Source organism: Mustela putorius, unplaced genomic scaffold (assembly GCF_011764305.1).
Source record: "Mustela putorius furo isolate JIRA1106 unplaced genomic scaffold, ASM1176430v1.1 tig00000196_pilon_pilon_pilon, whole genome shotgun sequence".
Lineage (NCBI taxonomy): Eukaryota > Metazoa > Chordata > Mammalia > Carnivora > Mustelidae > Mustela > Mustela putorius.
In genome coordinates, this window is record NW_025421310.1 from 4,667,050 (window position 1) to 4,731,898 (window position 64,849).

General features: G+C 42.7%; 2 protein-coding genes across 2 annotated transcripts; one reads left to right on the top strand and one right to left on the bottom strand.

Annotated features, from left to right (window-relative positions):
• The first annotated feature begins 9,909 nt into the window (after positions 1-9,909).
• On the top strand, positions 9,910-48,229 carry LOC101689503 (NACHT, LRR and PYD domains-containing protein 13). Its single transcript, XM_004777081.3, has 8 exons — positions 9,910-10,210; positions 34,197-35,784; positions 38,076-38,234; positions 39,596-39,763; positions 42,165-42,335; positions 45,053-45,223; positions 45,845-46,015; positions 48,055-48,229. The coding sequence occupies exons 1-8, from the start codon at positions 9,910-9,912 to the stop codon at positions 48,227-48,229; spliced, it is 2,904 nt and encodes a 967-aa protein (XP_004777138.3).
• Positions 27,790-28,950, bottom strand: LOC106004138 (coiled-coil domain-containing protein 28A-like). The gene is given in 2 exon segments (XM_045076889.1): positions 27,790-28,739; positions 28,741-28,950. Coding segments are annotated over 2 exon segments (555 nt in total). The 5' UTR covers positions 28,813-28,950; the 3' UTR covers positions 27,790-28,256.
• Positions 48,230-64,849: the final 16,620 nt, after the last annotated feature.

Genomic DNA, 64,849 nt, shown 5'->3' on the forward strand with positions numbered 1-64,849 from the left:
TCACCAGTTCTAGTACAGTGCGTGCCCTGGCTTCTTGTAGTTGTTTGATGATAGTCTGATGCTCTTCCAAGCTCAGACTTTCCACTGATCTTTCTCCTCCCTCTTAATACCTCAGAGGGCTTTCCCCCAGGAGCTCCCAACAATTTTCAGTGCTGTCCTGTGAATTTGGGCTGCTGGAATTTTTTAAAAAAAATTTAAATATGATTAGCCAACTTCTAGTACATTATTTGTTTCATGTGTATTGTTCAGTTCATCAGTTGTTATACACATAACACCCAGTGTTCATCCCATCTCCTGGGATCTCGTTAAGATTTTATTTATTTGACAGATCACAAATAGAGAGGCAGGCAGAGAGAGATAGGGGGAAGCAGGCTCCCTGCTAAGCAGAGAGCCTGATTCAGGGCTTGATCCAGAAGTTTAACCAACCAAGCCACCCAGGTGCCCCTCTCATTCCCTTCTTAATGCCCATCACCCTGATATCCCATCCCCCCACTCATCTCCCTTCCAGCAACCCTCAGTTTGTCTCCCCGAGTCCAGAGTCTCTCATCCTGTCTCCCTCTGATTTCTTCCCATTCCATTTTCCCTCCCTTCCCTTATCCCTCCCTTCCCCTATGACCTTTGATTTCTTCTATTATTCATATGAATGAAACCTATAATTGCCTTTCTCTGCTTGACTAATTTCACTCTGTATAATCCTGTCCAGTCCCATCCATGTTGATGTAAATGGTGGGTATTCCTCCCTCTGACAGCTGAGTAATATTTCATTGTGTATATGGACCACATCTTCTTTATCCATTCTTCTGTTGAAGGACGTTTCATCTCCTTTCACAGTTTGGCTATTGTGAACATTGCTGCTATAAAACATTGGGGTGCAGGTGTCCCTTCGGATCACTACATTTGTATCTTTAGGATAAATACTCCACAGTGCAATTGCTGGGTCGTAGGGTAGCTCTATTTTCAACTTTTTGAGGAACCTCCATGCTGTTTTCCAGAATGGCTGCACCAGCTTGCATTCCCACCAACAGTGTAGGAGGGTTCCCCTTTCTTCACATCCTCGCCAACATCTGTCATTTCCTGACTTATTAATTTTAGTCATTCTGACTGGTGTGAGGTGGGATCTCACTGTGGTTGTGATTTGTATTTCCCCGATGCCGAGTAATGTTGAGCACTTTTTCATGTGTCTGTTGGCCATTTGTAGGTCTTTGGAGAAGTGTCTGTTCATGTCTTCTACACATTTTTTGGCTTGATTATTTGCTTTTTGGGTATTGAGTTTGATAAGTCTTTTTTTTTTTTTTTGAGTTTGATAGTTCTCTATGGATCTTGGATATCAGCCCTTTGTCTGTAGTGTCATTTGCAAATATCTTTTCCCATTCTGTGGGCTGCCTTTTAGTTTTGTTGACTGTTAACTTTGCTGTGCAAAAGTTTTTTACTTGATGAAGTCCCCAAAGTTCATTTTTGCTTTTTTTTGGAATGGGTTTTCATAGCCACCTGATCTGGAGGATGTCCTTGCCAGAGAGGCAAGTCTGCAGACCAGTTGCCTCAGGCCTGTTCTTTATTGCCTTCAGTGCTCCCTGGGACTTGAAATGACCAGTGTCTGGGCTAAACCAAGCTCCGAGGGGAATAGCAGTAGGTGTTTTGTAGGGAGGGGTATAAATATTGTGTATAGGCTTCGAGATATTTTGGGGTTTATTTTTTTTAAATTTTATTTATTTGACAGAGATCTCAAGTAGGCAGAGAGAAGGGGGAAGCAGGTTCTCTGCTGAGCAGAGAGCCCAATGTGGGGCTTGGTCCCAGGACCTGAGTTGAAGGCAGAGTCTTAACCCACTGAGCCACTCAGGTACCCCATTTGTAAGATTAACAAAATAGAACTAGAGATATTTTTCAGTAGATCATCCTTTCGCTTTGATGCCTCATGATTTTTCATTGCTTGGATTTGTGACCACCCTCGTATATTGGCATTTTTGACTTGTAAATAATACATGTTTAATGTGCACAATTCAGTGCATTTGGGGGTAGGTATATATGTTGAAATGAGCACCACTGTTGAGGCCATAAACGTCCTTCCCTGCCCAAAACATCCTCCCACCTTATTTTTGTGATGAGAACACTTAAGACCCACCCTCTTAGCATATTGTAAGCACAAATGCAGTATTGTCAGCCATAGGTCCTATGGTGTATATTAGCTCTCCAGAATTTTAATTTTTTACATTTTATTTTTTCAGTGCTCCAAGATTCATTGTTTATGCACCATACCCAGTGCTCCACGCAATCCGTGCCCTCCTCAATACCCATCACCAGGCTCACCCATTCCACCCCCCACTCCCCTCCAAAACCCTCAGTTTGTTTCTCAGAGTCCACAGTCTCTCATGGTTCATCTCCCCCTCTGATTTCCCCCCAATTCACTTCTCTCCTTCTCCTAATGTCCTCCATGTTATTCCTTATGCTCCACAGGTAAGTGAAACCATATGGTAATTTAATCTCTCTGCTTGACTTTTTTCACTCAGTATAATCTCTTCCAGTACCATCCTTGTTGATACAAAAGTTGGGTATTCATCCTTTCTGATGGCTCTGTAATATTCCATTGTGTATATGGACCACATCTGTATCCATCTGTCTGTTGAAGGATGTCTTGACTTTTTCCACAGCTGGGCAATTGTGGACACTCCTGCTATAATATTTGACTTTTTAAATTTTTATTTTTATTTTTTAAATTAATTTATTTATTTTCAGCATAACAGTATTCATTATTTTTTCACCACACCCAGTCCTCCATGTAATCCATGCCCTCTATAATACCCACCACCTGGTACCCCACCCTCCCACCCCCCCCCACCACTTCAAACCCCTCAGATTGTTTTTCAGAATCCATAGTCTCTCATGATTCACCACCCCTTCCAATTTACCCCAACTCCCTTCTATCTCCCCATGTTCTCCATGTTATTTGTTATGCTCCACAAAAAAGTGAAACCATATATGATAATTGACTCTCTCTGCTTTACTGATTTCACTCAGCATAATCTCTCCCAGTCCCGTCCATGTTGCTACAAAAGTTGGGTATTCATCCTTTCTGATGGAGGCATAATACTCCATAGTGTATATGGACCACATTTTCCTTATCCATTCATCTGTTGAAGGGCATCTTGGTTCTTTCCATAGTTTGGCAACCGTGGCCATTGCTGCTATAAACATGGGGGTACAGATGGCCCTTCTTCTCACAACATCTGTATCTTTGGGGTTAGAAGTCCTAGCAACAGCAATCAAACAACAAAGAGAAAAAAAAGGTAATTGGCAATGAAGAAGTCAAGCTCTCTCTATTCGCAGATGACATGATTCTTTATATGAAAAACCCAAAATACTCCACCCCCAAACTACTAGAACTCCTACAGCAATTTAGCAACGTGGCAGGATACAAAGTCAATGTACAGAAATCAGTGGCTTTCTTATACACTAACAATGAAAATACAGAAAGGGAAATTAGAGAATCCATTCCATTTGCTATAGCACCAAGAACCCTAAGATACCTGGGAATAAACCTAACCAAAGAGGTAAAGGATCTGTACTTGAGGAACTACAGAACACTCATGAAAGAAATTGAAGACACAAAAAGATGGAAGACCATTCCATGCTCTTGGATCAAAAGAATAAACATTGTTAAAATGTCTATACTGCCTAGAGCAATCTATACTTTTAATGCCATTCCGATCAAAATTCCACCGGTATTCTTCAAAGAGCTGGAGCAAATAATCCAAAAATTTGTATGGAATCAGAAGAGACCCCGAATCGCTAAGGAAATGTTGAAAAACAAAAATAAAACTGGGGGCATCACGCTACCTGATTTCAAGCTTTATTACAAAGCTGTGATCAGCAAGACAGCATGTTACTGGCATAAAAACAGGCACATAGACCAGTGGAACAGAGTAGAGAGCCCAGATATGGACCCTCAACTCTATGGGCAAATAATCTTCAACAAAGCAGGAAAAAGTATACAGTGAAAAAAAGACAGTCTCTTCAATAAAACTTAAGATTACAAAAAAAATTGACAAATTTAAGATTACACATGTAAGTGATACCATGTGGAATCTGCCTCTGTCTGGCTTTCACTTAGCAAAATGTCTTCCAGGCAAATTCTTCTGGCAGGAGATTGGCAGATGGGGGAGATAGGGAAAGGTTGATAGAAGGGTACAACTTTTAGCTCTAAGATGAATAGGATCTGAGGATCTAATGTACACGGTGCTTATACTTGCTGACATTGTACTGTATAATTGAAATTTGCTGAGTAGAACTTGAATGTTTCCACACATGTGTATAGTAAGTGAGGGGATGGATGTGTTAATTCACTCAGTGGGGGGGGGGCTTCATCATGTATACATTGATCAAACCACCACAAAATACACTTGAGATACCTTAAAGTTTTGTCAATTATACCTCAATGAGACAAATTTTAGAATGAGGAAAATCCTTTCTCCCTTTACCTGAGTGAGAATTAATAATTGTTAAAAAAAAAAAAACTTTTTTATTTTATGTATTTGAGAGAGAGAGAGAGAGAGAGAGAGAGAGCATGGGAAGGGAGAAGGTCAGACGGAGAAGCAGACTCCCCGTGGAGCTGGGATCCTGATGCAGGACTCGATCCCGGGTCTCTGGGATCAGTTGCTTAACCAACTGAGCCATCAAGGCACCCTAAAAAACTTTTAAAAATGTAAATTCAATTAGCCAACATATAGTGCATCATTATTTTTTGATGTTGCGTTCAATGTTTAATTAGTTGTGTATCACACCCAGTGCCTGTCACATCAGGTTGTCTTTATCCATTCCTCTGTTGAAGGACATCTCAGTTCCTTATCAACTTTAGATTCAGACTTGTCTTGATAGCAGCTTAATGCCTTTTGTATACATCGAAATGCATCCTCTCCCTGTTTGACCCTTAATATCTCCAGTGCTCAGGGTGCCTCCCAGTGCCTCTCCCAGGCTCCCCCAGCACTAACCTCTATTCTAGGTTCTATCATGTTCGGTTATTTCTGAACTTTATATAAGGATACTATGCAGTGGTGACTGTTGTGACCTGGTCTCTTCTGCTCGACCTAACAATTATGAAGTTGACCCATACTGTTGCACAGGTTGGTTGTTTTTATAGCTATTTCTGTCTAGAAGGCCAGTGTTTCCCCATTTCCCCATTGCTGGACATTTGGTTGCCTCCTCGTGTTTGACTATCATCAGCTAGAGCTGCCATAAACATTCTTGTTCATGTCTTTTTGGATGTGTGCCTGGGAGAGGAATTGCTGGATCTGTGCATGTGTAGCTCTAGGATTTATGGCCAGTGAGCTGTACACAGCGATTGTATGTTTTCACACTCCTCCAGGGAAGGTGTGGTTTTTCTAGTTCCATATTGGTGACAATGCTAGATGACCGCCCTTACCATTGTAGCTCTTCCCGCAGGGGTATAGAACTCTTCCCCTGTGGATCTATTGGAAATTTTCTGGTGAGTCCTCTTCATGCACCATCTGAAGAACTTCATGTGTGATATGCCTCTTGAAGTGTTCCAAGCATTGGTACAATTAGGATGTTTTCGTAACAGTTGTTGGGGGCCGTGTTCTGTATACCTCAGTTAGGTCAAGCTGCTAATGATGTGGATCAAATGTTCTATGTCTTATACTTTTTTTCCTACCTGTTCCCTTAAATCTTAAATCTCCAGTTAATCCCCATTTTATTTCTATTTTTGCTTTATGTAGTTTGAAGCTGTATTACCAGTTTCATAAAATTTCAGAGCTCCTCTGTCTTCCTGCTGGACTAGTCCTACTATAAAATGTCCTCTGTGTTTAGTGATAATTTTGTCTCTAAATGTAATTAGATAATGTTACAGCTATGCTTGTTCTGGGTAGGGTGTGAACTCTGAATTTTTTCCACATGAACTTACTCTAAATGTCTTATGCCCTGATACTTATCATGTGCCTTTCAGTTTTAATCCCATTTGACCACATTCTTGAGTTAGTATTTATCCCATTTATGTTTCTATGATTGCCAACACCTTGGGGTTTTGGTATGTCCTCTTGATCTTTGTTTTCCACGTTTTTACTCTTCCTTTGTTGTTTTTTGAAGAAATTGAGTATTTTCTCTTTTACATTCTCTTGTTACAGTGGTTACTGTAGAGAGTTCAGTATTTATCTCTGACTAGTGGTTTGCCTGAGATGTCATGACTGATCAATACAAGAATCAAGGAACAGCTGAGCTTTCTTGATTTCTCATCCTTTGTCACCTGTGTCACCATTTCTGTGTTTTACCACGTATGTTATAATGTGTTAATATATATTAATATACAAAACATTTTAACACAATATGTTGTCAAGGGTTAAAATTCTTGCACATTCATCCCCACATTGACAATTTCTGTGTCCCTGCTTGTGTTCTGCCATACTTTCTTTTTTTTTTTTTAATTTCTTTTCAGCATAACAGAATTCATTGTTTTTTGTACCACATCCAGTGCTCCATGCAATATGTGACCTCCTTAATACCCACTACCAGGCTCCCCCAACCTCCCACCACCCCCGGCCCTTCAAAACCCTCAGATTGTTTTTCAGAGTCCATAGTCTCTCATGGTTCACCTTCCCTTCCAATTTCCCTCAACTCCCTTCTCTCCATCTCCCCTTGTCCTCCATGTTATTTGTTATGCTCCACAAATAAGTGAAACCATATGATAATTGACTCTCTCTGCTTTACTGATTTCATTCAGCATAATCTCTTCCAGTCCTGTCCATGTTGCTACAAAAGTTGGGTATTCATCCTTTCTGATGGAGGCATCATACTCCATAGTGTATATGGACCACATCTTCCTTATCCATTCATCCGTTGAAGGGCATCTTGCTTCTTTCCACAGTTTGGCGACCATGGCCATTGCTGTTATGAACATTGGGGGTACAGATGGCCCTTCTTTTCACTACAGCTGTATCTTTGGGGTAAATACCCAGGAGTGCAATGGCAGGGTCATAGGGAAGCTCTATTTTTTATTTCTTGAGGAATCTCCACACTGTTCTCCAAAGAGGCTGCACCAACTTGCATTCCCACCAACAGTGGAAGAGGGTTCCCCTTTCTCCACATCCTCTCCAACACATGTTGTTTCCTGTCTTGCTAATTTTGGCCATTCTAACTTGTGTAAGGTGGTATCTCAATGTGGTTTTAATTTGAATCTCCTTAATGGCTAGTGATGATGAACATTTTTTCATGTGTCTGATAGCCATTTGTATGTCTCCATTGGAGAAGTGTCTGTTCATATCTTCTGCCCATTTTTTGGATATGATTATCTGTTTTGTGTGTGTTGAGTTTGAGGAGTTCTTTATAGATCCCGGATATCAACCTTTTGTCTGTAGTGTCATTTGCAAATATCTTCTCCCATTCCGTGAGTTGCCTCTTTGTTTTTTTGACTGTTTCCTTTGCTGTGCAGAAGCTTTTGATCTTGAGGAAATCCCAAACGTTCATTTTCGCTTTTGTTTCCTTTGCCTCTGGAGACCTATCTTGAAAGAAGTTACTGTGGCTGATATCGAAGAGGTTACTGCCTATGTTCTCCTCTAGGATTCTGATGGATTCCTGTCTCACATTGAGGTCTTTTATCCATTTCAAGTTTAACTTTGTGTATGGCATGAGAGAATGGGTGGATTTCATTCTTCTAAATATAGCTGTCCCATTTTCCCAGCACCATTTATTGAAGAGACTGTCTTTTTTTCCACTGTGTATTTTTTCATGCTTTGTTGAAGATTATTTGCCCATAGAGTTGGGGGTCCATATCTGGGCTCTCTCCTCTGTTCCACTGGTCTATGTGTCTGTTTTTATGCCAGTACCATGCTGTATTGGTGATCACAGCTTTGTAGTAGAGCTTGAAATCATGTAACTTGATGCTGCCAGTTTTATTTTTGTTTTTCAACATTTCCTTAGCAATTTGGGGTCTCTTCTGATTCCATACAAATTTTCATCTGAAAAAGTTTTTAGGTAATGTGTGTATATATATGCCTGCTGGTAATGAATTCTCTGCTTTAAAATTTTTTTGAAATTTCCAGCTCTACTGAGGTAAGACAGACATTTCAGTTGTAAGTGACCTTTTTAAAAAGGTGTACAATGTGGTGACTTTTTTCATCTGTTGATGGACGTCTAGGTTCTTTCCATAGTTTGGCTATTGTGGACATTTTTCCTTTTCTTTTTTTTTTACAAAATTTTTTGTTCTTCACCATACAATACATCATTAGTTTTTGATGTAGTGTTCCAAGATTGATTGTTTATGTACAATACTCAGTGCTCCATGCAACCCATGCCCTCCTCTAAAACCCTCAGTTTCACTTATATGTGAAACATAAGGAATAGCACTGAGAACATCAGGAGAAAAAAGGGAAAAATGAAGGGGGGGGATCAGAGGAGGAGATGAACCACAAGAGATTATGGACACTGGGAAACAATCTGAGGATTTCAGAGGGAAAGGGGTAGGGGGATAGGTTGGCCTCATGATGGGTATTAAGGAAGGCATGTAATGCAATGAGCACTCATTATTACATGCAAACAATGAGTTATGGAACACTACCCAAACTAATGATGTACTGTATTGTGACTAACATAACATAATAACACTTTTAAAAGTGCCCCCCCAAATAAAACCCTCAGTTTCTCAGAATCCATAGTCTCTAATCTTTCCTCTCCCCCCTCTAATTTTCCCTAATTTTCTTTTCCTTTCCTTCTCCTAATGTCCTCCATGTTATTCCTTATGCTCCACAAGTAAGTGAAACCATATGATGATTGACTTTCTCTGCTTGGCTTATTTCACTCAGCATAATCTCCTCCAGTCTCATCCATATTGATGCAAAAGTTGGGTATTCATCCTTTCTGATGGCTGAGTAATATTCCATTGTATATATGGACTACATCTTCTTTATCCATTCATCTGTTGAAGGGCATCTCAGCCCCTTCCACAGTTTGGCTCTTGTGGACATGGCTGCTATGAACATTGGGGTACATATGGTCCTTCTTTTCACTCCATCTGTATCTGTGGGGTCAATACCCAGTAGTGCAATTGCAGGGTCATAGGGAAGCTCTATTTTTAATTTGTTGAGGAATCTCCACACTGTTCTCCAAAGAGGCTGCACCAACCTGCATTCCCACCAACAGTGTAAAAGGGTTCCCTTTCTCCACATCCTCTCCAACATTGGTTGTTTCCTGTCTTGACTTTGGCCATTCTAACTGGAATAATGTATCTCAATGTGGTTTTGATTTGAACTTCCCTGAGGGCTAATGATGAATATTTTTCATGTGTCTGTTAGCCATTTGTATGTCTTCATTGGACAAGTGTCTGTTCATGTCTTCTGCCCATTTTTTGGCTTGGTTATCTGTTTTTTGGGTGTTGAGTTTGAGAAGTTCTTTACAGATCTTGGATATCAGTCCTTTTGTAGTGTCCTATGTGAATATCTTCTCCCATTCCATGGGTTGTCTCTGTTTCATTTTTTTTTGGGGGGGGTCAACTATATTTATTTTTTCATATATTCTGCCCATTTTTGATATGATTATCTGTTTTGTGTGTGTTGAGTTTGAGGAGTTCTTTATAGATCTCGGATATCAACCTTTTGTTCAGTCAGTGTAGAGTAAGTTGCTCTTTCCTTCTCCTGCACCAGCTGCTGCTCTAAGCACTGGTGGTGCAGCCCAGAACAGACACCATCTCTGTCCCAAGGAGTTTACATTCTTGCACAGCTGAGAGATAGAGAAGTGTACAAACACTGGTAGCAGTAGAAACAGGTGTTACTGGGAGAAAGCAGAACAAGTGTGTAGATGTGTTTTGGAGGTGGTGACATCCTGGCTTATGGTTTCAACTCTATTCTCTACAGGTTCTGTTCTGTGGATTTAACAGTCCCTGGGCAGAGCTAGAAGTCTTGGGTGTTGGGCAAGATGAGCTCCTCTGTGAATGTCTACATCAACAATGGTTCCTGTGATAAGCTGCTGTCTTACCTTATGGGCCTGGATCAGTTGCAGCTGGAGGAATTCAAGCTGTGCCTCCAGTCCCCAGAGCTGCTGTTTGGGAACTTCCAGAAGATCCCCTGGGCAAACTTGAAAGCCAGTGATCCTGCTAATATGTTAAGTCTGTTGGGTGAATACTTTTCAGAAAGGCAGATATGGGAAGTGACCCTCAGCATCTTTGAGAACATGAATCTGACTTCATTGTGTGTGGAAGTTAGAGCAATACTGAATGGTGAGTGGGTCCACAGGAGGGATGGAGGGAGGGGAGGTACAGAGGGACATCTGCTTTGTGCTCATATGAGCAAGGAGATTGTTGGTGGATTTTTATGGGGCCATGCCAAATTGCTACCCCTGAAAAATCCCCCTGCTGTGCTATGAAAGTTTCAGGTAAAGGTATGAAGGCTACAATGATTTGGAGCTCTAGTCTGGAAGGGAATGGTGATTCCAAGCAGAAAGAGGAAACTGAGAGGTACACTCCGTTGTGTTGCAAACCTTCTTTTGAAAATACAGATTACCTCCTGGAGGGGAGGTGGGTGAGGGGATGGGGTAACTCAGTGATGGGCATTAAGGAAGGCACATGTTGTGATGAGTGCTGTGTGTGTCACACAACTGGTAATTTATTGAACACCTATCTGAAACTAATGATGTACTATACATTGGCAGCTATAGTACTAGGGAATGATTGGGGTGTAACAGGAATTTCATGTTTGCTTACACAGGATTATTTTTCCTACAAGGGAAACACGAGGTAAATGCCAACACAACAAAATAAGGGGCACCTGGGTGGTTCACTGGGTTAAGCCTCTGCCTTTGACTCAGGTCGTGATCCCAGGATCCTGGGATCAAGCCCCACATCAGGCTCTCTGCTCCACTGGGGAGTCAGCTTCCACCCTTTTCCCTCTCTCTGCCTACTGGTGATCTCTGTCAAATAAATAAAATTTTTTTTAAAAAACTGCACCCAGCTGAGCCAAGCCATGAAGGAATATACAAAATGTACATGCACATACACACCTCAAACATCTACCAGCTACCCTAGCACAAGCCACATCCACCCAACACTTACTGTCTGATTTTAGATTGCTTGTTCACCTTCACAGATCCTTACAAGCTGTAACACTTGCCACACCTGCAAGCAAATGTCGGGCACTTTTAAATTATTGTTTGTTTGATTGATTGATTGTGTTACGTTAGTCACCATAAAATACATCATTAGTTTTTTAAAAATTTCAGTGTTCCAGAATTCATTGTTTATGTACCACACCCAGTGCTCCATGCAATCCGTGCCCTCCTTAATACCCACCACTGGGCTTACCCCTCCCCTCACCCCTTTTACCTCCAAAACCCTTAATTTGTTTCTCAGAATTTTTGATGCAGTGTCCCAAGATTCATTGGTTATGTACCACACCCAGTGCTCCATGCAATACATGCCCTCAATAAAATCCATTCTCCATAAAATATCATTCTCGGAGGTATAGCTCAGTGGGAGAGCATTTGACTGCATAAAATATCACTCTCCATGGGGGAAAAATGAGAGCCTTCCCACTGAGATCAGGAACATGACAAGGATGCTTGCTCTCACCACTCTTGTTCAGCATAGTACTAGAAGTCCTAGCAACAACAGTCAGACAACAAAGAAATAAACAAATATTTAAATTGGCAAATAAAAAATAAATTTGCAAATAAATAAAAGGTATTCAAATTGCCAAAGAAGTCAAACTCTCTCTTTGTGGATGACATGATACTTTATGTGGAAAACCCAAAAGACCACCCCCAAACCACTAGAACTCATACAGCAGCAATTCAGAAATCCACTTTTGGGGACACCTGGGTGGCTCAGTTGGTTGGACAACTGCCTTCGGCTCAGGTCATGATCCCGGAGTCCCGGGATCGAGTCCCGCATCAGGCTCCCAGCTCCATGGGGAGTCTGCTTCTCCCTCTGACCTTCTCCTTGCTCATGCTCTCTCTCACTGTCTCTCTCTCTCATAAATAAATAAAATCTTAAAAAAAGGAAGAAATCCACTTTTGCAGCCAGGATACAAAATCAATGCACAGAAATCAGTTGCTTTCTTATACACTAACAATGAAACTGTAGAAAAGGCAACTAGAGAATCGGTTCCATTTACAATAGCACCAAAACCCACAGGATATCTTGGAATAAACTTAATTTATTTTATTTTTATTTTTTTAAGGTAAAGTGCATGCTGTGTTTGTGGAGGCATTGCAGTAGCTAGCTAGCTGCCTGGTGTGCTATTGAATTGTGTAGTATTTACTGGGACAGTGATGTGTTTCATAACCGGTTAGCAAGTGTGAAACTGTGCTACTATTTTTGTTGGAATCCTTTTACTGAATGTATCACTGATCTCATTTTCCTGTAAAATAAAAACCCATGTGGTGTTTATCCCATTTTCTCTCTTCAGTGAGCTTTAGGAGTGCATATGCCACTTGATGGCAGAACCAGTTGTCTCTGAGACCGGTACAAAATCGTCCTAACTTTTGGTGGTATCTGTTATGAGCCAGGCATCGATCTTGATGCCTCCTGTGCATTTGTACGTAGTCTTTACTACGCTCATAAGATGTAGTGTTGTCCCACTTTTGCAGACGAGGAAACAGTCCAGAGGTCAAGTGAATTGTCCAAGGTCACAGAGCTGGTAACTTCAACCCAGGTAGTGGATCTCCAGAGGCTCTGTGCTTGACTGTACACTGCTTCCTTTGCCCCAGAATGAGGGCATGAGTTCTAAGCAGTAGGGATGGGAGCTGGCAATGTTATTTCCCAAATCAGAGATTCAGAGTCTTGGAAATTCAGGCTCTATGGATCTTCAGGTGGGTAGGAGGATAGGGTGGGGATGAGATTTCCCTGTCTACCCACCATCCTTTCTCCATTCCCTCCCCCACCCCGTCTTCCCCCTTCATTTGAAATTCCTCATTTACTCTTGTGTAGAATGGGCAGGTGTTGAACAGAGAGCTGGAGAGTGGAACCTAGAATCCTTAAATCCTGTTGTTGACTGGTGATCCCAGAGGGAGGCTTGTGCACAGAGGAAAATGTCATTTAAGGAACGACCTCCTTCCTGGCCACTGGTCCTTTATAAGTGCTGTAGAGCCAGTGTTGTAGAGCCTGGCACATTGGAAGATCCCATTTTTTCCTCGTCCTTATTTGGTTCCTGGGTGACTTGTGAAGGGGGTGTGGCATATGGAGGACACCTCGCCAGCAGGAAAGAGCCCTAGACCACATCATGTCCTGGCAATGTGAGCGATGATACAAAGGTCCAGCAGGTCAAGATAGCTTCCATTTCCCCTTGGCTCCATTTTCTAGGAAATATGGCATAATGAGAGTGTCTGTGCTTGAACGATGCTGTGTTATGAGTATGTGAATGCATGTGTGTCTACAAGTCTATGTGTGTTATTTTTCGGGGGCCCTGGGTTTAGGTTTGGTATCAGAATGCCAGGATTCAAAGCCTCGCCCATCTAACCAACTATAACTCAGGGCAAATGACTTACCACTGAGCTCTCTGTTCTCTCTTCTTGAAAACCTGGCCTACTGTACCTACCTCTGCATTTCTAGGATGAAATGCTTAGAAGATGAGAAAGTTTTCACACATTTGTTTATCTTTGGGGTAGTTTTCTCTGGATTCCAGGTGCTAGTTTGAGACAATGCCAGATGGCCTGTATCAGAACTGGAAATGTCCTTGTCATTGCATGGCACATATCTTCTACCCTACCCAAGTTTGTTCTGACAGATTTTGGGTAGGTGAATCTGTGATTTCCCTGCAAAAGGGAAGTCAGGACTGGGATTTTTTTTTTAATTTTTATTTTTTATAAACCTATATTTTTATCCCCAGGGGTACAGGTCTGTGAATCACCAGGTTTACACACTTCACAGCACACACCAAATCACATACCCTCCCCAATGTCAATTGTACTTAAATTCTAGGCTATGGCGTTGGCTCTTTTTTTTTTTTTTTAGTTTTTTTAATTTATTTTTTTAAATATTTATTTATTTATTTATTCATTTTATTTTTTTTAGAGACATTATATAATTTTTTATTTTTTATAAACATATATTTTTATCCCCAGGGGTACAGGTCTGTGAATCACCAGGTTTACACACTTCACAGCACTCACCAAAGCACATACCCTCCCCAATGTCCATAATCCCACCCCCTTCTCCCAAACCCCCTCCCCCCAGCAACCCTCAGTTTGTTTTGTGAGATTAAAAGTCACTTATGGTTTGTCTCCCTCCCAATCCCATTTTCTTTCATTTATTCTTCTCGTACCCACTTAAGCCCCCATGTTGCATCACCACTTCCTCATATCAGGGAGCGCGTTGGCTCTTTTTAAAAAAATTAATTTATTTTCAGCATAACAGTATTCATTATTTTTTCACTACCCCCATTGCATTGCTCCATGCAATCCGTGCCCTCTATAAATAAGTGGCCCCAGCTAGATCTAGAGCCTTTAGTTTAATGTATCTAGATATAGAGTGTGGCAGCAAGGCTATAATCTGGAGGGATCCCCTCACTGGGTTTATGTGCAACAGAGGAAATGCAATGTGTCATGTAGTTGATGTACAGGTAAATGAGCTAGTGATGAGGGGATGATCTTAACTTACTGTGCTATGCTCCTAAGATTCCCCATTCAGTTTCCCTATTGCTAGGAGAGCTGACCCAACCCTGGAAAGACCCTACAGGTAGGCTCTGTGAGGCTCCTCAAAATTTGTTTTTGTTTTTGTTTTTTGGCCAAGTTCACCATGGTAGAGCGTGATGGGTGGTAGTGGTTCAAAGGAACATGCAGCATGAAGAAGCAGCCCAGGACCCAGCTAGATACCCAGATCACATCCTGCAAGCCTTGACAACCAGTAGAATTATAAATGTTAGAGCCATGTCTCCGTTAGAGCTGTTATCCCTATGGGACATTGGCTTATAGCAGCTAAGCACTGAACAGTAGAATAAGTTATTGCTGTGTGAGTTAGACATGGAAGGGGCCCTTCAGCTCATGAGGAATGGGGCATTCAGAGTGGTTTTGTGGAATATATGGAGAGGGGCTTGGTTTAGAACCCAATTCTTCGTGCTTTTATTTTTATGGTGCTCTAGTGTGCATAAATAGAATGTTTTCTATGTGCTGGGCATTTTACATACTTGGGATAAGAAAGCAAACAGAGGCTAGTCATTTGGGTCCCTCCTTCAGTGGGGTGAAGAGAGGTACTGAAGGTAAGAAATAAGTACACTACATGGTATGTTGGGAGGTAACAAAGGGAATGGAAAGAGAAAGGTGAATAGGGAGAGTCTTGGGTGTGTTTTGTAGGGATCAGGTGCAGTGCTAATCAGGTCTGCCCAGCACCACTGAACTAAAATTTGAGCAAAGACTTGGGAGAAGAGAAGGTGGGTCATATGAGTGTTGGGAGAGTGTGTTCCTGATGGGGGGATGGCTGGACCTAAAGAACGTGAGTTGATGGAGCTAGGGGATGTGATTCCTGTGTCTTTAGTCTCAGGCTTGTCAGGGCAGTCCTTGGCTCTGCAGAGAGCATCCATCACTGGCCATTTTCAGCCTGGGTATCTCAATATCCCACTATCACTATTTGTTGCAGAGATGACACAGTCATGGGGACCCCAAGATCCAAACCAAGAAGCAGCAGAGATTCCAGAAGAAGAAAAAGGTTTGTATGCTACTTTATGGTGATTGTGGACAAATTGCTTGATGGGTCATCCATTTTGTTGGGTCTCTAATTGTCATCACCTCTGAAGTTTTCTTCTCTAATTGTCATCACTTCTGAAATTTTCTTCAATTTATACCATTCCCCACCTGTTCTTGCATTGCTGCTTATTGAATAATAAGTTGCTGTAAACTAGGTAATTTCTGACTCCACTGTCTGTTCTTAGATACCAGTGTCTGTTTCTGGACATTGTGATTTTGTTGAATTAACAGGTAACTGTATTTTTTGGGTACCAGTTGATTGTTGGAGATTTTCATGTTGACAAAATAATACATGCAACTATGGAACAGGCTTGGATTTCTCAAATATATGTACTGGTGTATAATCCAGAAAGAATCCCAGAAACCTAAAACTTGTAATGAAAAACATCAATCCATTGCTTAACCCTTGAGTTCTGTAGAAGCAACTATATGCTACTCTTGGCTGCCACTTAACTATTTCTATGCTCATAAAGGGGTTAACATACACTGCAACTTCTTGGTTTTTCTTTTTTTTCCATTAACATATAATGTATTATTTGCCCCAGGGGTGCAGGTCTGTGAATCATCAGGCTTACACATTTCATAGCACTCACCATAGCACATACCCTCCCCAGTGTCCATAACCCAACCACGTTCTCCCTAAACCCCTCTGCCCCAGCAACTGTCAGTTTATTTAATGAGACTAAAAGTCTCTTATGGTTTGTCTCCCTCCCAATCCCATCTTGTTTCATTTTTTCATTTTTTCCCCTCCCTACCCCCATGACTCTCCACCCTGCCCTTTGAATTCCTCATATCAGAGAGATCATATGATAATTGTTTTTCTCTGATTGACTTATTTCGCTTAGCATAATACCCTCTAGTTCCACCCATGTCATTGCAAATAACAAGATGTCATTTTTTAGATGGTTGTATAATATTGCATTTTGTGTGTGTGTGTGCCATATCTTTTTTTTTTTTTTTTAGATTTTATTTATTTGAAAGAGAATGAGAGAGAGCATGAGAGCTGAGAGGGTCAGAGGGAGAAGTGGACTCCCCAGGGACCTGGGAGCCTGATGTGGGACTAGATCCCGGGACTCTGAGATCATGAGCTGAGCTGAAGGTAGTTGTTTAACCAGCTGAGCCACATATTCTTTATCCATTCATCTGTTGATGGACATCTAGGTTCTTTGCATAGTTTGGCTATTGTGGACATTGCTGCTATAAACATTTGGGTGCACGTGACCCTTTGGATCACTACATTTGTATCTTTAGGGTAAATACCCAGTAGTGCAATTGCTGGGTTGTAGGGTAGCTCTACTTTTTTTTTTCATAGATACAACATTTATTTTATTCTATTTTTTGTTTTTTTTTTAATTTATTTTTTATTTATTTTCAGCATAACAGTATTTATTATTTTTGCACCATACCCAGTGCTCCATGCAATCCATGCCCTCTATAATACCCACCACCTGGTACCCCGACCTCCCACCCCCAACCCCTTCAAAACCCTCAGATTGTTTTTCAGAGTCCATAGTCTCTCATGGTTCACCCCCCCCTTCCAATTTCCCCCAACTCCCTTCTCCTCTCTATCTCCCCATGTTCTCCACGCTATTTGTTATGCTCCATAAATAAGTGAAACCATATGATACTTGACTCTCTCTGCTTGACTTATTTCACTCAGCATAATCTCTTCCAGTCCCATCCATGTTGCTACAAAATTGGGTATTCATCCTTTCTGATGGAGGCATAATACTCCATAGTGTATATGGACCACATCTTCCTTATCCATTCGTCCGTTGAAGGGCATCTTGCTTCTTTCCACAGTTTGGCGATCATGGCCATTGCTGCTATAAACATTGGGGGTACAGATGGCCCTTCTTTTCACTACAGCTGTATCTTTGGGGTAAATACCCAGTAGTGCAATGGCAGGGTCATAGGGAAGCTCTATTTTTTATTTCTCAAGGAATCTCCACACTGTTCTCCAAAGAGGCTGCACCAACTTGCATTCCCACCAGCAGTGTAAGAGGGTTCCCCTTTCTCCATATCCCCTCCAACACATGTTGTTTCCTGTCTTGCTAATTTTGGCCATTCTAACTGGTGAAAGGTGATATCTCAATGTGGTTTTAATTTGAATCTCCCTGATGGCTAGTGATGATGAACATTTTTTCATGTGTCTGATAGCCATTTGTATGTCTCCATTGGAGAAGTGTCTGTTCATATCTTCTGCCCATTTTTTGATGATTGTCTGTTTTGTGTGTGTTGAGTTTGAGGAGTTCATTATAGATCCTGGATATCAACCTTTTGTCTATACTGTCATTTGCAAATATCTTCTCCCATTCCGTGGGTTGCCTCTTTGTTTTTTTGATTATTTCCTTTGCTGTGCAGAAGCTTTTGATTTTAATGAAGTCCCAAGTAGCTCTATTTTTTTAAAATTTTTTATTTCTTTTCAGCGTAACAGTATTCTTTGTTTTTGCACCACACCCAGTGCTCCATGCAATCCGTGCCCTCCATAATACCCACCACCTGGTTCCCCCAACCTCCCACCTCCCCCCTGCCCCTTCAAAGCCCTCAGATTCAGAGTCCATAGTCTCTCATGGTTCACCTCCCCTTCCAATTTCCCCCAACTCCCTTCTCCTCTCCATCTCCCCTTGTCCTCCATGTTATTTGTTATCTCCACAAATAAGTGAAACTATATGATACTTGACTCTCTCTGCTTGACTGATTTCACTCAACATAATCTCTTCCAGTCCCGTCCATGTTGCTACAAAATTGGGTATTCATCCTTTCTGATGGAGGCATAATACTCCATAGTGTATATGGACCACATCTTCCTTATCCATTCGTCTGTTAAAGGGCATCTTGGTTCTTTCCACAGTTTGGCGACCGTGGCCATTGCTGCTATGAATATTGGGGTACAGATGGCCCTTCTTTTCACTACATCTGTATCTTTGGGGTAAATACCCAGTAGTGCAATTGCAGGGTCATGGGGGTAGCTCTATATTTAATTTCTTAAGGAATGTCCACACTGTTTTCCAAAGGCTGCACCAATTTGTATTCCCACCAGCAGTGTAAGAGGGTTCCCCTTTCTCCACATCCTCAATTTTTAACTTTTTGAGGAACCTCCATACTGTTCCAGAGTGGCTGCACCAGCTTGCATTCCCACCAACAGTGTAGGAGGGTTCTCCTTTTTCTGCATCCTCCCTTACATCTGTTGTTTCCTGACTTGTTAATATTAGTCATTCTGACTGGTGCGAGGTGGTATCTCACTGTAGTTTTGATTTATATTTCCCTGATGCCGAGTGATTTTGAGCACTTTTTCATGTGTCTGTTGCCTATTTGGATCTCTTCTTTGCCAAAACGTCTGTTCATGTCTTCTGCCCATTTCTTGATTGGGTTATTTGTTCTGGGCAAGTTCTTTATAGATAAGTTCTTTATAGATTTTTGGATACTAGCCCTTTATCTGATATGTCATTTGCGAGTTTCTTCTCCCATTCTGTCAGTTGTCTTTTGGTTTTGTTGACTGTTTCCTTTGCTGTGCAAAAGCTTTTAATCTTGATGAAGTCCCAATAGTTCACTTTTGCCCTTGCTTCCTTTGCCTTGGCAATGTTTCTAGGAAGAAGTTGCTGCGGCTGAGGTCGAAGAGGTTGCTGTCTGTATTCTCAAGGATTTTCATGGATTCCTGTCTCACATTGAGATCTTCCATCCATTTTTAGTCTTTTTTGTGTATGGTGTGAGGAAACGGTCCTGTTCCATTATTCTGGATGTGGCTGTCCAATTTTCCCAACACCATTTGTTGAAAAGACTGTCTTTTTTCCACTGGACATTCTTTCCTGATTTGTTGAAGATTAGCTGTCCACAGAGATAGGGTCCATTTCTGGACTCTCTATTCTGTTCCATTGATCTATGTGTCTACCATACTGTTTTGAGGATTACAGCTTTGTAATAGAGCTTGAAGTCCAGAATTGTGATGCCACAAACTTTTTTCTTTTTTCTTTGTTAAAGATTTTATTTATTTGACAGAGATCACAAGTAGGCAGAGAGGCAGGTAGAGAGTGGTGGGTGGGGAGCAGGCTCCTTGCTGAGCAGAAAGCCCTATGTGGGGCTCAATCCCAGGATCTGATATCATGACCTGAGCCAAAGACAGAGGCTGAGCCCACTGAGCCACCCAGGTGCCCCTGGTTTTCTTTTTCAACATTCCACTGGCTATTTCTGGTTCCATAAAAATTTTAGGATTATTTATTCCATTTCGTGAAAAAAAATGATGGTATTTTGCTAGGGATTGCATTTAATGTGTAGATTGCTTTAGGTAGCATAGACATTTTCACAATATTCTTCCATGCTATGAGCATGGAAAATTTTTCCATTTCTTTGTGTCTTCCTCAATTTCTTTCATGAGTACTTTATAGTTTTCTGAGTACAGATTTTTTGCCTGTTTGGTTAGGATTATTCCAAGGTATCTTACAGTTTTGGGAGCAATTGTAAATGGGATCAACTTCTTAATTTCTCCTCTGCCTTGCTGTTGGTGTATAGAAATGCAACTGATTCCTGTGCATTGATTTTATATCCTGACACTTTATTCCTGTATGAGTTCCACCAGTTTTAGAGTAGATTTTTTGGGGGTTTTCCACACAAAGTATATCATACGCAAAGAGTTAGAGTTTGACTTCTTCTTTGCTGATTTGGATGCCTTTTATTTCTTTTTGTTGTCTGATTGCTGAGGCTAGGACATCTAGTACTATGTTGAATAGCAGTGGTGATAGTGGACATCCCTGCTGTGTTCCTGACCTTAGGGGAAAACTCTCAGTTTTTCCTCATTGAGAATGATATTTGCTGTGGGTTTTTCATAGATGGCTTTGATGATATTGAGGTATGTACCTACTATCCATACACTGTGAAGAGTTTTGATCAAGAAAGGGTGCTGTACTTTGTCAGATGCTTTTTTTCATACCTATGAGAATATCATATGGTTCTTGTTATTTCTTTTATTAATGTCTTATATCACATTGATTGATTTATGGATGTTGAACCAACATTGCAGCGCAGGAATAAAGCCCACTTTTTCATGCTGAATAATCCTTTTAATGTACTCTTGGATCCTATTGGCTAATATATTGGTGAGAACTTTTGTACCCATGTTCACCAAGAGTATTGGTTTGTAATTCTCCTTTGGGTTCTTTGTCTGGTTTTGGGATCAAGGTCATGCTGGCCTCATGAAATGAGTTTCGAAGTTTTCCTTCCATTTCTATTTTTTTGGAATAGTTTCAGGAGGATAAGTATTAATTCTTCTTTAAATGTTTGGTAGAATTCCTCTGGGAAGCCGTCTGGCCCTGGGCTCTTGTTTGTTGGGAGATTTTGGATGACTGCTTCAATCTCCTTACTGGTTATGGGTCTGTTCAGGTTTTCTATTTCTTCCTGGTTCAGTTCTGGTAGTTTATACGTCTCTAGGAATGCATCCATTTCTTCCAGATTGTCAAATTTGCTGGTGTATAGTCACTCATAATATGTTCTTATAATTGTTTGTATTTCTTTGGTGCTGATTGTGATATCTCCTCTTTCATTCATAATTTTATTAATTTGAGTCCTTTCTCTTTTCTTTTTGATAGGTCTGGTCAGGGGGTTATCAGTCTTATTAATTCTTTCAAAGAACTAGTTCCTAGTTTCATTCATTTGTTCTACTATTCTTTTGGTTTCTGTTTCGTTGATTTCTGGTCTGATTTTTGTTATTTCTCTTCTCCTGCTGGGTTTAGGCTTTCTTTATTGTTCTTTTTCCAGCTCCTCTAGGTGTAGGGTTAGATTTTATATTTAAGGCCTTTATTGTTTCTTGAGAAGGGCTTGTATTGCTATGTACTTTCCTCTCAGGACTACCTTTGCTGTAACCCAAAGATTTTGAACAATTGTGTTTTCATTTTCATTTGTTTCAATGAACTTTTTTTTATCTTCCTTAACTTTTTAACTTTTATTTTTTAAATTTCTTTTCAGTGTGCCAGAATCCATTGTTTACTAAAATTCTTTAATTTCTCAGTTGACTCATTCGTCTTTAGTAGGATGTTCTTTAGCCTCCATGTTTTTGGTTCTTTCCAACTTGTGATTACGTTCTAGTTTCAGAGCATTGTGGTCTGAAAATATGCAGGGAATGATCCCAATCTTTTGGTGCCAGTTGAGACCTGATTTATGACCCAGGATGTGATCTATTCTGGAGAATGTTCCATGTGCACTAGAGAAGAATGTGTATTCTGTTGCTTTGGGATGGAATGTTCTGAATATAACTGTGATGTCCATTTGGTCCAGTGTGCCATTTAAGGCCTTTATTTCCTTGTTGATCTTTTGCTTGGATGATCTGTCCATTTCAGAGAGGGGAGTGTTAAAGTTCCCTGCTATTATTGTATTATTGTTGATGTGTTTCTTTGATTTTGTTATTAATTGGTTTATATAGTTGGCTGCTCCCACATTAGGGGCATAGATATTTAAAATTTTTAGATCTTCTTGTTGTACAGACCCTTTGAGTATGATATAGTGTCCTTCCTCATCTCTCATTATAGGCTTTGGCTTAAAATCTAATTTATCTATTATAAGGATTGCCACCCCTGCTTTCTTTTGAATTTACTTTTGAATTTACCATTAGCATGGTAAATTGTTTTCCATCCCCTCACTTTAAATCTGGAGGTGTCTTTGGGTCTAAAATGAGTTTCTTGTAGACAGCATATTAATGAGTCTTGTTTTTTATCCATTTTGATATCCTGTGTCTTTTGATTGGGGCATTTAGCCCATTTACATTTAGGGTAACTATTGAAAGATACGAATTTAGTGCCATTGTATTACCTGTAAGGTGACTGTTACTGTATGTTGTCTCTGTTCCTTTCTGATCTATTACTTTGAGACTTTCTCTTTGCTTAGAGGACCCCTTTCAATATTTCCTGTAGGGCTGGTTTGGTGTTTGCAAATTCTTTAAATTTTCATTTGTCCTGGAAGCTTTTTATCTCCCCTATTTCCTATGACAGCCTAGCTGGATATAGTATAACTGGCTGCAAATTTTTCTTATTTAGTGCTCTAAATATGTCATGCCAGTCCTTTCTGGCTTGCCAGGTCTCTGTGGATAAGTCTGCTGTCAATCTAATATTTATACTATTATATGTTACAGACTTCTTGTCCTGAGCTGCTTCCAGGATTTTCTCTTTGTCACTAAGACTTGTAAGTTTCACTATTAGATGATGGGGTATGGACCTATTTTTATTGATTTCTGAGAGGGGTTCTCTGTGCCACCTAGATTTTGATCCTTGTTCCCTTCTCAAAATTGGGGAAATTCTCTGCTATAATTTGTTCCAGTATACCTTCTGCCCTTCTCTTTCTTTTTCCTCTGGGATCCCAATTATTCTAATATTGTTTCGTCTTCTGGTATCACTTATCTCTTGAATTCTCCCCTCATGGTCCAGTAGTTGTCTCTCTTTTGCTCAGTTCTTTATTCTCCATCATTTGGTCTCTCTTTTGCTCAGTTCTTTATTCTCCATCATTTGGTCTTCTATATCACTAATTCTTTCTTCTGCCTCATTCATTCTAACCATAAGATCCTCCATTTTTTATTACACCTTGTTAATAGCTTTTTTATTTTAACTTGGTTAGATTTTAGTTCTTCTATTTTTCCAGAAAGAGATTCTCTAGTATCTTCCATGGTTTTCTTGAGCCCAGCTAACACCTCGATAATCATCATTCTGAACTCTAGTTCTGACATTTTAATAATGTCCATATTGATTAGGTCCCTAGCCATCAGTACTGCCTCTTGTTCATTTTTTTTTTTTTTTTGGAGGTGTTTTACACCTTGTCTTTTTATCCAGATAAGAACAGATGAATGAGAGAAAAAATACTAAAAGGGTAGTAATGACCCCAGAAAAAAATACACTAACCAAGTCAGAAGAGACCCAAAACCAGGGGGAGAAGAAAGCGGGGGCAGGGGGAAACAATGAATAAGTAAATAAATATTTATTAGACTGGTGATTTTGGTTGTATTTTTGTCTGTTAGAAGAAACTACCTCCCCAAATTTTAAAGAAATACACACACACACACACACACACACACACACACACACACACAAATAAGGGTAAACATGATTAAGGGATAAATAGGACTGTAAAGATGAAAATTTAAAAATCCTATAAAAGGAATTGATAAGAAAAGTTGGTTGGAAAAAAAAAGAAAAAAACGTGATCAGGCTGGAGACTAGAGCAAAGCCATTCACAATATTTAGGGTATATTTTGATCTATTAGAGGAAATTGTATCCCAAAATTTTAAAGAAAAAAACCTATATGTATATAATAAAATAAGGTTAAATACAATGAAGGGATAGAATAAGACTATAACAATGAAATTTTTAAAAGACTTTAAAAAGGTATTGATAAGATAAAATAGTTTGAAAATGTTAAAATAGGAAAGAGGAAAAGTTTTTTAGAATAAGAAAAAAATAAAATTAAAAAAAGTTAACTTTGCAAGACTAAAGGATCATGGGGGAAAAGCCAAGAATTCTGTATGTTGCTTTCCCCGATGTCAAAGAGGTTACTGCCTATGTTCTCCTCTAGGATTCTGAAGCATTCCTATCTCACGTTGAAGTCTCTCATGCATTTTGAGTTTATCTTTGTGTATGGTGTAAGGGAATGGTCGAGTTTCATTCTTCTACATATAGCTGTCCAATTTTCCCAGCACCATTTATTGAAGAGACTGTTTTTTTTCCCCCCCACTGGATATTTTTTCCTGTTTTGTCGATGATTATTTGACCAGAGAGTTGAGGGTCCATATCTGGGCTGTCTACTCTGTTCCACTGGTCTATGCGTCTGTTTTTGTGCCAGTACCATGCTGTCTGGGTGATTACAGCTTTATAAAGCTTTATAAAGCTTGAAATCAGGCAATGTGATGCCCTCAGCTTTCTTTTTCTTTTTCAACATTTCCTTAGCAATACAGGGTCTCTTCTGATTCCATACAAATTTTAGGATTGTTTGTTCCAGCTCTTTGAAAAATGCTAGTGGAATTTTGATCAGAATGGCACTGAAAGTATAGATTGCTCTGTAGTACAGACATTTTTTTTTAAATTTTTTATTTTTTATAAACATATATTTTTATCCCCAGGGGTACAGGTCTGTGAATCACCAGGTTTACACACTTCACAGCACTCATGTAGTACAGACATTTTAACAATGTTTATTCTTCCTATCTATGAGCATGGAATGGTCTTCCATCTTTTTGTGTCTTCTTAATTTCTTTCATTGAGTGTTCTGTAGTTCCTCAGGTACAGATCCTTACCTCTTTGGTTAGGTTTATTCCCAGGTATCTTATGGTTTTTGGTGCTATAGTAAATGGAATCGATTCTCTAATTTCCCTTTCTGTATTTTCATTGTTAGTGTATAAGAAAGCAATGGATTTCTGGGGATTCCTGAGTGGCTCAGTTGGTTGGACTGATGCCTCCATGTCAGGTCATGATCCCAGGGACCTGGGATCGAGTCCCATATCGGGCTCCTTGCTCAGCAGGGAGCCTGCTTCTCTCGCTGCCTCTGCCTGCCACTCTGCCTGCTTGTGTGTGTGTGTGTGCGCTGTCTCTCTCTTTCTCTGACAAATAAATAAAATCTTTTTTTAAAAAGCAATTGATTTTTAAAATTTATTTATTTTCAGAAAAACAGTATTCATTATTTTTTCACCACACCCAGTGCTCCATGCAATCCGTGCCCTCTATAATACCCACCACCTGGTACCCCAACCTCCCACCCCCCCCGCCACTTCAAACCCCTCAGATTGTTTTTCAGAGTCCATAGTCTCATGATTTACCTCTCCTTCCAATTTACCCCAACTCCCTTCTCCTCTCTAACACCCCTTGTCCTCCATGATATTTGTTATGCTCCACAAATAAGTGACTCTCTCTGCTTGACTGATTTCACTCAGCATAATCTCTTCCAGTTCTGTCCATGTTGCTACAAAAGTTGGGTATTCGTCCAACATTGATTATTGTATCCTGTATTCAGCATTACTGAATTGCTGTATGAGTTCTAGTAGTTTGGGGGTGAAGTCTTTTGGGTTTTCCATATAAAGTATCATGTCATCTGCAAAGAGAGGGATTTTGACTTCTTCATTGCTAATTTGAATACTTTTTATTTCTCTTTGTTGTCTGATTGTTGTTTCTAGGACTTCTAACACTATATTGAACAAGAGTGGTGAGTGTGGAGATCCTTGTTGTGTTCCTGATCTCAAAGGAAAAGCTGTCAGATTTCCCCATTGAGGATGATATTTGTTGTGGGATTTTCATAGATAGATTTTATGAAGTTGAGGAATGTTCCCTCTATCCCTATACTTTGAAGTGTTTTAATCAGAAACAGATACTGGATTTGTCAAATGCTTTTTCTTTTTTTTTTTTTTAAAGATTTTATTTATTTATTTGACAGAGATCACAAGTAGGCAGAGTCAGGCAGAGAGAGAGAGGAGGAAGCAGGCTCCCCGCCGAGCTGAGAGCCCGATGTGGGACTCGATCCAAGGATCCCGGGATCATGACCCGAGCCGAAGGCAGAGGCTTTAACCCACTGAGCCACCCAGGTGCCCCTCAAATGCTTTTTCTGCATCAATTGAAGGGACCATATGGTTCTTCTCTTCTTTTATTGATTTGCTCTATGACTTTGACTGATTTGTGAATTTTGAATCACACTTGCAACCCAGGGATAATTTCTACCTGATCATTGTGGATAATCTTTCTAATGTACTGTTGGATCCTATTAGCTAGGATCTTGTTGAGAATCTTAGCATCCATATTCATCAGGGATATTGGTCTGAAATTCTTCTTCTTGGTGGGGTCTTTGCCTGGTTTGGGGGATCAGGGTAATGCTGGCTTCATAAAGAGTCTGGAAGTTTTCTTTCTGCTTTAATGTTTTGAAACAGCTTCAGGAGAATAGGTATTTCTTGTTTGAAAGTTTGGTAGACTTCTTCAGGGAATCTTTCAGGTCCTGGTCTCTTGTTTTTTGAGAGGTTTTTGATCCCCTACCTCTGAAGTTTTGTGGTTCTCATTGATCAGTGAACTTGGTCTTGGCTGGATGTTCTTGCTGATCTTCTGGAGGAGGGGCCTGTTGCTGTGATTCTCAAATGTTTTTGCCCAAGTTGGAGTTGTGCTGCCCTTGCCAGGAGCCAGGCTAAGTAATCTGGTCCAGTTCATACTCTGGAGCTTTTTTCCCCTGAACACTTTTGGTAGAGCTCTGGAGAATTGTTACTCTTCTCTTTTATCTTCAGTTGAGTTTTTAGGTGTTCAGAATGGTTTGATAACTACCTAGCTGGACTCCTGGGACCTGATGATATCTCGGTCTCCTACTCCTCATCCATCTTGCTCCTTCCTCCAACCTCTTGGTTTTTCAATTATCATGGTAGCTAAATATGTCTCCAGTTATTTTTGTGGAGTAATCCATTTTCAGTGTCATGGATATAAATCCATGCTGAACCATATGATACATCAGGAATACATGTTGTATTTCTTTTCTAGAGCTGCCATAATAAATTTCCACAAACTGAGTGGCTCAAATAGACATTCACTCCTTCACAGCTCTGGATTAGTCCAAAATTAAGGTGTTAGCAGGGTCATGCTTCCTCCTGGGGATCACAGGGAGCATTGTCCTTGTTCACCTGGCTTCTGGTGGCATTCCTGGGGTTGTGGTCACATCCCTCCAATTTCTGCCTCTCTGGTCACATGGCCACCTCCTGTTTTGTGTCAAAATTCTGTCTCTTGTGAGAATACATTTGACTGCATTTGGGGCAATCCAGGATAAGTTCCTCTGCTCACAGTCCTTATGTTTGCTAACAAGATTCTGGGGTTTAGGACATGGACATACGTTGGGGGCGGTCACTGTTCAGCCCACTACACATGCCTTTTTGGGGGAATCATTGCCTGTTTTTGTTTGAGTTAACAATTCCTTTTTAACCTTTCCATGCAATTAGTATCTCTAAAATCTTTGGGAAGTCTAATGTAATTGGATGTAACAAGGAACCCATCAGCTCTGCAGCCACAATTTCTAGACTGTTTCCTGAAAGCTGTACATCTTTTCCTAGATAGTACCAGTTGCCATGTATTTCCCATCTTGGGACTTGATTTAATCTCAAATTCCATTTTTTTTAAACAATCACTTTTATTAAAAATAGCAAATTCCACAAATACTTATTTACATTTTGTTGTCACTGGCCACTGGAAAACACCAGTGTGTGTACTGATTGTCTAACGTAAACTGCAGCGGGGCTGCCACAAAAAGCCTGTGCATCATCAACTTATAAGCAACATGGGAATAAGTTTGGTGAGCTCAGGAAGGAGAAACCTTCAGCCCTATTATTAACATTCTGCACAATGCATTTCAAGTATAACCCCCATAAGGCAACAATGGAAAGCATAGCAGCACAACCTGATTAAGCCTTCAACAAGGCCGAGGCTCCAGTTATGATGAATAGCAGCGAGTCAAATTTACTAAAAGCAGGAGTGAAAACAATAATTGCACTGGCACTTTAATCACTTTATTCCTTATTGTGGAAGGTGATTCTGCTACTGGATTCAGCTGGGAAAGTAATGAATGTTGCTCTTCTTCAAGCCACAAGAAAGCAACCACATGTCGTTTAGCTGGTGGAAGTATTTGGAACATCTTGTGCATCAGACAAATGTAGCTTTTGTATGGAAGAATTCAGTTCTTCTAAGTCAGACAGAAGCCTGTCCAGATTGGAGTCACTGGCTGTTTTTCTCTTATCCTCAGGAAGTTCCTCTAACTCCCCATAGAGCTCCAAATTCAAGCGAGCTAATTTCTCCTGCATTCCCTGAACATGTTCCATCTGTTCAATGGAACATTCATTTCCGAATGCTTGAAGTTTTCCAGAGTGGAAATCATTCAAAAGGCTGAGAAGCCCTCTCTCCATCTCCTGAACGTCTGAGACGTCGGTGAGGAAGGAGTGCTGAATAGGAGTCGGTTGTGCACATTTTCCTTCTCCACCCTGAGGTCTGGTCTTTTCTTTCATCACTCTTTTTAACTTTGGTCGCTGTGAAGTTGACTGTGATGCAGGATTTGAAAACCCTGTGCTTTTACTAACTGGAATGGTATTTTTTTGGGGCATTAACCACCTGAGTAGAGTGGACACTAAAAGACTTAGGACTCCTCCTCTTCACTTTCCGTTCCTCCATTGTTCTAAGCTCCTTACTGCACCAAGGCCAGCTTCTTAAAACCTGAGGAAGGAGAGGATCGGGGTCCTCTTTCTCAAACTGCAAAGACCCCGAAGCCTCCGAAGCCACTGCCGCAGCTGCAGCCGGCGACGCTACTGCGCAGCTGCAGCCGGCGACGCTACTGCCGCAGCTTGAGCCGGGGTCACATCCCGGACCCTGACGCCCTCACAGACCCTTTTGTTTACGGAAATCTCAAATTCCATTTTCTAATCTCAAATGTTGTCATGCCCTCTTTTCCCTAGCTTTTACGTCCATCTTTCTCATCACTGTTTCAGGGGACCGATGTTATAATAACTCAGAAAAGTCAGTATGAGGAAATTTCTTTGAAATCTTACCTGATAATTTCTCTAGTGCACCACTGATGAACAGCTTGGGTGTAACTGTCCAATTTGAGAGTTATTCTCCTCAATGTTTCTGGTATTTCAATATCCTCTAGTGCCCAGTGTTGAGGAATCTTAATGACTTGTGATTTTTTTTTTTTTACATTGTATTTGACCCGTGACTTATCTTTTACACTATGAAAGCTTGTGGGGTCCTCCACTCCTGTGTTCCTAAGTGTCACTGGATAACTAGGTTTGTGGTCTTTACCCTCTTGATTAGGTTGGATGCTAAGCAGGATATTTAAATGTAAAAATGTGCTCTTCTGCTCTCAAATAGCCTTGGGTTATCTTTTTTGGCATTAATCATTCTTCTCTGTTCTTTTTCTACAACTCTAATTAGGTGTATGTTTCCTGTTCAATCATAACTTTTTTTTTTTTTAACAACAGCAATAACAGATCAAGCCTTTTGATTTTTTTATTACTAAAAACAGCTTCATTTTTTTTTAAATTTAGCTTTCTGGCTCTCTGCTTGTGCCTTCAACACTTCCACAATGATTTTCTGCTCCTCAATAAGGAAAGCACGCTTGATCCTGTCGCGAACACACTTGGCACACATGGAACCACCGTAGGCCCTGCTGAGATGTTTTTTCATTTTAGACAACCTCATAAGCACTTTAGGTCTTACATCACGAACTCCTAGAAGTTAGCCTGGGCACACACCACATGCAGATTTTGGTGCTTTCCCAAACTCCTTGGTATAAAGGTAAATGATTCTATTACCTGGAGTTCGGGAAAGCCTAGTTTTACTAGAGGCTGTATTGTAGGACAGCCTATGATGGTAGGTCAAACGCTGGACCATTCTGAATGCCTAAGGATGCTGTCCCCAGAAGAGGAAAACGGCTCATAACTTTTTTTTTAAATGAAATTGAATTTTTTTATTATCTTGAGTATAGTTGACACAATGTTACATTAGTTTCAGGTTTACAACTTAGAGATTCAACAAGTTTATGCAATATGTTGTGTTCCCCATAAGTGTCATTGCCATCTGTCTATTATATTGTTATTACAGTATCCTTGTACTGTGCTGTGCCTTTTATTCCTGTGACTCATTCATTCTGTGACTGGAAGCCTGTATCCCTCCTTCACCCATTTTGCCCATTCCCCCCAATCATAACATTTTAATCCCATACTACCATCTGTTTTTGTTAAAGCCATTTGAAAGATTACTTCAACTTTCTATCATACCTTCCATGAAGCCTATTTCATCAATAATATTTTATTTTTAAAAACAATGGCTGTGTTTTAAGATTTTATTTATCAGAGAGAGAGAGAGTGACAGCAGAAGTAGGGGGAGTAGCAGGCAGAGGGAGAAGCAGGCTCCCTGCCAAGCAAGGGAGGATTCCAGAGTCCCAGGACTCTGGCATTACAACCTGAGCTGAAGGCAGAAGCTTAACCAACTGAGCCACCCAAGTGTCCCCATCAATAATATATATATATTTTTTATTTGTCAGGGAGAGAGAGGAGCGAGAGTGAGCACAAGCAGACAGAGTGGCAGGTAGAGGGAGAAGCAGGCTCCCGGCTGAGCAAAGAGCCCGATGCGGGACTCGATCCCAGGACGCTGGGATCATGACCCGAGCCAAAGGCAGCTGCTCAACCAGCTGAGCCACCTGGGCGTCCCCCATCAATAATATTTTTAATATAAAATCTTTTTTATCTAGAAAGGTTTTATTTATTTGGCAGAGATCACAAGTAGGCAGAGAGGCAGGCAGGGAGGGGGGGAAGCAGACTCCCTGCTGAGCAGAGAGCCCGATGTGGAGCTCGATCCCAGGACCCTGGGACCATGACCTGAGCCGAAGGCAGAGGCTTTAACCTACTGAACCACCCAGGTGTCCCAATATTCTCTTTTTGTTTAAGATTTTATTTATTTATTTGTCAGAAAGAGAGAGCACACAAGCAGGCAGAGAGGCAGGCAGAGGCAGAGAGAGAAGCAGGCTCCCTGCCGAGCAAGGAGCCCGATGCGGGACTTGATCCCAGGACCCTGGGATCATGACATGAGCCAAGGGCAGAGGCTTTAACCCACTGAGCCCCCCAGGCTCAGTGTATCAAAACTCATAACTCTATTTCTGCTTGTTAGTATTCTTTTTCATGTAATATAATTTGATTTTTTTTTCAATTTTTGGAGCACTTGTTGATTCCTAGAGGTACATGTTTCTTGGTTAGAGTAAAGTGACTGTACAAGCAAATATAAATGGTACAATGTGCTTAATATTTCAAAGTTTCTCCTATATAATCAATTCTACAAAGGTAGCTAGATTCAAAATTTGGTATTTGTTCTTCCAGCTTTTTTTCATGAATTAGATTATATATAAATCCGTTTATACTGCCTGTCATTTGTTACCTTGATCATCTCTTTATACAAACCTATCAGCTTCCAGAGCGCCTGGGTGACTCAGTGGGTTAAAGCCTCTGCCTTCTGCTCAGGTCATGATCTCAGGGTCCTGGGATCGAGCCCCGCATCGGGCTCTCTACTCAGCGGGGAGCCTGCTTCCTCCTCTCTCTCTGCCTGCCTCTCTGCCTACTTGTGATCTCTGTCTGTCAAATAAATAAAATCTTTGAAAAAAATCCTATGAGCTTCCCTCTTTAATAGTTATTTAATATACCATTGTATGCGTATATCATGGCCTGTAGCTTGCCCTGTCCTGTTGGTAGAAATTTAGGCTTGTGGGTGTGTGTGTGTATGTTAAATAACACTTTGATAAACATCGATGAGTGTGCATCTGCAGGTGTTTCTGTAGAAGATGGGCCTAATCTAGAACTCCCAGGTCAAAGCACATACATGATTGAAACTTTGATGCAGCTAAACTGGTCTTCTGAAAGGCCACAAAGTTATACCAAAGGTATACCACAAAGGTATAACATTGTGTCCCTAATGACACTTTAGGTGTTTGTTTTACTGTCCTGCTCTCAACAGATTCTTTTAAAAATTTGCCAACTTGGGGCGCCTGGGTGGCTCAGTGGGTTAAAGCCTCTGCCCTCGGCTCAGGTCATGATCCCAGGGTCCTGGGATTGAGCCCCACATTGGGCTTTCTGCTCAGTGGGGAGCCTGCTTCCCTTCCTCTCTCTGCCTGCCTCTCTGCCTACTTGTGATCTCTGTCTGACAAATAAATAAAATCTTTGAAAAAAATTTGCCAACTTGATAAAAATATTGCCCTGATTTAATACTTGGTTTGCATTTGTTGTGTGAGTGAGTTGAAAACCGTAATTGCTTTTAGCCAGTTTATTTCTTGCAAAATGACCATTTATTCTCCCCTTCTATTTTTCATCTGGGTGCTTGCTCTCTTCATTGACTCATAAGAACACGTTGCATATAGAAAATGAATGACCTCTTGGTCTTTCCCGTAGATGGCAAGTGTTCTCCCTCATGTTGTTTTTCTCTTTCAAGTTGGCATGTGTTTGTGTTCTGCTTTGTATCTTCTGGATGGCAAGATTCCTTCTCCCCTTGGCTAGGTGGGGGGGGGGCAGGAAGGGTATCCCTGCGATGGCTGCCACCTGAGCGTAGATCACGTGTTCTCTAGCTCTTGTGTGGGAGAGAACAGAGTGCTGGGTGAGGTAGATCGTCTTGTTCTGAGGAAGAAGGCCCTACACATGTCCCACCTTTGGTCCATAAGACCCATCTCTTAAAGGTTGTGTGATCAAGTCTTGGGGTTTAATCAGTCCAGAACAATAGTCCTTGTTTGGAGATGGGATAAAGGTCTGCAAGGCTGGGTATTTGAGGAGTGCCAGCTTTCAGAGACCTTCGATGGTCTGAACAGAAAGGACCCCACCTCCCGAAGATGACCTTTCCCTTCTGGTGGATAAAAGAAAAATGGTTTTTCATTCTTTCCTGCTTATTTGGGACTTACACAAGGGAACTGAGGTTCAAAGAAGTTGAAGTATCCACAAAGCATTGCAACCCTAAGTGTCACTATTGTGTAATTCCTATACTATTCTTTCCACCAGAAACGTGTGTGTGTAGTAAAAGGAATCATTACCCACCAAGATATTTAAGGCACAAACCTAGAATGTGTGAACAACTCTGTTTTCTTTAGCATTTCACCACACACTCATTAATTAGAAAGTATTAGTGATCTTACTGGTTCTACTCTCAATATATACCCAAAGTCCATCCATCTTATTTTTAGTACTGTGCTCTAGTTCTTCACAGGCTCTGCTCAAGCGTTTACACAAAGAACCAGGCACCTATTATTGTTGCTGTCATGTTATCAGTGGATATGTTTGACCAACCTACCCACTTTCACTTAGAAAACAGAAGCAGTCATTAGGCTCCCTGCTCAGTGGAGAGCCTGTTTCTCCCTCTCCCTCTGCCTGCCTCTCTGTCTACCTGTATTCTATCTGTCTGTCAAATAAATAAATAAAATCTTTTAAAATAAATTTAAAAAAACAGAAGCAGCTTCATAAGTGGACTCCCTGCTCCTCTCTTGCACCATAATACCTTCTCCAAGCAATGGTGACCTTTGAAAAACGGAAATTAAAGCTTTTTCTCCCTCCAGAAAAGAGCTATTCATGACCAGCCCATCCCCACAGTTGAGTCCCCCCTGTCAGGCACTTTTCTCACTCTGTTCTAGAATGATAAATAAATAAATAAATACTCTGTTCTATTCCTGTCTCAGGGCACTGGCACTAGCTCTTTACCCTGCCTGAAAGTCTCTCTTTCTATATCTTGGACTGGTAGCTTCTCAAGATTATCATGTTAACTCCCCCACAGAAGCCTCTACAGATCTGTTCCCCAACCTTCAAAGGGGATTCTCAGTCTCTCTTGCATTCTCCGTATTTATTTTTGTGTATTCTCAAACTATTCTACTGCCTTTGTTTTATCCCACCATGCCACTCCTCCCAAAAGTTGGACCCTTGAAGATAGAATGTGTTTCTCTTGTTTAAGACTTTATATAAGAACTTACTATTCCTAAGGCCAAAATTCATTCTGACCATTGTTGTGTTCTGTTTTGCCTCACTTCTCTGTTTCAGTTCACCAAAGAAGATACAGAGAGAGGATGAAAGCTAAAATATTGATGATGTGGGACAACATGCCTTGGCCTGAAGGCCACATATATCTGCGCAACGTGACTGAGAAGGAACACAAAGAACTGAAGAGCCTCCTGTATCCCAACAGGATGGGAGCCCAGCCACAGACGATAGTCTTGGAGGGAGTAGCGGGGGTTGGGAAGACCACCCTGGCCATGAAGGCCATGCTGCATTGGGCAGAGGGCTTTCTCTTTCAGCAGAGGTTCTCCTATGTTTTCTTCATCAGCTGCCATAAAGTTAAAGAGGTGAAGGATACCACATTTGCTGGCTTGCTTTCCTGGGACTGGCCTGACTCCCAGCCCCCCTTTGAAGAGCTCATGAGTCACCCTGAGAGGCTCCTGTTTGTCATCGATGGCTTTGAGGAAATGGACATGCCCTCCAACTTGGACGCCAGCCCACCATGTACAGACTGGTTTCAGCGACTCCCAGTCCACAGAATCCTGTTCTACTTGTTGAGAAAAGAACTGGTTCCCGGGGCCACTTTGCTGATCACAACCAAGGAGTATAGAACCAAGGATCTTAAAAAGCTGTTACTGGATCCATGGTTTGTACAAATCTCAGGGTTCACAGAGGGAGACCGGGAGGAGTATTTCATCAGGTACTTTGGTGACCAAAACAAAGCAAAGAAAATCTTGCGCTGGGTAAGAAAAAATGAAAACCTATTTTATTTCTGCTCTGCGCCCATGGTGTGCTGGGCCGTGTGCTCCTGCCTGAAGTGGCAGATGGCAAGAAGTCCTTGCTTCCAGCTGAGCACCCAGACGACCACCAGTCTGTATGTCTACTTCTTCTCCAGCCTGTTTGCCAAAGCAGAGGTGAGTTTGTCGGCCCAGAGCTGGCCGGAGCAGTGGATACTGCTCTGCTCTCTGGCTGCAGAGGGGATGTGGTTCCGGAATTTCACATTTGCAAAGGAGGACCTCAAGCACAGGCACCTGGAAGCATCTCTCATTGACACTCTGTTCAGCTTGAATATCCTTCGAAAGGTCAGTGACTGTGACGGGTGTGTGACTTTCACTCATCAGAGTTTCCAGGTGTTCTTGGGGGCCATGTTCTATGCACTGGGAGGGACAAAAGGCTCCATGGGCAGTCCTGCAAAGCACGAAGAGATGAAGGTGCTACTGACAGATGCTTTGGCGGATACAAACTTCTACTGGAATCAGATGGCTCTTTTTTTCTTTGGTCTTTTAAAAAGAAACTTAGCAGGAGAACTGGAAGCCACTTTGCGCTGTAAAGTGAGTCGCAGGATAACAGATGAATTACTAGAATGGGCAGAGGAATTAGGAAGTTATGACATTGTCTCCAACTGTTTTGAATTCCTACACTTTTTTGAGTGCTTGTATGAAACTCAGGAAGAAAACTTTGTAAGGCAGATTCTGAGTCCTCTCCTCGAAGCTGACCTAGATATTTTTGGGAATCTACAACTCCAAGTTGCTTCATTTTGCCTAAAGCACTGTCAAAGGTTAAATAAGCTAAGGCTTTCTGTCACCGTTCCCATCCCTCAAACGGAATTGACTTTCACCACAGAAACTCTGGAGTGAGTAATGCAAACCATTTCCCCCCCAGGTTTCTTCCCAGGCTCTGCCCAAGTTCTTCCATGAAGAACCAGGGATGTGTTGTGTTATCATTGGTTATGACTGACCAAACCTTCTGGGTCACTCCAATCCAGGAGACCAACAATTTCCCTTTAGGTGTCCTATAGTATTCCTTGGCTGCTTCTGCTGATGTCCTTCTAGGTAGGCTTTCTTTCTCAGGCCCTGCATAGTGAAGATGTACGTGCCAAGCCTTGTGCTGAGACCTCCACTCATATCTGACTGATGTCCATTGCTGAATGGAGGGTGGAGAGTTACTGCCATTCATAGATGAGAAAACTGAATAAAAACAGAATTTGCTTATGCCTGTGTGGCCACTAAGCAGCTCAGCCTGGGTCAATGCCCTGCCCTCTTCCACAGCTCCACAGCTCAAAACGCTGGTGCTCATCCTTTGAGCACAATTTGAGGTGGGGTTGAGTCCAGTGGTGTCAACTACATCCTGAACTTCGTTTGTCCATTTGTCTCCTGGAAGAATCCCAGAAATACTTAAACTGTTTTTGGTTCTTATCCTATAACCTTTTCCCATTGCTGACACTGTTGACTTCCAGTGTAGGAGGTAAAGAGATCTGAGTGTCCTAATTATTTCAGGCCCTAAGGGTGTTTTCTAAATTCCTCTCTTGAGGCAGGGGCTGCTATGTGTTCACAAATCCTTTGTTTAACCCTCAAACCTACAAAAAATACCAGTTCAATTTTGGTTGTACAAAAAGAAATTCTGAGAAGACTAAGCTCTTTGTGTTTATCCAGACTGGAATATTAGTAAGATGTTTGGTCCTGGGGCCTCAGAGTCATGAAAGTTCAATGCATATTGGCTGTCATTTATTTGTCCGGTCCCTTAGGTTTTAGGGAAAACCTAAACAGGGGACTTTGTGTAGGTAGTGTTCATTGTTGGGTTGTATGAGTAAGTGTCCTGGCTACCACATGTTTTCCCCAGGATAGTACCATTTATTGTAAGGATTAATACTCCATCAACCCCATTCCCCAACTTACACATGATCACCCTGAGGCTGCAGGAGATTTCTTGTCTTCCCTAATGGTGATAACAGACCTTCTGACGTGAAGGCCAGTTCTTGTTTCTCTACACTACAGCTCCCTTTCCTCAGTGGCTTTTACTTCTGTCTGTATCTCTGAATTAACTAGGGTGTTAAACATATAAATACATGGGCACGTGTGTGTGTCACACACACACACACATGCTACGGTCAGAAACAGCCGCTCCAACGCTGTAATTCTGGGCTCTCCATGTAGAACTTTATATCCTTCAGGTGCTTTAATGGGTTCTTTGTTTTACTTTCTTCACTGGAGATGAAAAGGTTAATTCATGACTTGGATGCTCTTTTACTCTTGTAAATGTTGAGAGCCTGCCACATTAAGGAAATGCTAAATAATAAGAATCTTATTATGTTCAGTTCGCCAACATCTAGTCAACACTCATTTTTGATGTCATGTTCAATGATTCATCAGTTGCGTGTAACACCGAGTGGTCATCCCAATGCATGCCCCCTTCAGTCCCCATCATCCATTACCCACTCCCCACCCCTCCCTTTAGTAACCCTCAGCTTGGTTCCTGGAGCCCAGAGTCTCTCATGGTTTGTCTCCCTCTCTGATTTCTTCCCATTCAGTTTTCCCTCCCTTTCCCTGTGGTCTCCCACATCACTGCTTATCTTGCACATGGGAGGAACATATGATTATTGTATTTGATTGACTGACCTCACTCAGCATAATTCCCTCCAGTTCCAACCTTGTTGATGCAAATGGTGAGTGTCCATCCCTTCTGATGGCTGAGTGATATTCCATCGTATGTGTAGAATTTTAATAACCCTCTTAAGTTCTAGATATCTGCATAAACCTTTTTTTAAGTCACAAGGTCCTATGAGAGTAAGTTAGTATGTACATTTAGAGATAGAAAATTGGAGCACAGAGGTTAAATTATAGGTAATGCAGCTCTGAGTTCACCTTCAGCCTGTTTGACTCAAGGGCTGAACATGTGAGGATCCTACCAATGGCCACCTCCCCTCCCTTACAGCGCTGCTTTCCTATGAGAAGGACGGTGAGGATTGTTGGAATAAAACACCTGGGACTTAAAGAACTAATACTTTTGCAGTCCCAGTTTTCCTGCCCAGTACACCGGTGAATTCCTTCACTTCCCATGGGTCTGGTTTTGTCTCCTGTAGGCCACGCTCTGGGCGTCAGGTGCAGTTCACCTCAGTAACCTTCTTTCTCTCTCCTAAATGACAAGCTCGCACTCCAAGATACATCAGTGGCAGGATGTTTGCTCCGTGTTTTGCCACGGGAATGTGAGGGAGCTGGACATGAGCAACAGCAAGCTTAACGCTTCTTCCATGAAGAAACTCTGTTACGAACTGAGAAGCCCAAGATGCAAGCTCCAGAGACTGACGTAAGTGTGGCGCACCGTGTGCGAAATTCCAACAGGGAACGATCCGGCATTTCTCTCCTGGTTATTGCAGGGACGATCTCTTTTTCAGAAGGTAAGCTCGGGTGCTTGGGATAACAAACATGTTGGTATACATTCAGGCGAAGACCTGGTACTCCGTCACGTGGTCTTGCACCCGTGAGAGGTGCGGGCACATGGACAGCTTTGCCCCCAGGACCTCTGCGCAAGGCTGCTGTTCTGAGCTGACTATGGAGGATTGGAAAGCTTGGAGGACGTGGCTGGGACAAAGCACTTGAGAGGCGACTTTATGTGGGCCCCACATGAATTGTTGGGCCTTAAGGGAAGGTGGGGAGTTCGTGCTCGGGCATTTCTTCACTCAGTGGGTATTTAACGAGCATCTCCTCATTCTGTGGTTACCACCGGGAATGGAAAGGATAACTCCTGCCTGCACGGGGCTGCCCGTGTGGGAGGAACACACTTAGATGGCCAGCGCAGCGGAGGCGGCACTGAGGCCTCCCAGAGCAGGAGATCTGTTCGGGGACTCGGCATGGAGGGGGGGGGCTTTGTGCTGGGAGACAGAGAAAGCAGAAGGGCCTCACCTGTCTAAAAGGTGTTGGAGTAAAGACCTGCTCATGGGAGCTGACACATCGTTTTGGACTGAAACCCCTTGCGTGATGTAAGCTCACAGGCTCCACAGGTAGGGGCAATGGAGGTAGGCCTTGAAGAAGCCAGGGAAGAGCCACCTGACGGAGGACAGACCGAATGTTAGGGCTGGGGATGGTGTTGGGTCAGATGCTCTCGGGTCCACACCAACGAATTCTGTCCTACTGTCCCTCTGTGATTCGGAGCTGCCCTGATGTCTGGAACCCGGATGTGCGCACTGCTGCCGGGAGCTTAGAGCAGAAGACCTGGCAGCGGCAACCGTCCTCGAACCTCCGTGTGTCATGGGAGCTGCGTCAGATGCACAGGACACAGCCTCAAATGTCCCTTTACCAGAACCTGGCGTTTGCATCCTCCCCCCCCCACCCCTGCTGCTTTGGTCTTATCACTTAGTCCTAAAGACGTGGAGAAAAAGAAGAGAAAACAAGAGAAGAGTGGTGCTCTCGTCAGACCTTTCTGGGTTGGGGGGGGTCACCCCCTGCCCAGAAGAGCGGGGGCTCCGGGGTTTTCTCTGGCAGACGCGGTTGGGGAGGGGATCGACTCCCGATGCAACACATCCGGCCGGGCTTCAAGTTTCCGATTCCTCTTGGAGATGATATCCTTGAAGGAGGGGGTCCATGTGGGGGGACAGGGTGGGGGAGAAAGCAAGAGGAGGGTGTACCCCCTCCCATGAGGCCAGCCTCCTCACTTCCTGTTTTCCTCAGGTGCAAGTCGGTAAGTCCTGTGCGGGTTCTGAAGGAGCTTGTCCTCGTCCTACACGGCAACCAAAGGCTGACCCATCTGAACTTGAGCTCGAACAACCTGGGAATTCCTGTGTCCACCATGATCTTTAAAACCCTAAGACATTCCGCCTGCAACCTCCAGTATCTGTGGTAAATCTCTGGTCTTCCAGATCTGTCCCAGGGTCACCCCCAGATTCAGTAACGCACCGGGAGGGCAGGACTTGGCACAGCACCCAAAGGACGTAGGGAAAGAGGAGCGAAGGGGACAAGCGCGTGGGGTCAAGACAGTGCTTCCCGGGGCGCCTGGGTGGCTCAGTGGGTTAAGCCGCTGCCTTCGGCTCAGGTCATGATCTCAGGGTCCTGGGATGGAGTCCCACATCGGGCTCTCTGCTCAGCAGGGAGCCTGCTTCCTCCTCTCTCTGCCTGCCTCTCTGCCTACTTGTGATCTCTCTCTGTCAAATAAATAAATAAAATCTTTAAAAAAAAAAAAAAAGACAGTGCTTCCCAAAACTTCAGGTCTACCACAGCCACCCAAGGGGCAGGTTAAAATGCAGGGTCCTGGGACCCACACCCTGAGAGCCCGCAGGTCTGCTGAGGGCCTAAGAGCCGGCGTTTCTAACAGGCTGCTCGGTGGTGCTGGGCTGGGTGCCACGGGGCCCTGATGGTGGCATGGACCTGGAGGCCGTCCTGCCTGGGGAGACGATGAGGAACAAGGAGAAATAAGCCTTCGTTTGTGGCACAAGGGGGCCTCCAGACGAAGACCTCCCCTCCCTGGAGTAACTGCCTGTCTTGGGGCCCCTTTGGTAGGTTGGAGTCGTGTGGCCTCACCCCTCTGACGTGTTGTCATCTCTTTGCGGAGCTCCGCAAGAACTCGAGTGTGCGCTTCCTTAGCCTGGGGGACAATGATCTCTCAGGCACTGAGGAAAAGGGTCTGCAGGGGCCCTCCACAGTGTCAACATCATCCCTGCAGGAGCTGTCGTAAGTCTTCCTGTCTTGTCAAAATTGTGTCTTTGCAAGGTTAAGTGGCAGGGTGGGGTGACAGTGGCAGCATGTCTGGGGGAGCCTTGGGGATCCCCTATTGTACTTACTACCCCGCTGGCACTGTCCCTATCTTCACTCTTTTCTTTTTTAAATTTTATTTATTTTTTATTTTTATTTTTTCAGTGTTCCAAGATTCATTGTTTATGCACCACACCCAGTGCTCTATGCGATCCGTGCTCTCCTTAGTACCCACCAGACTCCCCCAACCCCGCACCCTTCCCCTCCAAAACCCTCAGATTGTTTCTCAGAGCACAGTCTCTTGTGGTTCGTCTCCCCCTCCGATCCCCCCAACTCCCTTCTCCTCTCCATATCCCCATGCCCTCTGTGTTATTCCTTTTGCCCCACAGTAAGTATTTTCACTCTTTTCCACTGTGTCCCTGGGGCTCCAACTCCGCCAGCTTTGCCCTCACCTTCATTGTGGCTGACTTACCTGCCAGTCTCTCCTAAACCCCGTGGTTTTATTTATTTATTTATTTAAGATTTTATTTATTTATTTGAAAGAGAGAGAGCACACACAGGCAGAGAGGCAGGCAGAGAGAGAGAGAGAGAGGAGGAAGCAGGCTCCCTGCTGAGCAGAGAGCCCGATGTGGGGCTCGATCCCGGACCCTGAGATCACGACCTGAGCTGAAGGCAGTGGCTTAACCCACTGAGCCACCCAGGCGCCCCAATTATTTATTTATTTTTTAATACTTTAACTTCTTATTTTAACATTTTAAAAACTTAAATTCAATTAGCGAACATATGGTACATTCAGATGTAGTGTCCAATAATTGATCAGTTGCATATAACAACTAGTGCTTGAAGATTTTGAGAGAAAGAGGGAACACAAGCGGGCAGGAGGGGAAGAGGGAGAAGCAGGCTCCCCGTGGTGCAGGGAGTCTGACCTGGGGCTCAATCCCAGGACTCTGAGATCTTGAACTGAGTTAAGGCAGATGCTTAACTGACTGAGCCACCTAGGCGCCCAATTCCTTAAAAAGATTTTATTGTGCACTACCTCAAAATGCATGATGCACTGTGTGGCGGCTAACTTAATAGACAAAATGATTTTATTTATTTGAGAGAAAGAGAGCACGGACAGGAGATGGGGTGGAGAGGGAGAGGCAGACTCCACAGTGAACACGGAAAACCCAGTGGTTTTAAGCTGAGGGGTGATCTTGTCCTCCAGGGGACGTTTGGCAATGTCTGGACACTACTTGTTTCTCACAGTTGGGAGAGGAGGACGCTACTGGCATCTAGTAGGTGGTGACCTACTATGATCATTATCCGTCAATGCCCTGGGGGGGTGGGCAAAGAATGATCAAAGAATGATCTAGCCCAAAGGTCAGTAGGGCTGAGATTGAGAAGCCCTTACTCTGACCCACCTTTTTCTCCTTAAAACCTTTGTCCTTTATCCAGTTTAATCATTTCATGATGTTTGGGTCCCAGATGTGTAGCCCAAGGGACTGGGAGTTTGCGAAAGAAAGAGAAGTGGGCGCAGCTGGGGCTCACACTGCACTTGGACCTTCTACAGCCTGGAGAAATGCCAGCTGTCAGCGGCCGTCTACCGGGGCCTGGCATCATGTCTCACCAGCACCCAGAGGACCACTCGACTGTGCCTGGGGTTTAACCCACTCCAGGATGACGGCGTGAGGCTCCTCTGCTCTTCCCTGACTCACCCCGAGTGCGCCTTACAGAGACTGGTGTAAGCTCCTCATGGTTCCGTTTCTGGAAGTGACTCCTTGGGGGTGGGCATGGGGAAAATAGTGGGTCCTTCATTTGGGACCTATTTATACCATTGACTACTAAGATGTGTTGTGCGGGGCGCCATTCTACACCCAGGCTCTGAGTAGTCCTGGATTTGCTGAATCAGTCTCTGTGGGTTGTGCCAAGGAATTCCATTTTAACAAGGATACCAGGAAATTACGGTCTGGTCAAGTGATGACTGAGCTCCTATCTCTAGACACCAGGCTGTGCACCAAGGTTGGGGTGGGGGACAAGACAGACACCCACCTGTGTGGAGGAGGAGTGGGATACCAAACAACAAGACCAGGAGCTCTGCTGAAGAAAAATGAAGAGGAATGAATAGACAAGGAGTGTTGGGCTGGTGTCTTAGTAAGGTCTTCTCTCACCAACCTATCAGAGGAGGTGACACTGAAGCCACCAGACGTTGGCTGAAGGAGCCACACACACAGAAGGAAGAGGAGGACAGAGGCCCCAAGACTGGCATGTGCTTGGAGTGTTGTAGGAGCAGCCAGACCACTAATAAGGCTGGGGTAACACGAGTGAGGGACATGACAGGCAGAGTTGAAGCTGGAGAGGCAGGATGAGGCCCTGAATATGTCCTGGCCATGAAGGAGTCTGTTGTGTTTGGAGGTGGAAACTTGTCTGAGGACCAGAGTTTGTACAGACACGCTCTGAAAGATGACCCCGGCGGCAGGTGAAGGGTGGACTATAATGGAAGCAAAAATGGGGGCAGAAGCAAGCGCCTGTAGATCAGGCAAGATGATGACCATGAATTGACCAAAGTGAGGTGGTCAGGTCTGGGGTATACTCAAAGCTAGGGCCAGGAGGACTTGCTGATGCAGTAATGTGGTTGAGGAGGGAAAGAACCCAAATGCCTCCAGATGATAGGCTTGGCAGCTGGGTGAAAAGTGGGCTCTTTTTCAGACATGGGGAAGACCTGGGGGAATGAGGTTTAGGCATGAGGGGTTTGGTCTGGGATGCTGGAGCGTGAGATGCCTACTGACCAGCCACATAGCATGTTACCTGAGTGGGTATCTGCAGGACCCTAGGTTTCAAGGGGGTTGCTGGGTGGGGACGAGTCCACAGGCAATGGCAGGTATCAAGTGTGATCTCCTAGATGTTTCTTCTGTCAGCTGCCCTCTGCTGCTCTCGGGAAGATTTGGAATAGATGCAGAGATGGGTTTTCCAGGAACTGGATATTGTTCAGGTGAGTGAGTATGAAAGGGTAAGAAGGCCAAGGGGCTCATCTGAGGGGGTAAATGGTGAAAGACGGTGGAGTCTGAGCTACAGACCAGAAGATTGGCGCTCACTCGGCCCCGAGCCACAAAGAACCATGAACAGCTAATGAATACATACGTAATATGAACTAATGTGTTATATAGGACTGTGACAGGTTACAGTAAGTTAATATGTATGCTAATTATAATTATGCTTATAGCAATATATTTTAATCTGTAATTATATTTAACATAGATACATGAATATAGACCAAAATGCAATATATAAATCATAAATGTAACTTATATGATTCATGATGTTACACAGTAACATACATGTCTTACATGTCTAACATATCTATTCTGTAATCCTAAGTATTTTCTATGCCTACACATTGCATACATACTTACATACACCTAATGCTTACATGCGCTTGCTGTACTCTGCATCTCCTACAGTCTGTACTGCACACGTGCTGAGCACTGCTCTGAAGCACCATGCGTCCCAGCCCATGGGATCGGCAGCACCGTGATGGGTGCTCGGGCTCCACCTTAGCAAGAGGTGAAGGTTGTGGGGGTACCACCACAGGCCTGACAACCGTCGGTAGCAGCTGGGCACCAGTCCAGCCCCGTCTGATGGGCTTCGAAGCCCTGGGATCATCCCTAACTGCCTGAAGCTCATTTAAAATGTTTTCCCTTGTATTTTTTTATTTTTACTTAAAAAAAAACCCTCTCACGTTAAACATTTCTGACATGTGAGAAGTTGCACGTGTTTACTGCATGAGTCGGTGCGTTAGGGGAGAGCTATGCACCCTCGAGACCATCACCGCCATGAAGACCTAACACAAACCCATCACCTTCCAAAGTTCCCTCTTCTACTGTTCTTCTTAATTTTTTTTGATATCACTTAACACAGACTATTTACATAGAAAATGGTAAACCTTAGAGAACTCTAAGTCCACAATGTAGGATCATTCGTTGTAAGCGCGATGCTCTTGGGGGATCTTTGGAACTTGTGTTAATGAAACTTGACAGGCTTTGATCATTGCCTTTATTTTTAAAGATCTATGTATATGAGAGAAAATCCTCAAGCAGGTTCCCCGCAGAGTGTGGATCCCAGCAGAGGGCTCAGTCCCGGGAGCCTGAGATCAGGACCTGCCATAATCCAGAGCTGGGTGCTCACCCAACTGAGCCCCCCACCCCTGCCGGTGCCCCAATCATCATCCTTCTATTGGCTTTCTTTTTTTGAGACCACCACTAAGGCCCAGAATGTTCTTGCTGTGCTCATTGCATAAATCTGGGAAAGGATAAGTAAGCACCACTACGTGGCCTATCCTGGATTGGGGTTCAAGGGGACCCCGTGATTGAACTCAGAGGTGGGGCCTGAAGCTCCCATCCCCAGGGGCCTCGGTTCGGGCTGCCTTCCTGAGCATCTATCTCTGTGGCTCTCGCCCCGTAGGCTCTGGTTCTGCCAGCTCGGGGCCCCCAGCTGCAAGTACTTGTCAGATGCTCTCCTTGAGAACAAGAGTTTGACACATCTGAACCTGAGAAGGAATAGCCTGGGAGATGAGGGGGTGAAGCTTCTGTGTGAGGCCTTGAGCTGCCCGGACTGCCGTCTACAGAACCTGGAGTGAGTGCCTTTGCCTCTCTGTCCTTCAGAGGATGGGAAGAAAGTGTGTGACTTGACTTGAAAATGCCTGAGCTCCAGATGGGGCTGGAGTCCCAGGTATAGACGTGTGTGCTCAACAGAGGAGCTGCAGGCTCTCCTGTAGGGGGATAAGTGTGTGTGTGTGTGGGGGGGTGCCTGCAGTGGGCAGTGAGGCTACTGGGATCACAGCTAAGGACCAACCACGGTGTGTGTTGGAGGTTCCCAAGGCCACTCTGTGGGTTTGATGATTCCCAGAGGACTTCGAGAATGTGGCATGCAGTCAGATTTGTGGCTGCCATCTATTTCAGTGAAAGGAGGAAAAGTAAAATCAGCAAAGGGGAGGATGCATGAGGTCAAGTCCAGAGGAAAACAGGTGCAAACTCTGCAGATGGCACTGGGAAGCGAGCCACATTGTCCTGTTGGCTGCGTCCTTTCTACCTGTAGATAGTCTCAGACCTCCTGACCAGCATCCCTCTTCCCAGGGAGGATGCTGGTCACTTTGGCATCTCTTTCCCTTGGAGGACTGTGATGTGGGCTGGGGTAGACAGAGAAAAGCCCGAGGATGCAAGGGTTATTCTTTCCCCCTTTCTGTTTGTTTCACAGTTTGTCAGGCTGTTCTTTAACAGCAGGAGGCTGTCAGGAGCTTGCTAATGCCCTCCGGCATAATCATAACGTGAAAATTTTGGATCTCGGGAGCAATGATGTTCGGGATGATGGCGTGATACACCTGTGTGAGGCTCTGAAAGATCCGAGCTGTGCACTGAACACGCTTGGGTGAGCTGACGCAGTCCTTTTTGTGGAAAGCCCCCATCCTACTCTTGTATCTGGAGGGGATGACACACGGTCACCCGGGGGTTCAAGGAGGCGAGGAACAAAGGACAAAGTTCTCTTGTTCAGAATCTCTTCTGCTTAACAGTGAGGTTCAAGTGCAGAAACAGAAGTTCATTCCGGTCACTCCCCACCCATGGTGTATTGTAGATATTCTTCGTTTCAGTCAGTACTTTTGGGATAGAAGGTGGGGGCTGGTGCACCGTGTTTCCTGCCCCGGAGTTTTTCCATCGAAGGGGGAGTCCGATTCTAACTATAAGGTGATGTGTTTGTTCAGAAAATTGAGATGGTTTCTACTCCAATAATAGGAGTTTTGGTTAAGTGTGGCTTTTGGTTAAGTGGTAGCTATTTTTCACATAGGTGCCATGTCTACTCACTCTCACAAAGTGCTTAGAGATCACACAGTCTTTCTCTGTGGAAATCCTGCCATTTCCATTAAATGGATGGACCTTGAGGACCTTATGCCCTTAATAAGTAAAATAAGTCAGAAGTTGTTTGTTTTTTCACCACATCCCTGTCCTTCAAGAAGGATCTTGAGGTTCAATATTCTTTATCCTATAGGTAAAGGAGAAGCTGTCATACTTATACAAGTAATTCGAGGTCCTATTTGTGCCTTAAGAATGGTAGTCTGGTTTTAAGCCCTCCCTCTCGAGGACCTTCTCTGGATATATAAATGAATAAAATGTTTGCAACAGTTATTGCCCAGTCTCTAATGACAAATGCCTTCCCGATATTTAGTTCACTTTCAGTCAGTTTCATTCTCCAGTGTTTTCGTTTTAACGATTTTTAAAAAGATTTTATTTATTTTTTGGAGAGAGGAGGAGAGAAAGCACAAGCGGTGGGGAGGGGCAGAGGGAGAAGCAGACCCCGCTGAGCAGGGAGCCGATATGGGGCTCCATTCCAGGACCCTGAGATCATGCCTGAGCCGAAGGCAGATGCTTAATCCACTTGAGCCACCCGGGCACTCTGCCAATGTATAAGCTTTAAAGTAGGCACCCGAGTGTCTTATTTGTGTTCACAGGCTTCCACCTTTACCATCAGACCAGTGTTTCTCAACCCAACCTTGGGCTGGGTAGTCCTTGGCTGTGGGCTGTTCTGTGTGCTGTATGCTGCAGAACAGCAACCCTGACCTCCACCCTCCAGATGCCAATAGCCTCTCCCTTGTGTGCAGCTATTGCTCAGTGTCCTCTGGTGGGGGGGCAGAGATCACCCCTCATTGGGAAATACTACTAGTAAATGTACATGATGGAGGTCAATAATATGTAACATGGTGGTAAAGGCCCTGCAGGGGAGGCTAGACCAGAGACAGGACTCACTTGGGTGATGTTGGAACCATTTTTCTCTCATGTCCTCCTCTTCCTGTCCACCAAATAGTGCCTTTACCTTGAAACATTCTCTGGATCCTACCCAACATCTTCCACATCTCCCAACATCTCCTAACATCTTCCTAAGAAAACCTTCTTTCCTTTTATTCTTGATGTATCAAAATTTCCATGTCTGGACACCTATCACATTTCTTTAGAGGCTTAGATGGAAATTTCCACTACCTTAAAGTGATATCACTGTCACTTTTGTCTTTGAACATATGATTGGCTAGCTACTAGGAATACAGATTTTGTTGTGTTGAAATTAGGAACAAGATGAAAGTGTAAGGAAAGGGTTGTAGTCTTATTTTAGTCCTTTCAAGGATCTTATAAATTCACACCACTTTTGAGGGCTGAATATTGTTTTTTGATGGTTGGTCAGGCTAATGTTCTGTTTCCACACCTAGAAAATGAAGTTGAAGATATTGGCTACATATGATAGGACTGGTATAAGGATTAGTGAGTTATGTGTAAACATTTGGAGAAGTGTCTGGTGTGTGGTAAGCTCTCCACTAGAAGCCCGTTTGTTTTAACCACGTACTTTTTCTTAGATCTGGTATCACTTCTAACTTCTCAGTCTTTGAGGACCATCTTTCACACTTCCTTCCCACCCACTCCTAGGTTGGAGAAATGCAATCTGATGCCTGCTTGCTGCCAGCATCTCTCCTCTGTTCTTGGAAGCAGTAAAAGCCTGGTTCACCTGAACCTTCTGCAGAATGACTTGGAGCCCAGTGGAGTCGGCATACTGTGGAAGGCCTTGAAAAAATCAACGTGCAAACTACAGAAACTTGGGTAATCCCCAGTGACTTTTACACTAGGAAGCACTAGCTGAGGGGGGGTAGGTTGGCTGATATTTTATTTTTTTTTATTATTATTTTTTCTATATTTTAAAGCAAGCTTTGGGTTCAGCCTGCATTCGATTTCCTAGAGCAGTGCCAGCCAGCAGAACCTTTAGTGATGGCAGAAGGAGTTAATACCTCCTGTCCAGTAGGGTAGCCAGTAGCAGCATGTGATAACTGGACACTCGAAAGGGTGTTAGTGCAACCCAGGAACTGAGTTTTTTACTTTTCTCAGTTTAAATTGCAGTTTAAATGGCCCCACGTGGGTAGTGATATCCAGGGCAGCATGGTCCTACAAACATTTGGGAAGTGGAGGAGGCCCCTTGTTTTTCTCATGCTTGTACCTATTCAGTATTTCACTCAACGACATCCTCTTCAATGCTGACAAGTGTGCCATGGTTGATAGCAGAATGGTCATGAGGCTTGTCCTCATGGCTCTTCATTCTGCTCAGGGAGATGACCAATCTGAGATGGATAAAAGCAGTGTTGTCATGAATGCTGTGAGGAAAACTCTGGGCTGTGGTAGAAGAACAAGGGTAGTCAGAGCAATGACAGAAAGTGTGTCTTTTGTGGTGACATTGGTTCTTAAGTCCCAGGGAGGCTGGAGGGAGGAATCTATGTATCAAGAGGGACATCTGGACAGTGACAAGAGACAAAGAATAGAGTGTTCTAAGGAAGTTGGAGTAGCATGTATAAAGGCCCAGAGGTTGGACTACCAAGCTCTGTGTTGCTCCTCCAGGCATTGAAATAGAGTGTTGAATTAGAATACTCCCCCCACTTATTCAGTAATCTGGAGATGAGGTCAGAAAGGTAAGCCATGGCTACCCCTTTAGCCCCTGGAAAAGACTTTAAACTGGGCACATTTTAGCAGAAATCCTCTTGGATTCCAAGGAATCTTGCCTAATTTGGGAAGTTGATCAAAAGCTATATTATTCAGGACTTTATATTATCAACTTCACATCTAAGTAATGCATTTTTAAAAGCATTCTCTCTATTTCTTGCAGGCTCAAGAAAGAGTTGTACGACATAGTGAAGAGGGAGCTGGAGGAATTGCAAGAGAGAGGGTCCTTTCTAAGAGTCAAGTGTAAATGGGATTTCAATGACCTTGAGGATAAATGGTGGTGGTGACCCAATGAGGAGATGCCATGGCTTCACCATGGGAGGGTCTTGGATTAAAACCACCAAGAGATTGCTGAGGTGTCCCTGTTCATAGGGACAAATGAGCTGTGACCTCCAGAGTGCTCTATGCCATTTGTTATAGGCAGCATATTAAACACCCAATCTCTAGAATCCTAGTCTAATTCCACATTTGCCCCCAAGACCCGACAATGGCTTTGCCTCAAATTTCCTTTTGTTTTTTTGGTGTAATGTCTTTCTCAGATGTTAAGAGGATTCAATAAAGCAAAGGATATAAAAAAAAATACCTTGAGAAAGCCTAAAGCTTCATTTACTGTGGATGGAGAGATGGGATGGATGTGACTCTAATTCCAGTTATCCTGCTGTGGATAAACCAGCCAGATGGAGCTCCAGAACCACTCCTAACATGCAAATAGACCCAATTTTGGCTTTTGCATCTACCTTTCAATAACCTATGGCTGTGATAGAACTAACGTGTATTTAACCTACCTGCATATAGGACCCATGGATCCTACACAGCATATAATATGAAACTAATGTCATGCATGAGAATGGATGTGAGAATAGGAGCTTATTACAGTTTTCTCTCCTTTGCCTTATTCAATAAGCAAAAGTCATCAAAAGTCTTAAGGAACAGTTGGATATTCATTTTATTTTGCATTTTGTAGCTTCTAAAACCTTTGTGGTATGTCTCAATCCTCATCAGAGCCCTGTAGGTGGGGGCATTCCTCCCTGATGAATTCAAAATCAAAGATATGGAAGGTGATTAGGGGATCTTCTCTGCCAGGTAAGTACGGGAAGGGAGGGAAAACTGAAGGGGGAGAAATCAGAGAGGGAGAGGAGCCATGAGCAACTCTGGACCCCAGGGAAACAAACTGAGGGTTTCAGAGGGGCTGGGGAATGGGGTATCCTGGTGATGGGGATTGAGGGGAGCATGTGATGTGATGAACGCTGGGTATTACATGTAACTAATGAATCATTGAACACCACATCAAAAACGAATGATGTTCTAGACAGTGACTAACTGAACATAAAGAAGATGCTGAGGATGAATGTTTTACAACAGATCACAGAAATAGTAAGTCAAATAATGGAACTTGGAATCCATGTCTTCCATTTAGGAGCCAGCATGCCTGAAGAAAGCCAGCGAGGTCTTCCAGTGAGTTGAATGCCTTGATCCTTCTATGTTCTTGCCATTAAATCCAAGTGAAACCTAGATCCCTGAAATTCTTCGTTCTCTTCCTGCTGCACTTTGGTCATTCATTGTAGATAAAAACTGGGACAGAGAGTGAGTGGGGAGAGGTTTATGGACTTAGAAAAACTTGAGGGAGAGACTTTTAAAAATGAAAGGTTTAGACTGCTTTAGATACTATGTCATGACTTCAGTTACTGCTGAGTAAAATGGTATCATGTCATTTCTGATAATCTGACAAACCACTTCTTAACCTCAATCCAAGATGACCCCGACGTTCCTTGTTTCTTTATAACACAGGGATATTTCCCTGTGTTGGAGCTACAAATTCTCTATTACTGTTTTCATAATATTTTAGGAATTTATTCTAGAGTTCCTGAATTTGCCATGGAATTAATTCAATTATAGCAGAGGATCTTAACCCTTGGGTAGCCTAAGAGTGTTATTTTATTTCAAAGCTATGTAATGCCAAAGTGGCTTTCTTTTTTTTTTTTTTTTTTTTTTTTTTTAATTTTTTATTTTTTATAAACATATATTTTTATCCCCAGGGGTACAGGTCTGTGAATCACCAGGTTTACACACTTCACAGCACTCACCAAATCACATACCCTCCCCAATGTCCATAATCCCACCCCCTTCTCCCAAACCCCCTCCCCCCGGCAACCCTCAGTTTGTTGTGAGATTAAGAGTCACTTATGGTTTGTCTCCCTCCCAATCCCATCTTGTTTCATTTATTCTTCTACCCACTTAAGCCTCCATGTTGCATCACCACTTCCTCATATCAGGGAGATCATATGATAGTTGTCTTTCTCTGCTTGACTTATTTCGCTAAGCATGATACGCTCTAGTTCCATCCATGTTGTTGCAAATGGCAAGATTTCATTTCTTTTGATGGCTGCATAGTATTCCATTGTGTATATATACCACATCTTCTTGATCCATTCATCTGTTGATGGACATCTAGGTTCTTTCCATAGTTTGGCTATTGTGGACATTGCTGCTATAAACATTCGGGTGCATGTGTCCCTTTGGATCACTACATTTGTATCTTTAGGGTAAATACCCAATAGTGCAATTGCTGGGTCATAGGGCAGTTCTATTTTCAACATTTTGAGGAACCTCCATGCTGTTTTCCAGAGTGGCTGCACCAGCTTGCATTCCCACCAACAGTGTAGGAGGGTTCCCCTTTCTCCGCATCCTCGCCAGCATCTGTCATTTCCTGACTTGTTGATTTTAGCCATTCTGACTGGTGTGAGGTGATATCTCATTGTGGTTTTGATTTGTATTTCCCTGATGCCGAGTGATATGGAGCACTTTTTCATGTGTCTGTTGGCCATCTGGATGTCTTCTTTGCAGAAATGTCTGTTCATGTCTTCTGCCCATTTCTTGATTGGATTATTTGTTCTTTGGGTGTTGAGTTTGCTAAGTTCTTTATAGATTCTGGACACTAGTCCTTTATCTGATATGTCATTTGCAAATATCTTCTCCCATTCTGTCAGTTGTCTTTTGATTTTGTTAACTGTTTCCTTTGCTGTGCAAAAGCTTTTGATCTTGATGAAATCCCAATAGTTCATTTTTGCCCTTGCTTCCCTTGCCTTTTGCGTTGTTCCTAGGAAGATGTTGCTGCGGCAGAGGTCGAAGAGGTTGCTGCCCGTGTTCTCCTCAAGGATTTTGATGGATTCCTTTCGTACATTGAGGTCCTTCATCCATTTTGAGTCTATTTTTGTGTGTGGTGTAAGGAAATGGTCCAATTTCATTTTTCTGCATGTGGCTGTCCAATTTTCCCAGCACCATTTATTGAAAAGGCTGTCTTTTTTCCATTGGACATTCTTTCCTGCTTTGTCGAAGATTAGTTGACCATAGATTTGAGGGTCTATTTCTGGGCTCTCTATTCTGTTCCATTGATCTATGTGTCTGTTTTTGTGCCAGTACCATGCTGTCTTGATGATGACAGCTTTGTAATAGAGCCTGAAGTCCGGAATTGTGATGCCACCAACGTTGGCTTTCTTTTTCAATATCCCTTTGGCTATTCGAGGTCTTTTCTGGTTCCATATAAATTTTAGAATTATTTGTTCCATTTCTTTGAAAAAGATGGATGGTACTTTGATAGGAATTGCATTAAATGTGTAGATTGCTTTAGGTAGCATAGACATTTTCACAATATTTATTCTTCCAATCCAGGAGCATGGAACATTTTTCCATTTCTTTGTGTCATCCTCAATTTCTTTCATGAGTACTTTATAGTTTTCTGAGTATAGATTCTGTGTCTCTTTGGTTAGGTTTATTCCTAGGTATCTTATGGTTTTGGATGCAATTGTAAATGGGATTGACTCCTTAATATCTCTTTCTTCTGTCTTGCTGTTGGTGTAGAGAAATGCAACTGATTTCTGTGCATTGATTTTATATCCTGACACTTTACTGAATTCCTGTATAAGTTCTAGCAGTTTTGGAGTGCAGTCTTTTGGGTTTTCCACATATAGTATCATATCATCTGCGAAGAGTGATAATTTGACTTCTTCTTTGCCGATTTGGATGCCTTTAATTTCCTTTTGTTGTCTGATTGCTGAGGCTAGGACCTCTAGTACGATGTTGAATAGCAGTGGTGATAATGGACATCCCTGCCGTGTTCCTGACCTTAGCGGAAAAGCTTTCAGTTTTTCTCCATTGAGAATGATATTTGCGGTGGGTTTTTCATAGATGGCTTTGATGATATTGAGGTATGTGCCCTCTATCCCTACACTTTGAAGAGTTTTGATCAGGAAGGGATGTTGTACTTTGTCAAATGCTTTTTCAGCATCTATTGAGAGTATCATATGGTTCTTGTTCTTACTTTTATTGATGTGTTGTATCACATTGACTGATTTGCGGATGTTGAACCAACCTTGCAGCCCTGGAATAAATCCCACTTGGTCGTGGTGAATAATCTTTTTAATGTACTGTTGAATCCTATTGGCTAGTATTTTGTTGAGTATTTTCGCATCTGTGTTCATCAAGGATATCGGTCTATAGCTCTCTTTTTTGGTGGGATCCTTGTCTGGTTTTGGGATCAAGGTGATGCTGGCCTCATAAAATGAGTTTGGAAGTTTTCCTTCCATTTCTATTTTTTGGAACAGTTTCAGGAGAATAGGAATTAGTTCTTCTTGAAATGTTTGGTAGAATTCCCCCGGGAAGCCGTCTGGCCCTGGGCTTTTGTTTGTTTGGAGATTTTTAATGACTGTTTCAATCTCCTTACTGGTTATGGGTCTGTTCAGGCTTTCTATTTCTTCCTGGTTCAGTTGTGGTAGTTTATATGTTTCTAGGAATGCATCCATTTCTTCCAGATTGTCAAATTTATTGCCGTAGAGTTGCTCATAGTATGTTCTTATAATAGTTTGTATTTCTTTGGTGTTAGTTGTGATCTCTCCTCTTTCATTCATGATTTTATTTATTTGGGTCCTTTCTCTTTTCTTTTTGATAAGTCGGGCCAGGGGGTTATCAATTTTATTAATTCTTTCAAAGAACCAGCTCCTAGTTTCGTTGATTTGTTCTATTGTTTTTTTGGTTTCTATTTCATTGATTTCTGCTCTGATCTTTATGATTTCTCTTCTCCTGCTGGGCTTAGGGTTTCTTTCTTGTTCTTTCTCCAGCTCCTTTAGGTGTAGGGTTAGGTTGTGTACCTGAGACCTTTCTTGTTTCTTGAGAAAGGCTTGTACCGCTATATATTTTCCTCTCAGGACTGCCTTTGTTGTGTCCCACAGATTTTGAACCGTTGTGTTTTCATTATCATTTGTTTCCATGATTTTTTTTCAATTCTTCTTTAATTTCCCGGTTGACCCATTCATTCTTTAGAAGGATACTGTTTAGTCTCCATGTATTTGGGTTCTTTCCAAACTTCCTTTTGTGGTTGAGTTCTAGCTTTAGAGCATTGTGGTCTGAAAATATGCAGGGAATGATCCCAATCTTTTGATACCGGTTGAGTCCTGATTTAGGACCGAGGATGTGATCTATTCTGGAGAATGTTCCATGTGCACTAGAGAAGAATGTGTATTCTGTTGCTTTGGGATGAAATATTCTGAATATATCTGTGATGTCCATCTGGTCCAGTGTGTCATTTAAGGCCTTTATATCCTTGCTGATCTTTTGCTTGGATGACCTGTCCATTTCAGTGAGGGGAGTGTTAAAGTCCCCTACTATCATTGTATTATTGTTGATGTGTTTCTTTGATTTTGTTATTAATTGGTTTATATAGTTGGCTGCTCCCACATTGGGGGCATAGATATTTAAAATTGTTAAATCTTCTTGTTGGACAGACCCTTTGAGTATGATATAGTGTCCTTCCTCATCTCTTATTATAGTCTTTGGCTTAAAATCTAATTGATCTGATATAAGGATTGCCACTCCTGCTTTCTTCTGATGTCCATTAGCATGGTAAATTCTTTTCCACCCCCTCACTTTAAATCTGGAGGTGTCTTCGGGCTTAAAATGTGTTTCTTGGAGGCAACATATAGATGGGTTTTGTTTTTTTATCCATTCTGATACCCTGTGTCTTTTGACAGGGGCATTTAGCCCATTCACATTCAGGGTAACTATTGAGAGATATGAATTTAGTGCCATTGTATTGCCTGTAAGGTGACTGTTACTGTATATGGTCTCTGTTCCTTTCTGATCTACCACTTGTAGGCTCTCTCTTTGCTTAGAGGACCCCTTTCAAGATTTCCTGTAGAGCTGGTTTGGTATTTGCAAATTCTTTCAGTTGTTGTTTGTCCTGGAAGCTTTTAATCTCTCCTTCTATTTTCAATGATAGCCTAGCTGGATATAGTATTCTTGGCTGCATGTTTTTCTCGTTTAGTGCTCTGAAAATATCATGCCAGCTCTTTCTGGCCTGCCAGGTCTCTGTGGATAAGTCAGCTGCCAAATCTAATATTTTTACCATTGTATGTTACAGACTTCTTTTCCCGGGCTGCTTTCAGGATTTTCTCTTTGTCATTGAGACTTGTAAATTTTACTATTAGGTGACGGGGTGTGGGCCTATTCTTATTGATTTTGAGGGGCATTCTCTGAACCTCCTGAATTTTGATGCTCGTTCCCTTTGCCATATTGGGGAAATTCTCCCCCAATAATTCTCTCCAGTATACCTTCTGCTCCCCTCTCACTTTCTTCTTCTTCTGGAATCCCAATTATTCTAATGTTGTTTCGTCTTATGGTGTCACTTATCTCTCGAATTCTCCCCTCGTGGTCCAGTAGCTGTTTGTCCCTCTTTTGATCAGCTTCTTTATTCTCTGTCATTTGGTCTTCTATATCACTAATTCTTTCTTCTGCCTCATTTATCCTAGCAGTGAGAGCCTCCATTTTTGATTGCACCTCATTAATAGCTTTTTTGATTTCAACTTGGTTAGATTTTAGTTCTATTATTTCTCCAGAAAGGGCTTTTAGATCTCTCGAGAGGGTTTCTCTAATATCTTCCATGCCTTTTTCGAGCCCGGCTAGAACCTTGAGAATTGTCATTCTGAACTCTAGATCTGACATATTACCGATGTCTGTATTGATTAGGTCCCTAGCCTTCGGTACTGCCTCTTGTTCTTTTTTTTTGTGTTGAATTTTTACGTCTTGTCATTTTGTCCAGATAAGAGTAAATGAAGGGGCAAGTAAAATACTAAAAGGGTGGCAACAACCCCAGGAAAATATGCTTTAACCAAATTAGAAGAGATCCAAAATCGTGAGTGGGGAGAAAGGGGATAAAAAGAGGTTCAAAAAGGAAGAGAGAAAAAAGAAAAAAAAAAAAAAAGAAAAGAAAAGAAAAGAATTTTAAAAAAAGAAAACACCTAAGAAAAATGTAAAAAAAAAAAAAAAATATATATATATATATATATATATTAGATAAACTAGTAAAAAATCGTTTAAAAAAGAAAAAGGTAACAGTTAAAAAAAAAAAAAATTTTACCCGAAGGCGAGAAAAAAAAAAAAAAGAAAAAAAAAATGAAAACGAAAAAATTAAATTAACTGCAAGACTAAAAAAAATCACAGGAAAAAAGCCATGAGTTCCGTGCTTGGCTTTCTCCTCCTCTGGAATTCTGCTGCTCTCCTTGGTATTGAAACCGCACTCCTTGGTAGGTGAACTTGGTCTCGGCTGGATTTCTTGTTGATCTTCTGGGGGAGGGGCCTGTTGTAGTGATTCTCAAGTGTCTTTGCCCCAGGCGGAATTACACCGCCCTTACCCGGGGCCGGGGTGAGTAATCCGCTCGGGTTTGCTTTCAGGAGCTTTTGTTCCCTGAGCGCTTTCCGTAGAGTTCCGGAGGACGGGAATACAAATGGCGGCCTCCTGGTCTCCGGCCCGGAGGAGCCGAGAGCCCAGGGCCCCACTCCTCAGTGCGCCCTCAGAGAACAGCGCCCAGTCACTCCCGTCTGCCTGACCTCCGGCCGCGCTCCGAGCTCACCGAGCCTGCGACCGGTTCAAGGTAACACGGAGCTGCGAGCTTACTGTCAGCTCTGTCTGACAGACACCCCCGATCCTTCTGTGACCCTGCGGGACCTGAGGCCACGCTGACCCCGCGTGGGCTTCGCCCCGGTTTAGCCTCTGGAGCGATGTCCCTCAGCGGAACAGACTTTTAAAAGTCCTGATTTTGTGCGCGGTTGCTCCGCCGCTTGCCGGGAGCCGGCCCCTCCCCCCGGGGTCTATCTTCCCGTCGCTTTGGATTCACTTCTCCGCCGGTCCTACCTTTCAGAAAGTGGTTGATTTTCTGTTTCCAGAATTGCTGTTCTTCTTCTCTTCGATCTGCCGATGGATTTTCAGGTGTTTGCAATCTTTAGATAAGCTATCTAGCTGATCTCCGGCTAGCTGAAGCAGTCTCAGCTTGCTACTTCTCCGCCATCTTGACTCCTCCCCAAAGTGGCTTTCTAGGGCAATCAGTGATAAGTCCACCCATCCCCGCCCCAGGAAGGGGATTGAGGGTTCAGGAAAGGAAGAGATGGGACAGAAGGGATCTGTATGAGCTATGATGGCGGAGCTGCTTGCCCGGGCTCACTACGGGTTATGAAGCCCACGACCCAGCAAGTAGAGATTCACACTAAGTGCAAGCCTGTGCTCATCTGGAAGACCTCCCCACCCACTCTTATTCCACACCTGCTACTTTCCCATCTTAAAAGTGTGAGTAGATGTGGCCAGGTCTAGGGAGTGGCTGGGGCAAGGCAGAGGTAGTGTGTAATTGAGGTTAGGAGCGGAGAGAATCCCTTTTGTGAGGTGATGGAGGAACTGTGTTGAGAAAAGGATCCCCTGAGTGGAATAGATTCTATGGAATGGAAACCTCCACAGTGGCTTTTCATGATGGCACCCTTGTTTCTTAGCAGTTTACCCTCAGAGCCGATTTTTCTCATTACAGCATGGGTCTAATAGCACCAATCTTGGGCTTTGCTAAAATTACACAAAATAACTTGCAAAATGCACCGTGTGAGTTAAACACCTGCAAATGTTGCTCTTTGGTTAGTAATCTCCTTCAACCCTGTCCTCTCTGGATCCTTCCTGCTCACGAGATGCTTCCTGGCTCAGTTCTTGGTCTGTACATCCTCCCCCCTCTTTTCTGTTGGCCTCTGCTTTGGAGGGACAGAGGTTTGAGAGTACAGGGAAGCTGTTGGAGCATCTTCTAGCGGGTGGGAATGGATATCCGCATAACATAAATGTATCTCAGGGACTGAGTTCTTTGGTTCTTCTGGCTGGTCTCTCTCTCAAAAACCCTGGCAGGATGTTATCCCTCTTCTCCACAGATGACATGAAGTGATTTTTCTCATTCTTTTTCTCCTGTGATGTTTGTGGTAAGGTGAACATAACAAATTCACTGTTTAGCCATTTTTTTTAAAGAAAGATTTTGACAGAGCAACAAGCAGGCAGAGCAACAGGCAGAGAGAGAGGGAGAAGCAGACTCCCCACTACACACAGAGCCTGACATGGGGCTCGATCCCAGGATGCTGGCATCATGACCTGAGCCCAAGGCAGACACTTAACCACCTGAGCCCCCTGCCCAGGTGTCTCTCTTTAGCCATTTTTAAGTGGACAGTTCTGTGGCATTCAGGAGCTTCATACTGCTGCACAGCCCTCGCCACCATCCATCTATCCACGGACCTTTACCTTCCCAAACTGAAACTCCTTTCCCATTAAACACTAACTCCCAATTTCCCATTCCCTGAGCCCCGGGCAACCACTGTTCTACTTTGTCTCTCTGAATTTGACCATCCTAAGTACCTCATAAAAATGAGATCATACAGGGGTGCTTGAGTGGCTCAGTGGGTTAAGCCTCCACCTTTGGCTTGGGTCATGATCTCAGGGTCCTGGGATCAAGCCCCACATCGGACTCTCTGCTCAGCAGGGAGCCTGCTTCTCCCTTTGCCTCTACCCCCTGCTCATGCTCTCTCTCTTTCTCAAATGAATAACTATTTTAAAAAAAATTGAGATCATCTAGTAATTACCCCCTTGTTGGCGGACTTATTTCACTTAGCACAATATCTTCAAGGTTCATCTGTGACATGGCAGGTGTCAGAATTTCCTTGTTTTAAAGGCTGAATCTTACTTCGTCATGTGGACAGACCACACTGCGTTCATCCATTCTTCTGTCAGCGGCCACTTGAGTTGATTTTATTCATCTTGACTCCTAAATTGATGGCATGGGGACCCAGAAATGAAATACTCCTTAAGCTTTCCTTCCACTTCCCCTCCCCATCTTCGTTTATGGGGTTGGAGGCCTTCATTTGGAGGAAGGGAAAGAAGAATGGAGAGTCTTAGCCGGAGGCTGCAACAGGAAGAGGAGGACCAGAGGGGAATCTGGGGAACCATAGGGGAGACATGATGGGTCATGCAGGGATGTAAGATTAGCAATGCCAGAGAAATGAACCCAAGCTTGGAAGGAGGCAAGAGAGAATTACTAAGGTGTTCCTCTGGGGGCGGTGCTGCCCTTGCAGCTTTTGCTGACGGAGTAATTGCAGAGGCCGACTTGTAGAGTCTTATCTGGGGCTCACATACTGTTTAATCTTATGCTTCTACTTTTTCAGTGTATTCCACTGAACAAGCATGACTCAAGACAGAATCATAAGGCATCGTTTTAGCCCGACTGTTCAGATTTACTCTCTGGTGTGAAATCTTTTGCTGCACCTGGTTAAGTACTTGTTCTGGGCCATTTCTTTATCATGTAATAGTCTTGGTGTTAATAATTTAACGATCCAGCCCTGTGCCATAAAACTCAATTTGAGCTTCACGCCCTCCTGAACTAAGAGTTGGAAGCCATGAATCCTGAGAAGGGGTGTGTTCAGAAAGAGGTAAGGTCAAGGAGTGGGGAAAATCATTATTTGACTGGCAGGGTGACAGACTCAGGATCTGCACCACCCAATCCAGGTGTATGAAGCCAGCTTTCCTGGGGTCAGCAGAGTCTTCCCATCAAAAGAGAATCAAACGTTGGAGGTTTTACTGATGAAGATAAGTACAGGCTTCGCTCAGCTGGTAGAGTAATCCTTCCTGAAGCCCCATGTAGACACTGAGACCAGCGTATCTTGCTGGTGTTCATCATAGTGACTTTGGATATTGTCTACTAAAGTCTTTCTGTGCTGGATGTTGAGCTCAGTTCTCCATACCTATGCCACCTGCCTCCCTCTTGTTACAGTGTTACCCTTCTGTTGGTTGCCCCGTAGCTCCACATGGCCCACGGACATCTCTGGTTGGTTAAATACTGAGGCTCATGTATGAGAAGAGATTGACAATTTTTAGGTTGTAATGATACATGTAACGTCAAATATTAGAAACCACCTAAAAGCCTATCAATAGATCATTTCAATGAAATACGTATATACAAGGCTATTTATCAGATTACAGAAACACGGTTTAGATATTGATAAGTATGTATGCATAGGGTTTACATACCTACGATGTATCTGAACTTTTTTGTATGTGTGGACACAAGTACACCTGCACACAGCTTTCACCACAGAATGTGGTGCATGTGCACAGAATGTTGTATGCATGTGCTTCCTGTGTGTTTACACTTTATCCATGTTGAGATACGCACACACATTTCGTTATACATGTATATTACATGACATACATTATTTTGAGTCTATCTGTATTATGTTTATCATATGTTTATCAATATGGATAGACTTAACAGAATGCATTTAGTATGGGATCTTTATGTAATTTTAAAAAGTCAATGCTATATTTTTGATGGATGCACTCGCATATAGGGGATTATAGGAATGGGAAGGTCAGTCTCCTGAGGATTTCTTGTAGGGAATAGGAAGAGGGGAATGAGATGGGATGGGTGGTCAGAAAGATCTTTACCTTTATGTGTACTTGTAAGTGGAGGACAATGGATGGTTTGTACTTCTCTGATTAATAAAAAAAGTACTATCCAAATACCATCATGAGGCAAGAGAAGAGAAAAAGCCTGAGTTGGGATGCCAACAGCATGAACAGAAAAGTTAGACTTTGGGTCCAGATGCTGTCCAAAGCATGCAGGAAAAGGCTCATGGTCTCTAAAATTCACATGGGAATAAATTCCCATTTTTATGGAATAATTCTCCCTGTTTGGAGACTTGTTTTACAATGTTTAAGATCTAAGACTTTATCAAGTGTTTAAAAGTGTTTTCCTGAGACAGGATGGGAACTTTATCTTGGAAGGCTTTCAGCAGCTTGCCCAAGGCCACAAAGCAAATTAAAACCATATAAACATAGTCTATGAAGTATTTAAATGAGGGGCCAGAAAAATCAGGGTTTACATCCGTGTCAGGAACTGTAACTCTGGGGGACAGGCCAGGCACAAGTAAGGGCTCCAGTAACTTTTCTTTGCAGGTGACCTTGGGTCAGGAGGAGTCTAGCTTGCCTGCTGCCTTACCGTCCTGTCTCTGTTTGTCAGTCACCTATAATCGCCAAGAATGAGATCTTGCTCTTCTGCAGCTGTCCGAAATCTCTGTGTTTCCTCATCAAATTCAGTTTTTTTGCAGCTTTGTAAAATATAAAAGAGCTCTCTTGAATTCCTACCTCTTTAGTTTCTTCTCTGTAGCTCTTTTTTCTCCATCATTTCTTCCTAGAACAAGCCTAGAACAACCTGGTGCTACCTCCACTGGGAAAGACTGATCTATAGGGGTGTTTGTGCTTATAAATGTTTAGCACCTGGCTTGTGGAAGGGGAAAAAAGCCCTGATTTGTAGCTCTGCACATTTCTGAGGTGTAAATTACCAACCATGGCCAATTTTAAACTGCCAAGTTCATGTCATTAAACACAGCAGGAGGAAGAGCTAACATGTCATAATCTGGTAAGAATGGTCTTCAGCACATCACTGGACAGAAAAAATGTCCTGTCTGATAGAAAGCCCTGATTCCACCTGAACACTAGGGTTTGAGACAAAGCTCAGGAGAGAGACAAACTTTTTTTTTTAATTAATTTTTTTTTAATTTTCAGCATAACAGTATTCCTTATTTTTGCACCACACCCAGTGCTCCATGCAAACCGTGCCCTCTCTAATAGCCACCACCTGGTTCCCCCAACCTCCCACCCCCCGCCACTTCAAAACCCTCAGATTGTTTTTCAGAGTCCATAGTCTCTCATGGTTCACCTCCCCTTCCAATTTACCCCAACTCCCTTCTCCTTTCTAACTCCCCTTGTCCTCCATGCTATTTGTGGAGCATAACAAATAAGTGAAACCATATGATAATTGACTCTCTCTGCTTGACTTTTTATCTTTAAAAAAATAAATTAGTAATAGTTTCCAAGTGCCTGGTCCTAGCCTTCTGTTGTGGGTTTTAGGTGTCACAACCTAAGGAGATGCCACTATTGACCTGATTTGTGATGACGACAAGGAGGGCTAAGCAAGTTAACGAACGGCCCGAGATCACACAGCCATCAGGTGGTAGGAACGGGATCCAGACCTCAGCAGTGTGGTTCTGGAGCCTCTGTACTTAACACAAGGCAGTATGTTGTTGCTCTGAATTAAGCAGGAGAGTTAAGGCTCACCTGTCGTTGTTCTCCATGGGTGTCTGTCTGTCTGCAACTGTCGTGAGCAGCTTCACCTCCCCATTGTGCCTCTGTTTCTCTCCACAGTTGGGAGGGTACAGGATATGTGGAAACTCACTTACAGAGCTCCGTATTTTTATGATGTCTGTATTTTCGTAGGTACTATGTCGAATCAAATCCTTGCTCCCATTTTTCAGAAAGAGAGCCCATCGGAGAAGACCAATGCTTTGCCTGAGGTGGCAAGACTCAATGTGAGAAAGCTAGAATTCCACGGCTGGGGAGAATGATGGACAATCCAAGTCATCCCACTGCCGAGCACGCCCTCTTGAACTCTGTGCTCTGGATCTCACACAAGGCAGGAGGTGGACAGGGTGTGAGGCACCGGAAGTTTCTAGATGCAGGCTTACAAGGAGGGGCTTTAATGAAGTGGACCTATATCTTCGGAGTTGGAAAAGTCTATATATTACATGTTATATATGTCTATTTGATATATATGTCTATTACATGTTATATATGTCTATTTGATATGTCTAAATAAATATGTTTATAATACATATGTAATTTTATATAGACTTATATAATATGTATTTTATTTGATTTGTTTTCATTTATAAATGCATATAATTCATATAAGTCTACATAAGTCTTTTTTTTTTTAAAAGATTTTTATTTATTTATTTATTTGACAGAGAGAAATCACAAGTAGATGGAGAGGCAGAGAGAGAGAGGGAAGCAGGCTCCCTGCTGAGCAGAGAGCCCGATGCGGGACTAGATCCCAGGACCCTGAGATCATGACCTGAGCTGAAGGCAGTGGCTTAACCCACTGAGCCACCCAGGCGCCCAAGTCTACATAAGTCTTATGTAAGTCTATAATTATAAGTACAAGATCTACAAAGAACTTCTTGAACTAAACACACAAATAACAAATAACCAAGTAAAAAAATGGGCAGAAGACATGCGATATGGATAAAGATTAAAAGATAAAGATAAAAAGACATGGATAAAGAAGATGTGGTCCATATATACAATGGAATATCAGTCAGCCATCAGAAAAGATGATTACCCAATTTTTGCTCAACATGGATGGGACTAGAGGGGATTATGCTGAGTGAAATTAGTCAAGCAGAGAAAGTCAATGATCATGTGGTTTCACTCATACGTGGAATATAAGGAATAGCATGGACATGAGGAGATGGAAGGGGCATAATGAAGGGTGGGGGGGAATCGGAGGAGGAAATGAAACATGAGAGACTCTGGACTCCAGGAAACAAACTGAGGGTTTTAGAGGGGAGGGGGGGTGGGGGATGGGTGAGCCCAGTGATGGGTATTCAGGAGGGCATGGACTGCATGGAGCACTGGGTGTTATACGCAAACAATGAATCTTGGAACACTGCATCAGATACTAGTGATGTACTGTATGGTGACTGACATAACAAAAAAAATAAAAATTTTCAGGAGTTCCTACAATGTAATCAGCAAAGCAATTTCTTTAGAATGCCAGAAACAACTGAAAATTTTAGGATTAAATTCAGCAAGGCAATGAGGAAACCAAGTTGTAGAAGTAGATGGGACGTATCTTGTTGATTGACTTGGACACATTGAGCCATCCTTGCTATCAGGAGCCAATGAGTGGAAGTGGAAGTTTGATTGTTCTCATGCACTCTTCCATGTTCTCTGTTCTGTATTTCATCCTCTGCACTATTTCAGGTACCATTTATTTCCTCTTCCAACAAGGAAGTCATGGCAGGAGACTTTGGACTGGAACAAGCAGCCTAGACATGTGTAGAATTGGGATGGGGGTCATGTATGGTCCTCTTTCAGGCAGTTAAAATATGGTGTTGACTCTGCTTTTTTCTCTGTGATTCCATGCAGATTACTCTTCTGTTGTCTTCCTAAAACTTGGAGCTTCACTGGGGGAGTGCTTATACTCAGCAAAACCCTAAAACATCTGGACCAGGGTATGAATTACCTACAAAATCGTGGAGCACTGGTTTGAACTCTGCCCTTGATGTTTCCAGTCTGTAAATTACAGGAACTAGAGTAAGTCTTGCCAAGGTTTTCTTGGATGATCATGTCCCTATAGTGTAAGGGTTTGGATGGTGGGATTGACCACAGAAATAAGGGTTTTTAACAATGATGTCAGTGGTGGTAGTGGTGTACAAGGGTTATGAGAATATGTGCTCTCAACAACAGGCAGCACACAATCAGAGTAAGATTTCTTGGCAAAACCTTTTAACTGAGAAGAAGCAGAGTTTATCAAATCCCTCATCTCTGGCATCATAG

Bases quoted from the DNA above. Each gene is read 5' to 3' on its own strand.
- LOC101689503 (XM_004777081.3), top strand. From the start codon at position 9,910: ATGAGCTCCTCTGTGAATGTCTACATCAACAATGGTTCCTGTGATAAG. The intron at 38,235-39,595 runs GTAAGTGTGGCG...TGTTTTCCTCAG, and splicing joins TGCAAGCTCCAGAGACTGAC to GTGCAAGTCGGTAAGTCCTG. The intron at 42,336-45,052 runs GTAAGCTCCTCA...CTCGCCCCGTAG, and splicing joins TGCGCCTTACAGAGACTGGT to GCTCTGGTTCTGCCAGCTCG.